The following is a 72,089-nucleotide window of genomic DNA, read 5'->3' on the forward strand; positions in this document are numbered from 1 at the left end:
TACTAGCAAGAGACCAGTGCGTCCGCACGGGTCGCGCAAATGTAATTATAAATAATAAATAAATATAATATAATAATGGTTAATAAAAGTATATAAGAGATATATAAATTAAGTAGCCTCGACCCGTCAAAATATAGTGATGGTTAAGAAAGTATATAAAAGATATATAAATTAAGTAATCTCGACCCGTCAAAAATGTATAGTATAGTTCATGCAAAGTCGATATAAATAATAAATAAATATATAATAATAGTTAATAAATATATATATATAAAAGATACATAAATTAAAAATAAAAAATATTTTAAATTATAATTGTCATATTAATTTAATCTAATTAAAAATATATATTTTAGTAGAAAAAATGAAATAATTAAGTAGTCATCTACCTGCGTTCACACGCATCATACAATATCGTTATAAATCTATCCTGAGTAGTCGTCTACCCGTGCGTTCGCACGGATTGCATAATGTTATAAATAATAAATAAATATAATATATGTGATTATACTTATTTGATTTGGTAACAGGCACCAAACTTTTTTGTCTAAATTTTGTTTATTGTCATTCATACCCCTATCTTATTATAAGTATTTGAAATCTTTTTCACTTATTTTAAATAAAAATTTCAATATATTTAATAGATATATTTTTTCAAAAATATAGTTAGAGATTAATATGTACATATAAAAAAAAGAAATAATTAAGTAGTAAATAAATATAATATAGTGATGAGAGGAGAGGAGAGAGAAAATATGTATGATAAAACTTATTTTTGTTATATTGATTTTTTGATTTTTACTTCTTTGTTACAATCTTTTTTTATGATAAAAATTAAGTAGTTATGATAACACTTATTTTTGTTATGCCTAATTTATAGGCTATTTTTTTATTCGTTATTTTATTCGTCAGAAGAAGTATTTTGGATTGTAATTAATGTTGGTTAAAGAAAAAATTAAAATATTTAAAAGATTCAAATCAATTTGAATTCAGAAAATTAATGTTGCAATAATCATATTATTTTATAATATTAATTATTAATTATGATAAATTGTGATTTGTTTTTCATCAAGAGATTCATTTATCTCCCTTATTTATCTCAACCACTTATTCATATATTTTCCGCCTAGGAGTATTATTAATTATTAATTAAATAATAGAGAAATTCTAAAGGTCGAGAATAGAGTTGAAAGGAAATTATTTATTACATATACCGTTAATAGTTAATAGGTAAGTATTAATACGCACGATTCTGATAATATTGGAAATTGAAAAAGACAATTAGGAATCAGGAGAATTGATAAAGATTATTGTCATTAATTATGAAGGAATTCAATAATTATAGATGCAAGACAATAAATAGAGGTATGATTTAGGGGTTCGGAGAATTGAAAAATACTATTATCACATTATTATTGTTCATTTGTTGGTAAAAAATATATGAACTAATTGTACGAAATTAACAGTAAATTATAGCATCTTATTCTAACATGACTCATTGTCAAAAAATTAAAATTGCCCATTCACTTTTAGAATCGCTTCATATCCTTGCTTTGGTTTTTGTCTTGCTTCGTGGGGTCCGTTGTCTTCTACTAAAAAAAAGTTTTTTTAAAATGGTCTTGTGAATTTTGTGTATTCACCTATTATTATTATTATTGTCTGTGTTTTTTTTACCAAAAATAAATGTTTGTAATATTTTTTAGTATAACTAATAATATTTTATCATAAAAATATTACTATAGTTTTTTGATAAATTAAAATTTTGATATCATTTATTATTGTCATTCAATTATTGTCTTCTCATTTTTTATTGTCATGCAATTAATATTTTGATATTTTCATTCTATTATTGTTTTTTCTGGTAAACAATATAGGTATTTGTTATATGAATTGAATGATAAGCATTTAAATTAAGATTTTCCTTTCTTATAAATATCATTTTGTTTCTATTAAAATAAAAAGAACAAAGTATTCTCCAATTTTTTATGTGACGTATATAATTAAATATTCACCCTTTATTTATTATTCATTATTTTTAGTTATTTTTTAAAATTATAAGAATAAATAATATACCAATTTAAAACGGTTCTTTGAAATAACTTCTTAATGTTAATTTTGCAAGCAAAGTATAATTATTATATATTTATTAATTATTTTTTAATATGTTTTTTTAAATAAAAGGAATAAATTATTTTCCATTTATGTTTTTCAAGTTGTTGCAAAAGATTGTGAGTAACAACAATGTTTTTAAGTGTATATAATTAGATAGTCACCATTTATCTATTTTTTTTACCATTGTTCCAAATTCGGTGGAGCTTATTCCTCCGTGTCTAATTAACAAATCTCCATCTATATTCAATTTAATTTTTTAATGTATATGTTGTGTAATAGTTACATATATTTAAATTTTACTTTATTAGAGATAAGTGAATATAAATCTATAACTAACTTTGTTTTTTATCAAATCAATACACAATTTTAGTTTTGGATTATCTTACACAACTAATTTAGTTTTGGATTATCTTACGTAACTAATAGAGTTGTTAAAGAAAATATAAGACACTTTTCTGCCATTTTATGAATAAAGATCTTTTAGACGCGAAAATATTATAATAAAGTTTGCAATTGAACAATTACACTTATTTTGCTTTAATCCATATAAATGCATAAATTAAAGGTGTAATAAAATTAAATAGATAAAATTAAATTAATTTGTTTACAATTTTATTTAATTGTGTGTCCAAATATTTTCACTTTGGGTCGTGGCTAAGGGAGTCTTACTCACTAAAAAATATTAGAACACATGCTCTGCTTGCCTCTAGTTTGGAACTATCATAAAAAATCTCAAAATTAATAAAAATTATAAAATCAGTTTAATAATAAAAGAAAATCTCATCATTAATGAAAAATATAAAATCAATTTCATCCAAAAGCACCTTCAATACAAATTAAAAAAAATCAAGTTATTATATTCAACAACTTTTGTAATGAGATAACTTCAATAAATGATGCATATATATTCTCCGATTTCTCTATCCCAGTTTTTAAACCTGCTCTACAGCAAATCATTTTTTAACGTGACTGACGCTATAATGAGCAACCACTAACCTTTGAGAGAATAAAATCAACCAACTATATCAAAAAATTAAATTAATGATATGTGAAAATTATAAGAGATATATGTGCATGTGAACTATCACACTACATAGCTCCAAAGATATACAAATAATACGAACACAAAGATGGTTTATTACTCTACATATTCTACCTAAATACACATAGCTCCAAAAATATACAAATAATATGAAGACAAAGATGGTTTATTACTCTACATATTCTACCTAAATACAAAAATAGCTTTTATATTTTATTGGCTTAAAATACATCTAGGCTAATTTCCCTTAACCTTTTTAATGTTTCACCTGTTATTTCTGTTTCTGAATTTGCAGCATTACTCAAAGTTGGTTTGCTTATTCTTATTTTTTTTAAAAGCTTCTTTCACCTTTTCCATTGCTCCATTATAAACATCAACTTCAACATGCACAACCACTTCCCTGTTCTAATGCTTCTAAAGGCTACTGCTTCTAATGGACCTTAAAAAATTCCTGATATGAAATAACAATGTTTTGTCGTATCATTAAATATATTTAATTTATTCATAATTTTCAAGAAAAACAAAAGGTATATTCTTACCTACGTAGTTCATGTTCATTTTCTGATGCAATTTTAGAAAAACAAAATGTATCATCAACATTGTAACTCTCTTTCGCAGAGGTATCAAAATAAGGTAGGTTGCTCATAGAAGCACGCCAATCCCTAGCTTTTTTTCTCCCTAAATTCTAAACCATAAACAAAAAAAAATCAATCAAGTCGTTCTTGTATCTTTCATCAGTTTCAAATCTCACAAAATATTCAAATTAGTACCAAATCATCCAAATCAAAACCTGCATAAACTCATTTCAATTCAGTCCCAAAATTGCACCATAAAACAAATCAAGATCAAGCCTTTCCTCATTAGATTCAATCTCAAACCGACACAAAATCATTCAACTCTAAAGTAAATTATTTACAATTAAATGTCAATACCCTAAAGTTTCATTATAAAAGCAGTACAGATCTATGGAGAAGAGGAGGGGGCGAAAAAATTGAAAAAACAGTGGAAAGGAACCAAAAATTCACTGAGAAAAGAAGAAGCTCCGAAAAAATAAGAACAGAGGGAACCAAAATCCAAACCGCATATCATCACCAAGTTTTAAACTCTTTCAAATTATATATACAACATGAACCTTGTCTATCAAATGTTGTGTATATTTACATCACATACCAAAACACAACAATCAGCACCTCTAAAAATGTAGCACCAAGACTATGAAACCTTTCTTGTCTTGCATTATTCCAAATCTGCCACAACATAATAATACAAATTAGTAGATCCCCTTCTAATAATTATTAATTTCACTGATTATAAAAATACACATGAAAAAAATCAAATCTCAAAACAAATCGATAAACTAAAAACCTAAAAACATGGACATGTAACGTATACAGAAGAAGAACGATCAAACAAACAATCAAAATTCAAAAAATCAATACAAACAGAGAGATGGAAGGAACCTGTTTTGCAGATGATGGTGGAAGAGGGAACGGAAAAATTATTTTGCAGAGGATGGTGAAAGATGGAACGAAAGGCAACCAAACAAAACCACAAATGAAATCAGCCATTTGGTTAAATAAATGGTAGGATCTGGTTTGAATGAATGAATAGAAGAGAAATGACAAAGGTATGTTGTCTTTTTCCAACGCCCAATTTCCTTCAAAAGAGAAAAAATACGTTTAATAAGAGTACAAAGAAGAGAAGGTTTTTGGTTTTAGGGTTTGGGAGTTTTTCTTTCTTTCAGTTGTCAGAGCATATAAAAGTTGTTGTTGTTGCTTATTTATTTGGAGAGGTTTGAAATACGTAAAGTTGATGTAGAATGATTACATTGAGCCCTTGGAATTGGGTTTGCAGATTTGCACAATTATCTACAAAGGCATCATGTTAGTATTAATTATGGAAAATAAAATGGACAATTGAAAAGTTATGTAATGATTAAGGAATATATATTTTTGATTAAATTATTAAAGGATATGCAATTACCGTTGTGTCCCCAATAATCACCCTCAAATTGGTGATTAGAGGGTTAATGATAGGATTTTATATGTATTCTACTTTATTATATTAAAAGTAGATATATATATATATATATAGAGGAGGGATCAAATTACACCCGAAGAGTTACACCACGAGTTACACTCGTTCAATAACCACATCTCGAATTAATATTTTTTAAATTCAACCGTTCGATTGAAACATAATAGCATATAGATCATACCTATAAAGTTTGAGCTTAATCTATAATGATTTACTATATCATCAAGATATCCAAAGATTAACGTCAAAATGAGCTTTCATATAACGTTAATTTTGATGTGATTCAATGACATAGTAAATCATTATAGATTAAGCTCAAACTTTATAGGTATGATCTATATGATATTATGTTTCAATCCAACGGTTAAAATTAAAAAATATTAATTCGAGATGTAGTTATTGAACGAGTGTAACTCGTGGTGTAACTATTCGGGTGTAATTTGATCCCTCCTCATATATATATATATATATATATATATATATATATATATATATATATATATATATATATATATATATATATATATACTCTAAAAATCTGAGTTTTTTCATTCTCAATTGAGTATCTTATGTTGGCAAATATTAGAGTTATTTTGTTGAAGCAATTGCTTTCTTTAAGTTTTTGAGGTACAACACCATGATAAATAGGGAATTTTCTAAGCCGTGATTTTTTTTTAACTAAAAAAAAAAAGATATCATTGAAAAGAAAAAAGAAAAGAGGATAGAAAGAAAAATCAAAGAGAGGCCCTTAATTACAAAGTCTGGTTTTTGTTGAGATATTATTAGATTTGTTAAGATATTAGTGGGATTGATATTATTAATATAATATCAAATATAATCTAATAGAATAATATCAAATATAATCTAAATTGTGTAAGCCCAAGCCCAATTAGAGTTCTATATAAATAGTCTTAGGTTGTATCCTTATTTGTATAATTCAAGTGAATAATATAATCCTTATTTCCTTTATTATTTTCTCTTTCTCTCCTCACTAAAAGTGCCTCACGCCCTAACAAATTGGTATCTAGAGCTTCCGGTTATTGTTCCAGGGAACGTGAATCAATTGCTGCAAAGATGAATGGTACTAATGGCATTCCGAATTCTCTTCCACCTCTTGACAGAAAGAATTGGATCTGATGGAAGAAACAGATGCAATCCTTGTTTGGCTTCCATGAAACCCTAGAAGTGGTTACAGGCGGTGTACCTGTGTTGGCTGCAGATGCAATCGAAGCACAGAAAACAGCCCACAACGAAGTCAAGAAAAAAGATTGCAAGGCTGCGTATTGCATTCAGACGGCGGTAGATTTAGCAAACTTCGACAGGATTTCTCATGCTGAATCGGCGGAGGAGGCATGAGATATTCTGGTGAAGTATTATGAAGGTGGTCAGAAAGTCAAGGTTGTCAAGTTGCAGACCTTGCACAGACAATATGAATTATTGTCGATGGGAGAAGATGAAAAGGTTGCAAAGTATGTGTCGAAGGTGCAGAAACTCGTCCATCTCATGAAGGGTTGTGGCGAAACCCTAACCGATAAGATGATAGTTGAGAAGGTAATGTGTATGTTGACCTTTCACTTTGATCACGTTATCGTAGCTATTCAAGAATCCAACAAAGTATAAGACCTAAAATTAGAGGATCTGGTTGGTTCGTTGGAGGCGCATGAGATTAGATTGTTGAAAGGAAAGGAATTCATGATTCGATACAGGCACTGCAAGCTTAGTCATGGAAAAATAACGGTGGTTCTAACAAATTCAAAGGCAAATTCGACAAGAATCAGGGCAAGAAGCCTTGGTCGAACCCCCACAAGCAGCAGGATGAAGATAGGACTTCTGAATCCTCGAAAGGGAGAGGAGGCGAAAGGACAAAGAAGATAAAAAAGGTAAAGATGTGCAGTTCTATAACTGTGAAAAGTGGGGTCACATGTCCAAACATTGTTGGTACAAGAAAGACAATGGATCAACAAAAGACAAGGACGAAGGAGCGAAACTTGCACGCCAACATTCAAATGATTGTGAAGGTGGTATGGTGGTTATGGCTGCAGTTGCAGATAACCATGTCGAATCCAAAATGTAGTTTCTCGACTCAGGTTGCTCGAATCACATGACTGGTCAACAGGTGTGGTTGGCAGATTTCGACGAGTCGAAGAAGAGCAAGGTAAAACTTGCTGATGATAGTTCGTTGCAAGCAGAAGGTACTGGCAAATAGTTTTTCAGATGAGAAATGGAGGAAAAGCCATGATCAAAGATGTGCTTTATGTACCTGAAATGAAGTGAAACTTACTAAGTGTTGGACAACTGGTCGAAAGAGGTTTCGCAGTTGTCATGAAAGATGGAGTTTGTAAATTGTTCGACACCCAGAACAATTTGGTCTTAAAGTCCCCGTTGTCGAAGAACATGACGTTTAAGACTATGATCGATTCGACAGAAGTTCAATGTCTTAAAACTGTTGTCGACCACAAGGATAGTTGCTTGTGGCATTTGAGGTTTGGACATATGAATTTTCAATCACTTAATCAACTGATCACTCAAGATATGGTTACCGGTACTCCAAGTCTTGAGATGCCCGACAAACTCTATGAAGGATGTCTGGTCGGAAAGTAATCAAGAAATTCTTTCGTTTCGACTATTCCAATGAGGTCATCTTGCATACTTGAAGTGGTACATTCAGATGTATGTGCACCATTCGAAGAACATACTCTTGGTGGAAACAAATATTTTATTTAGTTTGTTGATGAGTTTAGTCGAAAGTTGTGGATTTATGTGATCAAACGAAAGGATGAAGTATTCGAAATCTTTAAGAGGTTCAAGATACTTGTCGAAAACCAGAGTGAGAAGAAGATAAAAGTTCTACGAACAGATGGAGGTGGCGAATACACATCTAATGTGTTTAAAAATTTCTGTGCAGAACATGGTGTTGATCATGAGGTAACTGCTCCTTATACGCCTCAACACAATGGAATTGCAATAAGAAGAAATAGAACCATATTGGATATGGCAAGATGCATGCTAAAGCAGGAGAATTTGCCAAAATCTTTATGGGGTGAAGTTGTTTCGACTGCAGTTTATATCTTGAATAGGTGCCCTACCAAGATGCTGAAGAATAAGGTTCCTGAAGAAGTATGGAGTGGCAAACGACCATCGATAAGTCATCTGAAGGTGTTTGGCTCTATGTGTTACAAGCATGTTCCTGATGCAAGAAGAAGGAAGCTTGATGACAAGAGTGAACCTATGATTCTGGTAGGATATCACAAGACTGGTGTATACAGGTTATTCAATCCAATAGATGAGAAGATTGTGTTAAGTCAAGATATTGGGATTGATGAAAATTCTACCTAGAATTGGAATTCTATTAATTCAGTTAGCAAGCGATTGTTGAGCTTTGACATCGACGAAGAAACAGTTGAAGTCGAAGTCAAAGAAATTGCTGAAAATCCAGTTGAAGATGCAGCTGAGGTCGAAGTATTTGCTAACGTTCCCGACACATTCGAAGTCGGAGAGGATGTAGCTGACACAAGCCAAAGACCTCAAAGAACTAGAGTTCGTCCAACAAGACTTCATGATTATGAAGTGATGGGTGATGATGAAGTTACACTAGATGGAGAATTAGTTCATTTTGCTTTACTTGCAGGTGCTGAACCAATCAACTATAGCGAAGCTTTGAAGATTAATCAGTGGAAGTTAGCTATGATAAGAGTTACAGGCAATCTAAAGAAACAACATATGGGAGTTAGTCGAATTGCCATAGTAAATTTAGACAAGACCCAATAGCTTTTTTATCCCTAGGCATCTATAACAATCATTTTCTTTTTTACATAAATTAAACAAAAGGGAGTTAAGTGTGCACCAAAATCTGTTGGTACTAAAAATATTTCCTGACCAATGTTTTACCACATGATATGCAATGACTTCTTTCTTATCCGATCATGTTTTATTTCCAATAAAAGAATTATATACATCACAATGTATCCTTTGTTCAACCATTAACCAAAGTGATATTTTAAAAGATTATAGAAATCTCAGAAATTTAAATCTACCGTTTATATAAGAGATTCTATGCTAAATTATAATATTCAAAACAAAAGGCTCCTAATTATAACACAACCTATAAATTTTAACACAATCTGTAATGTCCAGACATATTCTTCTCTTCTAAAACAACTAAGGGTGTGTTTGGATTGGCGGTGGACAGAATTGATTCTAGTAGAATTGAGTTTGGTAGAATTGATTCTAGCAGAATTGATTTATGTTTGGATACATTTTTGTAAAAGTGAGTTGAATAATAAATTACAGTGTAAAAATCATCCAGAATCAATTCTGGAGGCAGAAGCTACAAATTCTAGCTTCAAGTAGAATCAATTCTGGAGACAGAATCAATTCTACTTTTGTCAAACCAAACATCTTAAAATTATCCAGAATTGATTCTTCACCTCTAGAATTGCTTTTGCCCTTTTCAAAAGCCAAACCAAACATGCACTAAGTGAAAGTTTAGAGTAGAGACGAGTTGAGTAATATCACTATAAACTTCAACGATTTTGAAAAAACAAAAACAAAACAATTGAGTTTTAACAAAATCAGTGTGATACCCTTAAACTTATTGTAAGTTCAAACAAGCATTAACAAAAGTTTAGTGCATTTCTTAATCAGAGTTTATGGCATTGTTGGATTTTTTTAGTAACAACCTTCATTACAGAGTTTATGACCATTCTTCATGAAATCAATTTTTTGGGAATTAGACTCTACAAAGAACATGTTTCTATTATTCTCTCAAGGTTATTAAGATTAATGGTGAAACTGAAAAGCAAATCACCTTTGACTTTTCTGAATTTGAATGTCACTCCCAGGGAATGACTTATTTTAGGAACCAGATTATTTGCTCTCTATTTTACTTGCTTCATTGCTGGGTTTTATCGCTTGTAACAACAAAAATTCGAGCCACTGTGATGCAACACAAAAACAGGTATACTACCTGATAGTATTAATAATAAACTCAACGATTCAGATAACAAACTTGAGCACAGTACTAAGTTGATCAGCTCCCAATCCTGATTCCACCAAAATATGCTCAGATTTATAGAGCATAAACAAGTTGTAGCATGGTTTACAAAAACTATAAAACTGATGTTGCATCGCAAAACTCAAGAGAGCAGTATGCTTTAAAAAAAAGTTTAATCGCAAAATTGTCCTACAAATAGAAGCAAAGTAAAACTGATTTTGGGAGTAGTTCTGCTGCCAAGTGAATAGTCCTCAGTCCCATAAACAAGTGACCTGCATCCACCCAAAATATGTCACATGTTATTTATCATTACATGATGCTATATATTAGCAAAATAGCTTCAAATTATTGCTTCCCTACATCAAACAACATTTAAATGTGTGCATTGATTTATCATCGATTTGATATATTTAGGAACTATTATAGAAGTAATACCAATAAACATAATTGGTGAAAAGTTAAATAAATTATTCAAAATGTATTAAGTACTTGTAATTGGAAGTAAAGCCACATCTTAAACAAAACATTTTTGTCAGTCCAAACAAAATTCAAGAAAACATTCTCTTTTATAGCAAAACATTCAAGTAAAGCCTCCAAAGCTTAAAAATAATTACACATCAAAACTCAAATAAAAGTTTTCATATCATGAAAATCTAATTCTTCATCTCCTCTTATTCCTAATTGATGTTATTTAGCCCTAGAAATTCCTGCATACTAGTAGAAGAATACATTGAGGCAGCATATCCATTTTACATTACGAGGGCAAAAAATTGAACAACACATCCTCTTATATAAAAAATTAAATACAGTAAGAAAGAAAAATAAAGGAAAAGAGAGAAAAAATTGAAACGCAATTGAACAGATGATCAGACTCTAATCCGATCAGACCTTTTGGAAAACAAGTCTTTAAAACCTACTAGGTCTCCAGGTAGCGGTGACGAGCAGCCGATCCCAAAAATGAAATAGCAGGATAGCAAATAGCAGGATGAAATACAAAGTACAGTAAAATAGAGTAGAGGGAGGAAGAAACAGAAGAAGAAACAGAGTTGAAGGAGGGAGAAGAAACAGGAAAACCGAACTGAAGAGGGAGGACGGTGACGATGGCGGATGAAAAGAGGACGACAGCGATGGAGAGAGGGAGGAACGCGTTGACTGAGGAAGGTAGGAGAAGAATGCTATTTTTTCATTGTCTTTTGATCACGATGACTGCGCAGAAAGTGAGAGGGAGGAAGGTGAAGCAAATTTAGGGCTCATTTGAGCGTAAAACACAAAATTAGCAATAAAATGGTTTTAATTTAAAGGATAATCTTAGTTTTTCGGAGGGGAAAGCGGGTCAAAACCACTCCGGGCCAGTAGTGCTCGCGACGCTGATCTTCGCCACTAGGAATTAAGAAATATTGCATGCCTAACATACCAACATATGTATATGCAAACATATGTATCTTCATGAGCATAGTCTAGTTATTCAAGTTTTCAAGGATAATAAAATTAGTTGACTAGTCCATAATTTCTAGATATTCGAACAAACGTGTGCAGCAGAACATCATTTCGGAAAAACCTGGACTATTAAGATCTTAATATCAAGAGACAAGTGTAGCCTCATAAGATCTTAATATCAAGAGACAAGTGTAGCCTCAGTTAATTAAGCAAGTCATTTCCAACTTTTCATTCCATCAAATCCTCAATGTAGTTCTCCATTCTTAACTACTTGAGAAGCTCTTAGGATTATATCTTGAATACAAGTAGACAACCACCCAATCCTCAATGTAGCTCCCCATTCTTAAATACTTGAGAAGTGCTTATGATTAATCTTGAATACAGGTAGACAATGAGTAGGAACACCAACATAAAATCAACCAACAATATTTGGATATAAATAATGTATGCACTTGGCACGGGAGTTTTGGTTGAAAAGGGGAAATGAGCAACCAATTTAATAAAATGATAAATCATTGAAGTTTAGGAATATGGACTGGAATTTTAACAAACAGTTTCAGAACTGAAACCAGCATTTAACAAACAGTTTCAGAACAGAAACCGGCATGTGCAATAAAATCCTAATGAACCTAGAACCTTTAAGGTGGCAGCAAATTAACAGTTTTAGGAGTCTCCAGTCCACAATCATAATTGAGGCCAAATATACCACATTGGTTTTCAATTTCTAGCAAATATCAAGGATCACCACAACCACAATATAAAATCTTGACAAACCCTACAAACTACCTAATCATAAAGGAAGGCAGCAATTGTAAGACTGACTGACTTCGAAAAATAAGAACGACAAAATACATAATAAAAAAGGGGAAAAATCTTATCAGTATGAATGAAACACATATTGAGCACCCCATGATCATTTTCATAACTCAAGTCAAACAAAAGTCGTACAAACACGTATTAAATTAAAAAAACAAAATAGAGCATGAAATCAAGTAAGACTTGTACAATTACCTTTTAAGCTTGATCTTCAACCTTCTTATCTTCTCCATCGTTGGTACTAGCCACAGCTGCCTCTACACCATCAGCATCGTCAGCAGCACCATCTGCATTTGGTTGGACTTGCTCCTCCTCAGGTATTGGCTCCTCCACATAGTCGTTCTCAAATGCATCAGCTGGAACCTCATAAATCCTAATCTGGGGCTTAGATGGATCCTTCACAAGAACATATTTTCCCTCATTCAATTTCATGCAGATGTCAACGATAGACTTCACAATCCCCCACATATTGGTTGGATTCAAATTAATTTGTGCAGCAAAATCCTTAGGTTTATATCCAACAACAGCCAAGATCACATGGTTAAAATGATCACGGGGATGAATCCGAGAAACATAACCCAACTTCATCATATCAGCACTCGCTAAAAGAGCCTGCGCAGTCCACTTAGCCAACTTGTTAGCATTGTTCTTGAGCTCAGTAGCCAAAACAGCACCTCTTTGTGTCTCCAACTTCTGCCTCCAATCAACACCAGAATACTTCGGATCAAACTCATTCAAAGCATTCAAAGTAAGGAAAGACCTCTGGTTGTTGACATCAACAACACTATGCACCTCACACCTAGCAACAAGATACATATCATTATCAAGCTTCCACCTCCTATACCTATAACCAACCGAAGCAACCTCTTCGCCTTCATTAGCAAAAGGATTAGGTTCATCAAAAGTAACCTTCTTCCCATCCCTAATCAAAACCTGCTGAGAGAAATTCTGATTGATATAAGAAGCCTCAACACTAAGCGAATGAGCCGAGTTAATATCATCTTTCGCCTCAGGCAATGGCTCCTGCGAGGTCTCATGAACAGAAAGCAAATCCAACTGCGACCCATCGCGCTTATCAAAGAAAAGCTTGTTCCCAACTCGCTGAACAACAATATCCCAAGAGTAAACAGACCTAGGAGCACACATGAGTGTCGATAAAATAGCATCAGTGGCGAAAACCGTGGCTTTATCCTCATTAGCGAGTCTCCGGATAACAGGGTCATCAGTGGTGGTAACTTTGAAGAAGTTACGATTCTTGAACCTCTCAAGACGCCGTTCATTTTTCGGAGCAATTCGATCATGAGACCTATCATAACTCTCGACCGCGCCGCAGAGGAGAAGATCTTCCGGCTCAGAGACAGTGAATGAGAGCTTGGTGAAAGTGGAGAAAGGGATCTGCTCGTGCATATTCCATTCCGGTTGAATATCAACCGATGACTTAAAAAGCTCGCGGCGATGGTTGCTAGGGTTTGACCGATTCTGGTAATGCCGATCGCGACGAGCTCGTTCTTTCTCCGCTTCACGCTTCTTAGCTTCGACCTCCTCGTCGCGACGCTGAGGAAGCTGAAGCTGGCGTTGGAAGCGCCATTTGGGACCGAATTTGGGACGTGGCGGAGGCTTACCGTCGACTAATCGGAAAGATGAGTCATCATCGGCGAAGGAAGGGAAGGAAGCGTCGGAGGTGAAATCGAAGGCGGAGTCGGCGGGGTTTTTGGATCGGGTCGGATTGTTGAAATTGCGGGTCCAGTCAGCGATTCGGCCGAGCTTGTCGGAACGGGAGAAGGGAGCGAAGGGGACGTTGGAGTCGTCGGCGGTGGATTCGAGTGGGCCCCAGCCGTCGGGGTTGAAGGGAACGGCTCCTAGGTCGAAGGTTGCGGTAGGCATTTTGGGGAAGAAGTTTGTGAAAGAGAAATTCTGTGCTTTGAGACTGAGAGAGATAAGTGAGGAACTTTGTTTATTATTGGGCCTATGTGTACACATATGCACCAAGCTAAAACTTATATTATTAACACCTCCTTTTTTCACTCTTTTTCACCATTCATAATATTTTTGTCACTAATAAAAATAGTACTTTTAGATTGATATTGGAATGAAAAATTTGTTCTTTTGAGTAAGCTAGCACAAAAATTAATATGAGAAAAATTGAACCGAATCGAATCAAATTATTCTAAATTTTATCCGAATTGAATTGAACGGTTTTAATTTACTAAGAACTAAAGTAAATGAAAATTACGTAAATCAAAATTATTGGTTTAGTATACAGTTTCAAAATTCCAAATTGTATCAAACCGTTAGAAGATAATTTTTCCAAAACCGAACTGTTTATCAAAGAATTGAACTAAGCTATTTTTCAAAAAAAAAATTAAATTAAATTAACTTGTTTTAAGCCTTTTTTATTTTAGTTTTGGTTCAATTCTATAACTATTTTTGCATAATGATGTGCTTCACTAACTATATTGAACGAGGTTGTTTACTATAAAAAACTAAATAGTTTATGATCGTACCTGATCAGAAGAATCGTCAAGGCGGCAGAATCTGGCTTGAAGAGCAAGATGGGGGGGTACCTGCAAGGTCCTCCGATGCTAAAGTCAGTAGCTATCAGAGAATGAAGGTTTAAAAAGTGAAGAATATGATACCTGACCTTCTAGTGAAAGAGGGTATTTATAGCCCCCAGCGCTGTGCCAAGGTTTCCTAATTGGGCCAAATCCAATTGGAGGCCCACGTGCTAGGAAACTGCCAGAACGTCCTTGTGCTAGGGCTGAGTCAGCAGGTGACCCACGTTCTGGATGAGCGCGGCGTAGGATCCGGAGGAGGTTGATCGGATCCTTCGCTGAAGTGTGACGCGTGGTCTTCGCGTCTGGTCAATCCGTAACGGCTACCAAGTAAATGGGCCCAAACGCTTTGGGCCTGCTCGGCTGGTGGGAAGAGTTGGGCCTGCTTGGCCCAGTCCAGAACAGGAGCCCCCCAAGTCATTAGTCTTGTGAGAGTGATGACTTTAACCAAGAGGCTGGCCGAGCGAGGGTACGAACGTTTGTTGTCAACTGGGCTCTCCTCGTACGCTTAGGCCGGTGGGGAGAGGAGTTGCTGCTGGGTATAAGGACAGAGGGTGATCAGCTCGCGTTCTCGGAAACTGGCCGGGGAGGCGGCTGTCCCTTTGGTTTCCACTCGACACGTTTCGGTTGCCTCATGTCAGAGTGTGACTGACAGGTGGCGGCTGTTGAGACTGCCATCATTGCAACGCCGTTTTAGGCATAAATGCTGACTGCGTTGTTTGGGTTTTCTAGGATACTTTACGACACGTGGCGCCTTTCCATGGTTAGAGCCGCCTTGGGGGTGTAGGCAATGATGGCGCCTCCTAGGCTGCCTAGGCCATCATGACACCCTTTGGTCTTCTCCCTCTATATAAGGAGTGAGAAGATCATTCATTTGTCACTTAGGATTTTGAAAACTTCCAAGACTCGCTCACAGCTCTCTTCTTCGTCTCGTGCATCTCTCCTCCGCTTCTTCAAGTAAGTTCCTCGTCCTCTCCTTGTGTTTATTTAAGTTTTATGTTCTGGCTTTGAGCGCGGCGGGCAAGATTGATGAGTGTAGCGAACAAGGTTGATGAGTGTGTCGAGTAAGTTTAGGAGATCGTTATTCTTTCTCATGTGTTTGCCGAGTGAGACTTGAGTAAGCCGGGCAAGAACAGTTGAGTGAGACGTCTAGCCTTAGGATTAGTTGAGGAGAGGTTGAATGCGATGGGCGAAAGAGGTTGCATGCCTCGATTAGGGTACGTGTTTGCTGGAGAGCTAGATGCGTTTGCCGAGCATCGTTGGTTACGGTTACTTTATCTTGCGAGCATCTCTTTCTAATGTAGTTCGCCGGTAGGCAGGATTCTTTCCTCGTCTTCTTTCCTCGCCCTTTCACTTGACTTGCGGTGGAAGGGTGGATTTGACAAGTCGAATTCACTGTTTCCTCTGCTTTTCAGGTAAATGGCGGACGAAAACAAAGACGACGTCGTCTTCGACATACCAGACGGGGATGAAGCTATTGGTTGCTCGCAGGACGAGGGAATTCCCATCGTCGAGACCTCACCGAGGGAACTTGAGGAATGGGTAGCCGTCGCTCCGAGGACGATCGCGTCGCGTTTCTCGACGCGTCCTAAGGAAGCCTTTAATGTCATTGAGGATCTTGACTCGAACGAGGAGCCTTCCTGGGGCGCCTTCGTGCCTAAGTCTCATCAGAGGATCTGCTCGCAATTCCCTGGTCCTCGTTTCGCTATGTATGAGTTCGTCTTTAAGGAGGTCGGTCTTAGGCTCCCCTTCACTCATCTGCAGCGGAGCGTTTTCGGGTGGTTGCGTTTGTGTCCGTCTCAGCTTCATCCCAACGCTTTTGCGTTTCTAAGGGCCTTCGAAATTGTATGTGGATTCTTGAAGGTCGAAGCGACTCTGCCCCTATTCTTCAGAGTGTTTCATCTGCAGAGGTTGCGCGACTCGGATGGCAAATGGAGTTGGGTGTCCTTTAAGCAGCCGAAGAAGCTGTTTTCCATCTATCAGGACTCCATCAAGCATTTCAAGGGTCGATATTTTATGGTCAAACCACTTACTCCTGAGGCCGAAGACCACTTGTTCGAGGACCGCGAGTATATTGAGGACGGGGTGAGGAAGGTGGGTCCATCTGCTCGGTTCCCGTTGGAGTGGCAGCCTGACCACTTCGAGCGTGGGACTGACTACTATATCTTCCGGGATGAGGATCTCAACGAGCGCGATACAGGGGGGTATCAGCGGCTCGTCTCCTTCGTGGACGGGTTCAGGCCGGCAGTGTGCACCTATCCCAACGGGGACCCTTATTCGAAGAAGATGGAGGTCCTATGCTGGAGCCTCGGTATATCAACACCAAAGCTGTCCTCGAGTGCGGGGGTTACGGGGACGCGATGATCTTGCTTGGTGAGGAAATTATTTTATGTTTGAATAATACCTCTCCGGTACTAACTCCTTTCGTTTTGCAGGACAAATGGCCGACTTGCATGACAAAGTCGTAAAGATGAGAGCAAAGAACAAAGCGGCTACCAAGGTGGCCGTGAAGCGGACACGGGTCGAGGAAGTCAAGGCGGCCGCTGCGGGTGTTCGTGATGGTGGCTCTCCTTCAAGTTAAAATTTATTCAGCGATTCCAAGCCTTTGGGCCAGGCCCAAACAATTAACGATTTCATAATTCAAAGCCCTGCATCTCAATGGTCTTTAATTAGATTCAATCAGATTCTTATACTCTAACGTTGTATTACATTCTTTTGGTCTTTGTATGATGAAATCAATCATGCCACGTTCCCTTCACTAGCAACACTTTTATTTTTGTTACTCCAATGTTCTTGTTAATTGTAGTGTGCCTATATTTACACAAGACTCCACTTGACAACAACTAAGAATAATCATCACATTGGTATATGTTTGTTCAATATTACATAAACATAGTAAGTTTGAATGATGATAGATAGTATGCATAAAACTATTTTACAGACTCTTATTTTAACACTATATTAAGGACTCTTATGATCTTGCATGTCTCTTCATTCTATTGAAATTGAACAACTTAGAAAACAATATCATAAACCTTATAAAAAGACAAATGTTTAAATAAAACAAAAGTCTAATAGTCATAATAAAACAAATGTTCATTTCTCCTGGCAGCTGCAACTCTTCTCACTGATATTCCCCATTTCACAACAGCACGAATCTTACACCACATGGCTTTTGGTTTCTCACTGTTGGACATATCCATATCAAAATTGAGTAAATCAACAAAAGCGCTACACTCAGCTCCATCAAAATAATCATGTAAAACATCACAACTGTTTTGTGGTATTTCTCTAATGTCTGCCACTGGATCAACAACATTGATTTGAACATTTTGCATTCCATCATTAACATTTGCTACAGAGATTTCAAGATGTTGCAGATCTTGTTCTTGTGTTGATTTTATACATGCTTCTAAGCTTATGGAGTTCAATATACCCTCATCAACTGCTCTTAAATTTCCAATGTTTTTGTATGCATCTTGCTTCACAATTTCTACCAAATTCTGTAAAAAAAGAAGAAACATATTCACTATATTTTCCTTCAAACCTATTTCACAATATATTTTGAACTATAACAAAAGACTCATTACGTATTATCTAACAGTATGTATACCTTCTGGTTGGGTGTGAGTGTGAGATCATCTGGTGAATAAAACTCTCGTGAATCAAATGTCACACCAACAAGTTCATAGATCACATTGAACAGAAGCAGTATTGGTTGTCCAATTATCTCATAGCTGTAAAGCTTATAATCATCTACCACACACGATCGGGCATGTTCAACAATCGCTAACCAGCACTTCTTCTGAATTTGTCCAAATTTCTACATCTCAACAGAAAAACATTCAATTAGCGTCTCTAGTATACGCGAAGATTTCACTATTTTTCTCTTATCTCATGAAGTTGAAAAGAAACAATCATTTACCTCACGTAATGAAGATTCATTGACTATCAGTAACCTCAAGAGATCCTTAACAGTATGAATTCCGTTGCTACGGAGTCGGTCGTGGAATGGTCCATTTTCAGCAATTAGCTTCAAACGCCACACATCATCGTTCAAGAATGGAGGATAATGTTTCTTGTAAGCTTCAATGACCAAATCAAAAGACATATTAAAAACTCAGCAACAAAAAAAAAACAGAAGTGAACAACAATTAATAAAACTCACCTTCTCCTCTGATATCTTTGACCCTAAAAGCTTGACTTCTACCTTCCTTAATATTCTCTCCATTTTTCATAGCTTTTGCTCCCAAACTGAACTTTTTGCCTCTCACCCATCCAGAATTATCAGTGAACATGATTTTAGAAATAGAAGCAACTCCATTTTCAAGAGTAACAAACCTATCTCCAACCAACAATGGCTCTTTATTCTCTCTTTCATGCAATATATTATCACTGAACTCAGCTTCAGTCCAATCTTCATCATCACAAGATTCAAAATCACCCTTGATGGGACAAATCTCTATCTTTATTGAAGACAAGGGACCCTCATTGACTATTGACTTAGATCTAACATCAAATAATGCAACTTGAAGTGCTTCATCCTTTGAAATTATATTGGTTTTAGTAAAAGTCGTATTTGGCAACTTATTATTATTAATAAAACGCAACTCTAAGGCTCTAGCTCCAGATTTTCCACCTTCATAAATCTTTTCTCTGCATCAATAAAGAAACACATTAGATATATACTAAAACTATAATACTGGAAGAGTGAGAATAGTCAAGTCTAACTATCAGGTAGGGCTGGCAATGAACCAAACTAACTCGAAAATAGTTGGAAACTCGATTCGAAAATTAAATCGTTGAACTAGGTTCATGAACCAAATGAGCTGAGTATGAGCTAAAAACTAAGTTCGTTAACTAAATGAGCTGAACTTGAACTATACATAGCTCGACTCGTTAGGTTCATGAGTCAACTCGATTATATATGAGATAAATTATATTGTATTTAAGAGTAGGTTTAAATATTTTCTCTAAATCTTGGTATCATATTTTATTTTAATCTAACGGTTTTAATTGATAATTTATATTCACTAGTGAGCAAAATATTTCTACAAATAATTATGCAAATAAAATTAACATCGTATGAATTCCAATCTTATAACTTTAATTTTATTTCTATATTTTTTATTTAAAAAATATTAATTTTAAATGTCAAATATATATATATATATATATATATATATATATATATATATATATATATATATATATATATATAAATAGACTTTAAAAAATTACTTTTAAGTTCGTGAAATAAGCGAGTTGAACCTAACAAGATAAACCTAACGAGTTGAATCGAGATGGTCGTGAACTTCTAACAAGTCGAGTTTGACCTGGAAAAAAGTTCGAGATAGACTCGAACTCGAATTCAAACTCGGCCAATTCTTAACGAGTCGAGTTTGAGCTGAAAAAAAAGTTCGTCATGAACTCGAACTCGAACTCGAACTCGAACTCGACCAATTCTTAACGAGTCAAACTGAGCTGAGGCGAGTTCGACTCGACTCGACTCATTTCCAGCCCTACTATCAGGGGCCTATGACTTAGCTTACACATATTCACTAAGTCATGGGAAATTGATTTCTTTAGGAGGTCAGACTTAAACTGGGAAAACCCTAGCTCGACCCAACTTATTCCAACCCGAAGCCCTGATGTATGTTGATAGTTTTGAAATGAAAAACAAACCTTGAAATTAAGAGCTCTTGGAATTTTCTTTCAACCTCATATTTTACCACTCCTCGAATGAAAGATTTCATGAGGAGTGAATCATGAGCATTCATCCTTTTAATCCTATATTTAAGGCTACTGCACATAATAATGGAGAAGATTAAATTAAAAGTGATTACATTACAAACCAAACAAACACCAAAAAAGTAAGAATATAATATACCTATTTGATGCTTGTTTTGTAACACCATGATTCCGTTTCGACCCAAGACTAGGAATTTTATTACTACTTCCTTTGTGATCCTTACGAGCTTGCTTACCCGATACCATCCCAAAAATTACGCTTTTACTAAATCTCAGAATGATATTCTATTATTCTCTCAAGTAAAAGTGATAAGAATTGATGTGAATAAATTGATGCTAAAATGGCTTATTTATATGATGATGAAGTGCACTAATAGGACGCGTTAGTTTGTGTGATGAAGTTATAGCATATTTTCGACCAAAATTCCATGAAAGTTGAAAAAAACTTCCAAGAAAGTAACATACAAAAGACGTGAAGACTTTTTGTGTGTGACGATGAACACTTAAACAGTTTGAATTATTTGTTTTTCACTAACCACGCGTTTGGAGGAAAATCACGGCAAATATTCATAACTCACACGGTTGTAACAAGAGTCTTTTCTCTTTGGGACCATGACCAAGGGAGTGTTTGGTCGGGAAATTGAATTCCCTGCAATAAGCTCTTTTGAAAAAATTGAATATATATTTGGATCGTTTGGTCTTGATCCGTTGACAGCCAATGTCTGATGGTAAAAAAAATTTAACTGCAACAAATCACAATTATTTTAGGTGAGTTGGCTTTTGGTAGTGATTAAGAATTGTTGATAACCAAATCAATTTCACTATAGTTGCTGTTTTTATTATGTTAATGAAGTCCCATTTGTTAGGACCATATTTTTATGGGTAAATGTGAGTGTTGTTATTTTCTTTATTCCTGATGTAATGTTAGTATAAGTGGGTAATATTCCAATTATATGAATAATGATGAATAATGGAGAGTTCAACATCGAACTGGTCCAATAAAAATTGATAGTCGAACTTAATCAAATTGAAAATTGCAAAAAACTGCATCTAATTTAGATGTGGTTGAGCCATCTTTTCAACAAAACTGCGCAATTTGATTCGGTTTGCAGTTTGTATTTTACAAACCGTATTATGTTACAACTCATACTTAACTTAACCCATATCCAACAAAAACTCAAACCTATTATGCTTTAGTTTTAAGATTACCAACAATTTTTTTTCTTTACACTGAATATTCAAATTTAAGTCTTCTCAAATATCTCATAAAAGTATCGAACCTTCTTTTCATCTTCTTTGTCATCTACTTCTCGTCTCTTCTTCTCTAATCTCACATCTCTTATGATATTTGTCGTCTTCTCATTTTTATTCTATTGTTCTTTCTCAATTACATTTTTAACGCACCTCTCGACTATCGTTCTCTAATTTCTCATCTTTTTTTTTTTGGAAAGAATATATAGAGATTTTATTCCAAAAAACACAGGCAATACAAGGCGATCACTCGGATCCAGCCATCAAGAAGCCAAAAAACATAGAAAGCCTAGTTTAACATTAAACTAATAATATGGGGCTTGAGCCTAGGGGAAATCCAACCACGATATATTATTTTGTCAATAATGTCCTGAGTGACCTTGTTCCTATCCATGACTTTGCCAAAGCACGCATTGGTGCGAAACAACCATATGCCATAAATGGCTTCAGCCTTAGTTAGCTTGTACAGGTCTGCCTTCCACCCTTTACCTTTGCAAATATCAGTGATCCAAATAAGCTCTTTGTCCCAACTCTCAGGGGAATGACTAACATGTAGCCACTGAAGGATATTCTTCCAAATTATGTGTATCTTATCACATTCAAACAAAACATGTTGAATTGTCTCCTCCTTTTTACAGAACACACATTCATTATTGTTCAGCAAACCAAGCCTTACCAACCGGCTTTTAGTAGCCAAACGCTGCTTACATGCAAGCCAGAAGACGAATTTAGCTCTAGGCCGAGCCTTATTGTTTTGATAAAGCTCAAAACAGCTCCAACGATCACCGGTTATCATACTTTTATATGCCTCCTTCATATGGAATTTATCAGCATTTAAGAAGGAGTTCCAAGCAATTGGTTTCTGCGCAATATACTCACGTTGACCCAGCACCTTCCTCATAATCCACGTACTATTGCTCATCACCTTTACATCCATAATGCCTTTCCTCTTGAGATAGTAGACATGGATCCACTTTACCCAAAGAGAATCACTTTTCTTGCATAAGTTCCACAAAAGCCTAAGCATCGCACAATTATTCCACACTTCTAGATCAATGATACCAAGGCCCCCTTGCTTGGTCGGCTTGCAGATGTCATCCCAAGCAACCGTGCTTTTCCTGCAAATCACATTAGTTTTTCTTTTTTTTCATCTCTTTTGGAATTTCTTTTTCATCTTTTCTAATATTTTATCTCATTAGTTTTTTCTGATGACAGCTTTAGGAATTTCTCATCTCTTTTGTTCTTTCTTTTTCATCTTTTCTAATATTTTATCTCATTAGTTTTTTCTGCTTTATTATAATGTTTTTGATACTGTTTTATGCTACTATTTTTTATTTTTTATTTTACTTTTCTCTAATCTAATTTTTTGTATATTAAATATAAAGTTGTTGTCCAAATATAAAGAATTTTGTTGTTACACGACAAAAAACGTGCTAAATTGCGGCGGTTAATTTGCAGGGTGTTTTAAAACTCCCTCAAATTGGAACAAAAATTGATATTCTATAATTTGTGAGAAAAACAATAGACTAATTTGTGGGGGTTTCAAACTCCCATAATCTTGGTACATTTTTTACTCTAACTTTTAGTCTTCTATGCTTTTTTGATAAACATTTTGGCGCATATTTATTTCACGAAAACAAAGTGGCACGATATACTTTATTTTGTTTTTAATTTACATTAATTATTGATTATAATAATACATATAACAAAAAAGCTAGAAAAAGAGCTTTTAGCTTTTCAGCTCATATTAAGAAAAAAGCTCTGTTTGGTTACTGTCAGTTAGCTTTTAGCTTGTAGTTTTTTTACTAGCTTTTAGTTTTTTTTTTCTTTCAAAAGCTACTTAAATTAGCTTTTGAGCTTTTAGCTTGTGACTTTTTATTTCATCTATACCCTTATTATTTTTCGTGTCGATTAAAAAAAATGAAATATTTAATATTTTTTAACAATATTAAAATTATATACTTTGTAATGAATTTAGAGATAATATTGCTAATTTCTAAATTTGTGAAACATTAAAAAATTATTAAGACGACGAAGATTCGTAATAATATTGAAGTTTAACTGTAAAATAGACAATAAAATTATTTTTATTATTATTATTTTAGATTAACATGATTGAATTCAAAATCGTAATGATGTTATTTTATATATCTTATTAAATTTATATAAATATTATTATATAAGTTCATTTAAATATTTATATATAATTGTTTGATATATTTTGATATTATTTTTTATTTCAATATATATATATATATATATATATATATATATATAAATTTTTTTTGCATGTGTTTGTTAATATATATATTTTTATTTTATAAAAATTAATTTAATTATATAATACAATAATATAATGAGACTATCAATTTCTTAATTAAGAATGTCCTTTTATGTCATTTTATATTTATATAACAGCTAATTTACCAAACACTCAAATTAACTTATCATCTATCAGTATGGGTGGAAATAGGCTGGGCCGAGCTAGGCTTTGCCAAGCCTAAGTCTGGCCTGTCAAAAAAACTAAAGCCTAAGCCTGACCTCTAGCCTGTCGTAGACTTATTTTTTAAGCATGAGTCTGACCTTTTCGAAGGTTTGGTTAGCCTGTTAGCCTACATAAAAGCCTATTTGTTTTATACATATGTAAATAAGCAATTAAAATAATGCTTAAATAGACTAACTAACTAAAAGAACTTACGAGAACAATGTTCATCAAGTGTTCTCATCTTATTTTCATAAGTTCTTCAAGATAACCAAGTTTCATTAATGTATTTTAATTCAAAATACAATACATAATATAATGATAATAAAAAAAAGTATTCATATTTATTTAAATAGGCCGGTCGGATAGACTTAAAGTTTTTTTTACAGCATGAGGCCTAGCCTTTTTAACTAAATAGGTTTATAAAAAAGCTTATGTCTTTTCTATTTAAAAATACTGTATGGCCTCGTCTGAGCCTATATAGGCTATCCTGTAAGCCCCTGTAATCGGTATGGCCTATTTCCACCCCTATCTATCAGCTACCAGCTATCAGCTACAAGTCATTAGCTACCAGCTACCAGCTAGTTTTACCAAACAGAGCATTAATCATATAACACATAAATAATTGTATAGAATTAAAAAAGAACCAAAGAGACTCTTCGGTTAAAGAAGTCCACCGCTTCTCACAACACAGCTGCCTTCTCTCACTTGCTTCTCACAAGACAATATTGATTGTGCTCACTTCCGTTGTCACTACACCATTGTCTGTTGCCGAAAACAATCTCCGATTACTCTACGGTCTTCTTCTTCACTAAGGTTAGTTTATTTTTCTTTATTCTCTCTTTGCTTTATTAGGATTTGTCTCAATCTTTAAACTTTTGTTTGCTAAACCTTCCTATAAATACAGTGTTTCCCTTCCCTATTTCAATTAAAACATTATAGAATAATATGAGGATTCAATTTCAATGAGATATATATTGGAGGTTTGATTTGGGAATTTAGGGTTCATTAGTTTTAATTTTTTTTGGCATTGATTTCAGATTAAGCACATTTCGATTCCGGTTAGATTCTAAATTTTCGTTCACCCCTACTTTATATTGGACTTTTCATATTTAAGTGCCTAAAGTTTGACTTTGTTTACTTTTGAAGCCTCGATTTCAATTTAACACTATTGAAGCCATGACAAAGATATATTGCAAACTTAGCATTTCAAAAAAGTGGGTTGCACATAGACAAAGTTTGTGGACTAGATTTTACGATTCATCTCAAACCTAAGATGAAGTCATAAGTAGTATTCCAGTTGGTGTAGACCCAACTCAATGGGCTCATTTTGTTAATTATCGTTTGAAACCGGAAACAATGGTAAATTTTAGTTACTTTTATTTATTTATTGTTGTATTTTAATTATATTATTAATAAATTAAGTTGCATTCATTTTTTATAGGAGCGTTGTCGCAAAAATAGACAAAATTGTAGCAAGCAAGTGATTTCTCATACCGGTGGTTCTAAACCTCTTTCGAGAAAAAGACATGAAATAGTATTTTTACAAATTAACTTTGTATGTTCTACTATTTGATATGATTTACTATCTATTTTAACTTACTTTCTTCTTTAGTTTTTGGAAACCGGACAACAACCTAGTCGTGGAAAATTATACATTGAAACCCATAAAAAAAAAAAGACAGGTCGTTTGTAAATGATGCAGAAAAGAATATTGTGGTAAGTTCATGATGAGTTCTACGCTTGACTTTCTAAATTACAATTTGAAAGTTTAATAATTGGTTCATGATAGGCAATGGCTATTAGATCTTTAAAAACTCTTTAATTTCTAATTGTTTGTATTGGTTCATGATAGGAAATGATAGACAATGACAATAGTTGGTTCATGATAGGCAATATCTTCTATTTTTAATAGGTTCATGATAGGTTTATAATAAGCAATGGCTTCTATTCATGATAGGCAATGGCTACTGTTTTTAATAGGTTCGTGATAGGTTTATGATAGGAAATGGCTTCTGTTCATGATAGACAACGGCTATTGTGATTGTTTTTAATAGGATTAAATAAATTTTTGGTCCCTACAAATATTGCAGTTTCATTTTTAGTCCCACTGGGTTTTGGCAACAATTTTAGCTGGTTTTGGCAATAGTTTTTTTTTGTTTGTAAAAACCGTTGCCTAAAGGCAGGGAGGGACTAAAAATGAAAACTGCAATATTTATAGGGACCAAAAACTTATTTAACCATTTAATATAATGATATAATTCTATTGTGTTTGTTTTTGCAAAACCAATAATTTTTATCATTAAGTCTGCTGTGATTGTTTTAAAATGATGATCTTGTATATTGATAGGAACAAATTGAAGTGGCTTTGACACAAAGCAATATTTGATGAATCTCAAATATCTCCTAATGATGTTGTCGGTAGAGTTCTTGGGCCCGAATTCTGAAAGAGTGAGAAGTATGGGTATGGGTGCAGCTCCTACTAATACAGTTAGAAATAATAGAGTTAGACTTTCAAATTTGAGTAATTCTTCAACAAGTGTTACTGCATTATCATCTAACTTTTGGCCAAAGAAGTACATGAACTTGGAATCTCAAGTTCAAAATAACATGACAACATTTAAAGCATATGCTATGATGAAAGAAGGAAAGATTCTTGATCAAGTGGCTGACATTTTGAGTTTCTCAAATGTAAGTTCTAATTTTTATCTTTTAGTTTCAATATTCCATTAATAAAAATAACTAATGCATATTATGTTTTAAGTATATCTCTCAAAGAACCTTAAGCTTAATATATCTTTAATTTCACATGATAGTTATTGTGGCTTTTGTTGTCAATGAAAAATAATTCGGTTCTATTACAATTGATAGGGTAATTGGAACTGCCAATAGTATACTGACAATGTAAAAAGTATTTTGCAAACTTATTTCCCAAACATTCTGCAGACTTATCTAATTAATTGTTGTTTTATTTTAATTTCAGTCAAGTAATATTCCAAGTGAGCCTAATTTGCCGTTGATTGCAAGAGGATCTTGTGGTGGTAGAAACATTTGATGTGCGTTTTATTAAGGAGATTGAACAAGACTAATATCAATTCTATGTTTTTGTTATGTTGACTCTTTAGATGAAAATTTATGTTAGACCAAAATTTGTGTTTAATTGTGAGATTTAATATCACCTAAATATTTTAAACAACATATTATTATCATGTTCAAGTTGAAAATGTTATCATGAATTTGATTTATATGATTCCATTTTAACTACATTGATGTTATGTTGTTTATTTTATTTTGTAGTCTAATGATTATATTTAATACTTAATTACAAATATTATAATCTAAAATGTAAAACAATTTCAATAAAACAAAAAAAAATAGATAAATTTTTTAATATAATTATTTAAAAATAGTTGATTGGCAAAATAATTAACCAATAAATAAGGATACAAAATAAAACTAATCATTTATTGCGGAGGTTCCAAATCCCAAAAAAAAAAAGTTAAAAAATAAATAAAAACTCTTATTAAAATTATGATAGAGGGGGTTCAGAGTCGCCTCAAATTAACTCTATATACTGAGGAGGTTTAAAACCTCCGAAATATAACTCCTGCAGTTTGGTATCAGCGGTTCGCCAGAACCCCGCATATATACTAAGGGAATTGTAACTGCGGGAGTTTTAAAGAATCCCGCAAAGCACGTTACGGAGGTCGTAAAGCTCCTCAAAATGGGTATAAAATCCCTACAAGCCGAGCGTGTTTTTTGTAATTATTAGATAATATATGGAAGAATAAATACAAAACTATGTTATCATTTATATGGGTATATGTATGACTCAATAATTTAATTTATTTATTTTTTAAAACTAAATCTTGGTTCAATATTATTTCTACAAGTCAACCGAATCACACGTTTTTTCCTCTTGCGGTTCATATTTCTTTTTAGGTCAAAATCATTTAAACTGCAGCGCAAACACCTCTAAAAAAAATTGAGAAAGTTAGAGTAAAAATGTGGCATTCTAATGCACAAATTTTTATATAATACACATTTAATTTTTTTAATTATTAGAAAAAAAGATAGTAATAGCTTAATGATTAAAAAAAGTTTTAAAACACTGTAATGTAATTGCATTAGTCTTAACAAAAATTAAAAAACATTTAAAATATCAATTTGATAAATATTTTATCGATAACCAATATATATATTTTTTATAAATTATAAAATATCCAAAAAAATTATATGATATATTATATTTGAATAAATTTTTTCATTTATTAAAAACTAGAATATATTTTATTTATTATGTAAAATTTTAATTATTTAATTTATTATTTATTAAAACTTGTAATTTTTGGTAAATAATACTAATAAGGGTAGATATCCACTTCAACTATTTAAATATTGTTTAAACTATAATTTTTAAAAATTAATAGAATAATTTAAATTTATAATTTTTATCATAAAAATTATTAAACTACTATTTTATTTATTTTCAAACTATTTAATTTAAAAATTTAATTTAAAAACATTTTTTTATCAAAGATAACTCTTTAAATGAATACCTATAGTATAAAAATATTTTAAAATACATTTTCATCCGTTAACATGTTAAATTAATTTTGAATCTACAAACAAAAATTGCGGATTATTTTCACTTATTTAAACTAACTACCAAAAATCAAATGAAGTAGGATAAATTAATTATTTGAGATAATTTGTAACAGTCAAATTAATGAACTTAATTAAATTTATTTTATTACTAATAAAACAATATATAAGTCATTAAGGTAATCACACGTATTTTCTTTACCAATTTACACTAAATACCAAGAAGTAAAGATTATTAAAATGTAACTCTATTAATTATAAAAAAAAAATCTATTAAATATATTTTTCTTAAATAATAAAATATATAAAATATCAAATACTTTTATTCCTACTTCATTCCTTTTGTTTTTTATTTTTGTTATTTAATATTTGTTATTTCATTTAATTTTTGTTTTTAATTTTCATGTATTGTCATCATTATAATGTGTTTTAGTTATAATTTCAATTACTATTAAAATGAGAATGAAAGAAAATAAAACTAAAAATTGTGAGAATTAAAATTTTAAAATGATGAGTTTTATGAAATAGACAATTTAATGAATAGTTAAGAAAGAATATGAAAAAATGATAGTCAATTAAGAAATGGAAGAGATATTATTCTTTCACATAATATATTTTATCTTACTTTTATTTGAGAGATATTTTTTGATGAAATATATAGAAATAAAAAAAACTTATATTACAATGTTAAAATTTAAATATAAAAATATTATAAATTTATCAGAGTATTTTTTTTTATAATATCAATCTTTTCCTTAATTTTATCGAGGAAAGCGGAAAAAAATTGGTAGTATGTTTTATGTTAAAAGACATTTAAAAATGACATATTTAAGTGAAAAGTAGAGAAAAATGAAATTATAAAATATGAGAATTTTGTTGAGAATCAAGTGTGAGAGTGGATAATAGTCCCACATTGGAAATGTGTGTGGTGACTTGAGCATATATAAGTGGGAGAAGCCACTCACCTATCACCTTAAGGTTTTAGGTGGAGAAGTGGTGTCTCTCCCACAAAGGTGTTGCTCAAAGGAATGTCCCGGAAATTAACAATGCTCCCGAACCCGACTCCCCCCCGATGTAACAATGGTATCATGAGCCTTTGGTTCAAGAAAAAAGGACCGGCTAAAACTTGTAGTTGAAAGTCAACGGATACATGTAGTTGAAGAGAATCAATGGATACATGTAGTAAGACTCACACTTGAGGGGGAGTGTTGAGAATCAAGTGTCCCACATTGGAAATGTGTGTGGTGACTTGAGCATATATAAGTGGGAGAAGCCACTCACCTATCACCTTAAGGTTTTAGGTGGAGAAGTGGTGTCTCTCCCACAAAGGTGTTGCTCAAAGGAATGTCCCGGAAATTAACAATGCTCCCGAACTCGACTCTCCCCCGATGTAACAAATTTAATGGATAAGTTTAACTTTCTAGGCACTATTTTTTTTATATTAACTTAATAATCATTAAGATGAGAGTTAAAGATTTCATCAAAAAAAATTGAGAATGTTATAAAATTTAATGAAAATAAATATTTTTAAAAATAGATATTTTTTACCGGACACTCTTTTTAGATAAGATTTTATATCGTTATTTTATTTATTTTTATTATAAAAAATGAATTTATTATTTGAAAGAAATTATAATGTTAAATTAAATTAAATAATTAAATACTATTATATTACTAATAAAAGAATCAAACAATTAAAAAAAAATCTAGAACAATTATTATTATTTTTTATTTAAAGCGTATTTTGATCCTATTATCCAATTTGTGAATGTGTTGGATATAATTTTGGATGTGCTAGGTAAATTCGTCTTCCTCTTTCCTCTTTCTTTCATGGCCCCAAATCGGTGGTCCAAATGGGGTATCCACCGTCAATCAAAAGATGTGGTCCACACAAAATTGATTCTCCGATAAGCTTAAAGGAGAAATCTCGTGGTACTAAATTAAGAGAGTGAGGTTTGGTACAGTGTCATCTATTAAAACGACATAAAAGAAAGAAAGGCTTCACTTGTCCCATTAGATGTTCACAAAATTATAGTAGTGCCAAAAGAATCGTACACGCTGCATGGAAAATATATATGAATTTATAGAAAATATTGAATTAACAGAGAAGAAAAAGAAAAAAAATGGAGAATTATTATTTTTTATTTATTTAAAAAATGTGTTATTGCTTCTATCATTTTATGCATATAACTAGTATGTAATTCTAATAATAGCAGTAGAGTATGAGGTAGTATTGGAGTATTATGAAGTATTAAATAAATTTTTGGTTCATATAAATATTGCAGTTTCATTTTTAGTCTCTTTTGGATTTTGGCAACGGTTTTAGCTGGCTTTGACAACGATTTTTTTGTAAAAATTGTTGTCGAAAGGCATAAGCTATAGGATATGCATACCCAAGTCTCTGAGGTGGTTTGATGATTCTTCTCGACCTATCTCTTGATAATAGGTAGTCATCGACAATTTCCTCAACTTCCTCAGCATCTCCTGCTTCTTCTTCGACTTCATCTAGGATATACAATTCAGCATCAACATGCTCCACCTTAACAAGAATCTCTATCCGTTCCAGCTCTTCGTCAGATATTTCTACACTTCGACCAACATCATCAGTTTCTTTAAAAGCCATTTCACAGCAGGTTTGGGTTCCACAAGAGGTTGGGGTTCCACAATAGGTTAGGGATGAACAACAACCTCCACTACAGGCTGGGGTTCTACGGCAGATTGAGGTTTCACACTAGACTCAGTTTTCACGGCTGGTTATTGTTGCATATCAGAGATAGCTCTCTAACCCTCTTGTGGTTCTTTCATCGCCGAATGCAACTCTCTTATGGTAGCTATTATCTCTTTTGTGTCATCATCTGACGAACTACAAATACATAAAAGTTTCAAAGATAATAAAACAATGCATTCCCAAATTCATGAAAAAACGAAACTACAAATACAAAACAGTGTTAAGTCTGTTGGTAAGAAATTCACCCGTTTTGATAAGGCTAAGAAGTGTGAGTATCTCTCTCTGTTTGACAAAACTAAGTATGATGGTGTTAGTGGTGTGCGTGAGCATATTATGAAGTTGATCCACTATTATAATAAGTTGAAAACTCTCAAAGTTGAAATTGGTGAAAATACTCTAATATGGAGGGTTCTTGAGTCTCTACCTCCCCAATTTGATGTTATGAGGACCTCATATAATACTCAGAAAGTTGAATGGACAGTGGATGAGATGATAGCCATTGTAACTCAAAAGGAAGATTCTATGAAAAATAGGAAGCCTTCTCAGTTTATTGCTTCTGTAATCAATCAAATGGATTCAACCATGACAGATACATGTTTATTGCAATATTCTTATTATAATATGTCGTACAATTATATCTATTATTGAGGCTATACTGTTAAATATTTCTATCAATTAGTATCATAGCCTATTAATTAGATATGTTATACGGCTATTATTATTTATGATTATGAAAATTGAAATTTTATATGCCCTGTTGTGTTTGTGTTAATCGATTGTCATGATTATGATTGTGTTTACATTGAAATGAAACAAACTTTCCCCCCCATAAAATCAATTACGGTTGATCGATTGTAATGATAAATACAATCACAAATACGTTTTTTTTTCTTTTTGTAAAACTCATACAATCAGATCGATTATTATAGAAACGATTTTAGAATTGTTTTTGAACGATTGGAATCACTACGACTGTGTGAACAACATAATAAGAGATGAAAGATTTTCGTTCAGTTTTCGTTGAGCAATCCTTTTTTTTTGGTTTAAGAACTTTAAACTCTTGATTTTCAATTTTCGATCGCCGATTCGAAAATTATTATGTGGGATCGCTGTAACTTTGAAAAACGATTAAAATAGATATAAATTTCGTTATCTTGCATTCAAAATTGATTGAAAATTAACCGGGTCGAACGATCCAATTTTCTGCAAATCCGGGTGAAAAAGATGAACAGGTTGTCAATGTTTTTTTTTATTTATTATTATTTTCTGAAAATTTATTTTATTCCATTTACAATTATGGCAGTACTATCACATTTACTGCTATCAAGTTTTCTATACCAATTTGAATTTTATATGTATGACCTGTGCCATCACTTTTCCGAAGCACACGTTATCTATTTAATATTATCATAATTTTTCCGTCCTTTTCTAATTTCCAGAATATAATTGTTATTACATAAATAGGCATATGACAATATAATATTCATTAGATTTTTTGTTTTGATATATTACGAAGGATTGAAAATAATGAATTTTTTTTTTTGAATAATAAGTTTTTCAAAAAAAATTTTAAAAATAATAAACTTTTCAAAAAAATTACAAAAATGGCAATTTTTTGCTATTTACACCACGTTGTCGCCGGGGGGTGGCGACAACAATCAGCCCAAAGAGTAGTCGCCAGTGGGCCTGGCGAATTCCTTCTAAAATCAGGTGTTGTCGCCACCCCCCCTGGCGACAACACCCCCCTTTATTTTTTTTTTTAAATTTTTTTCAATTATTTTTTTATTAACTATCTTTTCTCATATATTTTTTTAACTACAAATTTTCCATTATTTTTTTATATTGTTTTTTTATCTTTTTTTTAATTATTTTTTAAATTTGTTATTTTTGAAAAAATAACTGAACATCAAATCAATTTTAGTTTTTTATAATTACTTTTACCTCTTTCAAAATAAAAACTGAACATACTTAATTTAATACTCATATAGTTTAATACTATTTCTCTACTAAAAAGCCCTTTGAAGTATGTGAGTACCTTTTTTTCTTCCTTTTTTTAACATAAGTTAAAGTCTACTACGTTGAACTTTTGAAAAAATTTCGTAACAAATTAAAATTATTTATTTGAAATATTTGACCATTATAAATTTATAATATGTGCTTAAATGGCTAAAAAAGGGTGATGGAAAAAGTAAAAATTGGTGATAAATTTAAAGTAAAGTTTCAATAAATATTTTTTTTTTAAAGTATTTAAATTATGTTTTTTTTTTGCACCAAAAGAAAATATTTAAAAATTATATTCATCCTCCTAATGATGCTGTCCCCAAATGTTCAGTTTTTATTTTGAAAGAGGTAAAAGTAATTATAAAAATATTTCAAAAATAACAAATTTTAAAAATAATTAAAAAAAAGATAAAAAAATAATATAAAAAAATAATATAAAAAAATAATAGAAAAATTGTAGTTAAAAAAAATAAATGAGAAAAGATAGTTAATAAAAAAAATAATTGAAAAAAATGAAGAAAAAAAAATAAAGGGGGGTGTTGTCGCCGGGGGGGTGGCGACAACACGTGATTTTAGAAGGAATTCGCCAGGCCAACTGGCGACTACTCTTTGGGCTGATTGTTGTCGCCACCCCCCTTGGCGACAACGTGGTGTAAATAGCAAAAAATTGCCATTTTTGTAATTTTTTTGAAAAGTTTGTTATTTTTGAAATTTTTTTTAAAAAACTTGTTATTCAAAAAAAAAATTCGAAAATAATCATAATAACATAAATTGTTATATCGTTTAAAATAAATATTGTTGATTTATATGATTATAATTTCACCTATCGTGAATATAATTATATGAATTTTTGTGTGGTAATTACATAATTAATTTGTTGGTAATTAAAAAATATATATATTTATATTAATAATAATAATCATATTCTATCGATATATTATTATTGATGTAAATTTAGAATAAATAAATTTTGATTTATTCGTAATTATGATCTATATTATATTAATAAAAATTATGCCCTATTGGTATATTATTATTAGTGTAATTTTGTTATGATACAAAATATTGTTAGCATTTTGCTTCTTTTATCATCTTTTAAATATCCTATCGATATTGAAATTTTGATAATATAAGTTTTTGTTTATTATTGTATTTCTGATGTAAGATCATAATGAGCTAGAGTTTTATTAGGGAAATGTTTGGCTGGTATATGTGGAATCATTTTCTATATTACATAATTGTTCACTTAATGATTTCTTATTTGACCATGATAGTCTCATTTCCTAACTCTGTCAAAACTCTGAATGGGACCAATTATGAGGATTGGAAAGAGTCTCTCGATCTTTATTTGGCCATAGCCAACCTTGACTTGGCTCTGAGAACTGAAAAGCTCGGCGCTATTACTGATGAGTCTACTGAAGCTCAGAGAACTCTTTATGAAAAATGGGAACACTCTAATAGAGTGTGCCTTAAGGTGATATCTTACACTATGGAAAAATCTATAAGACAAAGTGTCATACCCCAAAATTTTCCCTCTCATTTTTAAAGACAAAAATCTTCAAGCGCGAAAATAATTGAAGAGGACATCCTAAGTTTCCCAACAAATTCAAAATTATTCTCAAATAATGAAAATTGAGAAAATTATGGCTGGTAAAAGTTGGGAAATTTTGAGTCAATGCATAAAATCCAAATTGAGCAAATTCATTATTGGGCCACAATTTTAATCCAATCACCCCTTAAATTGTTTTATTTCAATTGTTTTGATTTATTCATTTAAATAATTCAAAATAAGGAAAATAAAATAAATTAAGCTCTTAGTGAGGTCCAAGCCCATTTTCCTTTTAACCTAATGTTTTCTTATAAATAACTAACAACCCTTATTTTTAACCATTCACCTCTACCAATTTCTCTATTCTCATACACTAACAATCAACAACTCTCATGATTTTACACCCATCCACAAAAAACTCTTTACCATCGTTTATGACCGTTACGAATAATCTTCCGTCACTCTAATTCCGGTTGCAGCAGAGTGATAAATTTTCCAGCCTATCAGCCAAATTCTGAAACTACTGTTTCGATTTGCTCCGAATTTTTTCCAGAAGTTGAGAAAAAAATCGAGGAACAATACTCTTTTAGAATAGAATTCTAAAAGAATTCGACGCTCAAAATCGCAAATTCCTCGTTTTTCTATTTTATTTAATTTAATTTCTACTTTCATATTTTTTTAAAAATTCTCAAAAAATTTGTAGCCTCGTTATCTTATTTTATTTGATTTATAATCAAGTTTTTATATATTTTTGATTTTATTTTAATCACTTTTCTACTTTTCCATTTGTTTTCTTAACCGTAACATTGCAGTAGTTTATGAACAGGTTTCCTATGGGTTGACCAATTAGAAGGAGCTTTATCCCTTGACCTCAAGGAGTATCCAAGTGTTTTTTTGGCCAAAAACCTTTTTGGCTTTTGGCTAAATCAAGGTTATTCGTATTTGGCCAAAAACCTTTTGGTTTTTGGCCAAATTAAGGTTATTAGTAATTTTGGCCATAATATAATTTTCTAAACCCCAATTCTTTTTTTATCTTATATTATTATTATTATTATTATTATTATTATTATTATTATACTATTGATATTATTATTCTTATTATTAACATTATTATTATTATCCTTTTTTGGAGGTACTTCCTTTGGCCATTAACCCTGTTTAGGCCAAACACTTTGTTGGCCACTTTCCCATGATGCACCCTCAAGGATTGCCACATCAAATATTAGCCTCTTCCTTTTGGTTCTATTTTCTTCCTTTTTTTCTTTTCCATTAATTAACCCTCTTTTATTATTAATATTTAATTAAAAACCAAAACCTTAAATTTTTTCCCTTAGGTAGATGTTGTCCATTTTCATGAATTAGGGTTAGGGTTTTATTTTTAGGATAATAATTATTTTTAGGCTAATAATTATTTTTAGGCTAATTAATTTAATTTTAGAATTTATTAACCTTTTTTTTATAATTTTAATTAATTTAGCCAAATTAGGCTTTTGACCTTAGGTAGGTGTTGCCCATTAACATTCGTTTAGATTTTTAACCATTTAGGTTTATTTTACCCATTAGGTTTTTTACAGGTGTTGCCCATTAATGGTAGGCTAGAGTTTTTACCCTTAGGTTTTTTAACTCAAGAGGAAGATTCTATGAAAAATGCAAAAGCTCAAAGTGTTTAGTTTGTCGCTTCTACCTCAGGAACAAAGGATTTCAAGAAAAATTTCCGCAAGGTAAAACATCACTTTGATGATAAGAAAGGAAAAAGGGCAACACAACATATGGAGTCTAGGGATAAGTCTTTTAAGAGGAAATTCTTTAAGGGAGAGTGCAAGTACTGCAAGAAGTATGGACATAAGGCTGATGACTATTTTATCTTGAAGAAGAAACTTGAAAAGTAAGGTACACTCCTAGCTCTAGCTTGTTTTGAGTCAAATATAGTAGAAGTTCCTTCCAATACTTGGTGGTTGGACTCAGGTGCCACTATTCATGTCGTGAATTCTTTGCAGGGATTCAAAAGCCTGAGGTAACCAAGTGATGTTGAGGCGAAGGTCATTGTGGGAGACGGAGCTAGAGTACCAGTGATGGAGATAGGAGTTGTTTCCTTGTTTTTACCTTCAGGACACATTTTGATTTTAAAAGATGCAGTTTATGTACCTTCAATGAGAAGGAATTTAATTTTTATTTCAGCTTTGGATAAATGTGGCTACTCTTTTGTTTTTGGTAATGGAAAACTTGATGTTTGTTTTAATTCCGCTGTTGTTGATTATGGGAATTTGCGTGATGGTTTGTATATGCTAAATGTGAATGAGATGTCTGTTAATTCTGTTGTTGGGACTAAGCGCAGTAGGAAGGATGCGTGTTCTTCGATGCTATGGCATAGACAGTTAGGGAACATTTCTAGGCCTCGTATTGAAAGATTAATTAAGGAAGGTATTCTTCCTAATCTTGACTTCGCTAATTTTGACACTTGCGTTGATTGTCTCAAAGGAAAGTTCACTGCCAAAACGAGGAATAAAAAAGCGAATAGATGTGAAGATGTGTTGAAATTGATTCACACAGACATGTGTGGACCTATTACACCCAATGCTATGGGTGGATATAAGTACTTTATCACTTTCATAAATGACTTCTCCAGATTTGGGTGGATAGAACTTCTCCAAGACAAGTCAAGTTCTTTGGATGCCTTCAAATCTTTTAAGACTGCCATTGAATTGAAATCAGGAAATAAAATTAAATGTGTGAGATCTGATAGAGGAGGAGAATATTATGGTAAATATGATGAGACTGGAAGAAATCCTGGACCGTTTGCTAGATTCCTAGATGAATGTGGGATTGAGGCTCAATACACTATGCCAGGAACTCCTCAGCAGAACGGAGTTGCAGAGAGACGTAATCGCACACTTATGGACATGGTGAGATGCATGATGAGCCATTCTTCATTGCCTGATTTTCTTTGGGGTGATGCTTTGAAGACTGTTGTCTACATTCTTAATCAGGTGCCTAGTAAATCAGTGTTGAAGACTTCTTATGAACTATTAACAAGTAGAAAGCCAAGTTTGAGACATTTTCATGTTTGGGGTGGTAAGGTTGAAGTCAAACATTATAACCCTCAACAGAAGAAACTTGATATGAAGACTATTAGTGGTTTCTTCATCGGATACACTATTGGGTCTAGAGGTTGCAGATTTTATTGCCCTTCTCATTCTACACGAGTCATTGAATCTGATAGAGCGATTTACTTTGAGGATGATTTGGATAGTGGAGTCTCTACGCCACGACCAGTTACCCTTGAAGAAGATCATACTTTTCTCCCTATACCAATTGTTACTTTTCCTAATGAGGTTGTGATTCCGGCTGTACAAAATAATGATCAATTTGTGACACCACAGGCAGATGAACATGAATAAGCTGATATTCTAGAGCCTATAGGTGTTGTTGAACCAAATAATAATGCTGAAGTAGTTCAATTGAGACGATCTCAAAGAGCTACAAGCCTTCAATATCAAATGACTTTGTTGTGTATCTCCAAGAGCATGAGTTTGATATTCACGATGACAATGATCCTACCACTTTTAATGAAGCAATTTCTTGTTCTCGTGCTTCTGATTGGCTGAATGCTATGCATGATGAATTAAATTCTATGTCTTATAATGGTGTTTGGGATCTCACATAGTTTCCAGCTGGTTCTAAGGCTATTGGATGCAAATGGGTTTTCAAAACTAAACGTAATCCAGATGGTAAGATTGATAGATACAAAGCCAGACTGGTGGCAAAGGGTTATAGTCAAAGAGAAAGGATTGATTACAAAGAGACTTTCTCGTCTGTCTCTACCAAAGACGCCTTTCGAGTTGTTATGGCTTTGGTCGTAGACTTTAATATGGAACTTCACCAGATGGATGTGAAGACAACTTTTCTAAATGGAGAACTTGTTGAAGATGTTAACATGATTCAGCCTGAAGGTTTTATTGAAGAAGGAAAAGAGAAGTTAGTGTGTAAACTGAAGAAATCTATCTATGGATTAAAACAAGCATCTAGACAATGGTATCTAAAGTTTGATCAAGTTCTCACTTCTTTTGGTTTCAATGAAAATGCTTTAGATCAGTGCATTTATTTAAAGATCAGTGGGAGAGATTTCATAATCTTAGTCTTGTATGTTTACAATATCCTTCTTTCTAGCAGTAGTGTTAGTCTTTTGAATGAGACAAGAATGATGTTAAGTAACCACTTTGATATGAAGGACCTAGGTGATGCTTCTGTTGTTTTAGGCATCCAAATTTTTTGCGATAGGTCATGTGATGTTCTTGGTTTGTCTCAAAAAGGATATATTGAAAGGATCCTTAAGCGATTTAATATGCAATCTTGCTCTCCGTGCACTGTGCCCGTCCAAAAGGGTGATTAGCTCTCTAAGTCTGAATGTCCTCAAAATGATAAAGAAACTTCTGAAATAGAAAAAGTCCCATATGCTTCAGCTGTTGGCAGTTTGATGTATGCTCAAGTTTGTACTCGTCCCGATATTGCATATGCAGTTAATGTTTTAGGGAGATACTTGCGTAACCCAGGTTTGGGTCATTGGAAAGCCGTTAAAAAGGTCATGCGATATTTGCAGGGAACCAAAGATTACATATTGACCTATAAGAAATCTGATCAACTTCAGGTCATTGGTTATTCTGATTCTGATTTTGCGGGTTGCCCTGACGACCGAAAGTCTACTTCCGGCTTGATTTTTATGATGGCAGGAGGAGCTATTTCGTGGAAGAGTGTTAAACAGACTCTTACAGCTACCTCAACCATGGAGGTAGAGTATGTAGCTTGCTATGAAGCTACTTGTCAAGCTATATGTGGCTGAAGAACTTAATCTCTCGCTTCAAAGTTGTTGAAAGCATATCTAGGCCACTTGTGATATATTGTGATAATTCTGCTGTTGTACATTTCTCCCAGAACACTAATAGTTCTTCCCGCTCAAAGCATTTTGATATTAAGTATCTATTTGTCAGAGAGAAAATTCTTGAATTTCAAACTCGAATTGAGCATCTTGCCACAGAGAACATGCTGGCAGATCCACTGACCAAAGGCTTAACTGTTGGAGTTTTTCAAAGGCATGCAACCAACATAGGTGTAGTTAAGTCATTTGATATTTTGGATTAGTGGGAGTCTGATTGTTATATTTAAATTATTGTAATGAGATATGTATAAGATGACGTCAATTTAATAATCATATCTCTTATAGTATTTCAGATGCTTGGACCATTATTGAATTACAAACTTAATTATATTATGTTAATCCATATTCATTATTGTTATGTTGGATGTGAGTATTTGACATGCATTATTTGTTTTCCCTATCGGATACAATTTTTGTATTGTTGAATTGTGTTTTCTCACACCGTTTTGATGATAAATAATTGATATATTTGTTTATGATAATTATTATATTTTAGTAATTAATTAAAGTCATCCAAGTGGAAGAATGTTAAATTTTATGGATTTACTTTAATTAATTATTAAATAAAATATAATTATAATATCAACTATTATTTTATTAGATAAAATGAATAATATATTGGGCTTAATTGTTGAATGACCTGTGATGGGTTGGGTCATTCTTTTGGTTAGCCTGCTGAGAGGTCCCTTCCCTCATCTAGTGGTTATATATTCTAACTATCCCATTAGGTCAGATATCAAGCCGTCGTACTATCAGAAAGAGGGAGGCATTCTCAACTTATTGTTTCTGTAATCGATCAAATGGATTCAACCATGACAGATACATGTTTATTACAATATTCTTATTATAATATATCGTGTACAAAATTATATCTATTGAGACTATACTGTTAAATATTTCTATCATTGTTATCATTCTTTCTGATACATGTATATAATGGAAAAAAAACATTAATATGCATTCATGCAACTGAAAATATGACCAGTATAATAAAATAAAAAATTATAATAAATCATCTATGCACCACACATATAATACATATAAGATAAAGTAAAACGAACAAATATATAACAAATTAATGAAAATTAATGAAAGAAGACGATGTGATAGCTTTCTACATGTTTTGGCTTTTGCAAATAACTCACTCCCGAACTATAAAAGGAAAAGACCTAAACCCTATAGTTAAAAGTATAGACACAGTAACTGTAAATTTTAATAGGCGTAATTTTTTTTGGGACAACTTCTCTATCCATCAAAGTTGTGTAGTGTACATCCGACCAATCACATGATTCCATCTCATTTAATATATTTAATTATTTATTAAAATACTATAAATATTTGTTATTTTCAAAGCATTTAATAAAGGATGTAACCTTACCCAACTTTTTGAGTTGGGTAGATAAGAATTCAAATTTTTTTTTTTTTTCCAATTCCTATACCTTATGCAAACGTTCGATACCCATTGACTGACATGTACCATTAGTGTTGGTTTGATGGACATTTTGTCACCAAATAAATTCAAAAATCTGCAAAACAGATTTTAATCTACCGCTACTGTTCACGTGTGATGGGGTTATGGTTACCTATGCCCAAACATAAGTAGCACATCATTACCCGTCTAACTTATATTCCTTTCTTTCTTACCCTTCCAATACCAAACTCATTAACACGATTATTCCCTAATTCAAAGAATGCCTGTATACAACATTACCAACACTTTTACTTTTGTTACTTCAATAGAATGAGTGTTCAATGTTATTGTTAATTGTAGTGTGGTGGTAATTACACAAGACTCCACATGACTTTAAACAATTAAAAAAAATATTATCACATTGATATGTGTTTGTTCAATATTACATAAACATAAACATAGTAAATTTGAATGATGATAGACAGTATGTATAAAACTATTTTACAGACTCTTATGTTAACACTATAATATAATGGACAGGAGGACTCTTATCATCTTGCACGTCTCTTCACTGTAATTGAAATTCAACATCATAAACTTTAGACAATAGCACTGATATCATAAACCTTATAAACAGACAATTGTTCATTCTTCTTGGCAGCTGCAACTCTTCTCTTCCCTGATATTCTCCATTTGACAACAGCACGAATCTTACACCACACTGCTTTTGGTTTCTCACTGTTTGATGTAATATCCATCTCAGAATTCAGTAAATCAACCAAAGTGCTACACTCAGCTTCATCAAAATTACCAAATGAAACATCATAATTGTTTCCTGGTATTTCTCTTATGTCTGGAACCGGATCAACATTGATTTCAACATTTTGCATTCTATCATTAACATTTGAACTAGAGATAAATGGTTCAACATAACCTTGCAGATCCTGTGTTGATTTTATACGTGCTTCTAAGCTTATGGAGTTCAATACAGCCTCATCAATTTCTCTTAAATTTCCAATGTTTTTGTATGCATCTTGCTTCACAATCTCTACCGAATTCTGTAAAAAAAAGAACAAACATATTCACTATTTTCCTTTCAAACATATTTCACAACATATTTTGAACTATAGCGAAAGACTCGTTACATATTATCTAACCTTCTGGTTCGGAGTGAGTGTGAGATCATCCGGTAAATAAAACTTTTGTTCACCAAATGTCACACCGACAAGTTCATAGATGACATTGAACAGCAGCAGTATTGGTTGTCCAATTATCTCATAGCAGTAAAGCTTGTAATCATCTACCACACACGATCGGGCATGTTCAACAATTGCTAACCAACACTTCTTCTGAATTTTGCCAAATTTCTACATCTCAACAGAAAAATATTCAATTAGCTTTTCCATTATACGTAAAGATCTCACTATTTTCTCTCATATGATGAAGTTTAAAAGAAACAATCATTTACCTTATGCAATGAAGACCCATTGACCATGAGTAACCTCAAGAGATCCTTAACCGTATGAATTTCGTTAATATTAAGTCGTTCGCGGAATTTTCCGTTTTCAGCAATTTTCTCCAAACGCCACACTTCATCGTTCAACAACGGGGGATAGTGTTTTTTGTAAGCTTCAATGACCAAACCAAAAGACATGTTAAAAACAAAAGCAAAACATGTCAACAAAAAAAAACATAAGTGAACAATTCATAAAACTCACATTCTCCTCTAACATCTTTGACCCTAAAAGCTTGACTTCTACCTTCCTTAATAATATCTCCATTTTCCATAGCTTTTGCTCCCAAACTGAACTTTTTGTTTCTTACCCATCCAGAATTATCAGTGAAAATGATTTTAGAAATAGACCCAACTCCATTTTCAAGAGTAACAAACCTATCTCCATCCAACAATGGCTCTTTATTCTTTCTTTCATGCAAGATATTATCCTTGAATTCATTTTCAGTCCAATCTTCATCATCACAAGATTCAAACACACTCTTGATGGGACAAATCTCTATCTTCATTGAAGACAAAGGACCCTCGTTGACTATTGACTTAGATCTAACATCAAGTAGTGCAACTTGAAAAGGTTCATCCTTTGGAATGATATTAGTTTTAGTAAAAGTCATAATTGGCAACTTATTATTATTAATAAAACACAACTCTAAGGATCTGGCTCTAGATCTTCCACCTTCATTAATCTTCTCTCTGCATCAACAATAAACATTAAATAACGTTGAATACATTAAATAATGTAGTAAAATAATAATACGTGATGTATGTTGATGGTTTTGATATGAAAAACAAACCTAGAAAATAAGAGCTCTTGGAGTTTTCTTTCAACCTCATCTCTTACCACTCCTCGAAAGAAAGATTCCATGAGGGAATCGTGACCGTTCATCTTTAGAGCGTTAATCATTTTTTTAAGGCCACTGCACATAATAATGGAGAAGATTAAATTTAAAGTAATTATTACAAACCAAACAAACACCAAAAAATAAGTATATAATATATACCTGTTTGATGTTTGATTTGTAACACCAAGATTCCATTTCGAGCCATGACTAGGAATCCTAAGAAAATGATTATCTGATACCATCCCAGAAAATATGTAATTTGCTTTTTCTTAGATCTGAGAAGGATATTCTTTCAACTATAAGTGGTAAAGAAATGATACTCTCTCAACCCACCTAAATTTGTTTCAATCAAAAATAAGAAAGGATTGATAAGAATAATTTTAGGTAAAACGTTACTTTATTTATATGTCAACCCGTACACACACAAACGGGCGGGTTCTCTCAGATATGCAAGCAGGAAGAACCGAGGAAGCATCATCATCTCAGCAGTGAAAAATTAGGACACTCTATGTGATGAAATTATGTCATATTTTCCATTTAAAATCCGAGAAAGTGCAAATAATTATAAAATAATCTCACTTCTGGAACACATCCCTTCTTAATATCATGTTTTTCTATATTTATCATTATTATAATCAAATAATGATAAAATTTTGAAGTTATATCCTTTATTGAGCCTAACATACTAACATATTGTTATGGTCCATAATCAGTTTGTTAAATTATTGTTTATTCTTTAACTTTAGTTTTATACAATGCAAAGTATTATACATACATACATATATATATATATATATATATATATATATATATATATATATATATATATATATATATATATATATATATATATATATATATATATATATATATATAGTTTTAATATTAATTAATGAGGAGGGTTATATTTACTCCAAGAGTAAGTTATTATAACTTACTCCACATCTTGACCATTTATTATTTTCAATCTAATGGTTAAAAATAATAAGTAATTAAATATGGAGAGAGAAAATTATTCCTTATTATTTTTAACCATTAAATTAAAAATAATAAATGGGAGTAAGTTATAATAACTTACTCTTGAAGTAAATATAACCCTCCTCTTAATTAATTATTTTTTATATTTTATTAAAGTAAATATCTATTACTATATAAATATCACCTTATAATAGAGTCAACTGGCTCAAGAAATATCAAGGAACCCAATAGAATAAAATAGCATAGTGAATTGGCACAATGATGCCAAACAAAAAACAAAAAGATAAAAGGTAAAGAAAATGGAGAAATAACAACACTAAACAAACGTCGAGCAACGCCAAAAAGGAACAGAGATCCTCTCCATTTCTCAAAAGAAATGGAGAATACAATTATCAAAGTATTGTTATATAAATGTATATATTCTTAAAATGTGTGACATATAATTTATATAATTTGATTTGTATCTAATGAAAACATTAGGATGACATTCTCCATTTCTTTTGAAAAATAGAGAGGATCTCAACCCACCAAAAACGAGCACTTTCCCTGCTGGCACGAATACCACGAAGCACCATTTAACAAAAAATCAATTAGAATCCAACCGTCAAATCCACCATCAATAGACTAGAAGAACCACTAGTCACACTAAGACCAATGAACTTTCTGGAGTAGGTCAAACATCTTGTTCAGTTATTGGCTAAGACAAGAGATAGAATTTTGAAGCCAATTAGAGAAGGAAAGTGAGTTCAATGATAACTTGTGAAGAAACCAATTACAAAAAAATGCTCTTATCCTCCACCTCTCTCACAATGGTTGACGATCCACAAAATAACTTATCATTATGCAGTAACCAGATAGTCCACGCCATTGCATCTAAAAATCATGGAAAAATCTCCAATAAATATAACCCGGCCACGTAAAGAAAGAAAAATCTCAAAAGGACCATAGCTCACTAGGAAGAGCCATCTGAATTCCTAACCACCTAAAAATAATATACGAAACTCTACAAGTTAGATTACAAGGAATAAATAAATGAGAGGATAATTCAGGCCGCTTCCCACAAAAGATACAAGAGATGCCTTCTGGGTCAACAATGACCTTCCATGTGAAAAGGTTTTCCTTATACTAGAATTTTTCCTACAAAAGCTTCCTAGAAAAAATCATCACCTTAGAGGAGGCCCTACTATTCCAAATAATGGAATAATTGGATTCTCTCTAGATAGAAGGTTCTCATATGAAGAATACAAGTCAGATTTTGTAAGTAGATGCCATAGAGAACAAATCATCTTTGGTGTGTTTCTAGATCCACCTATCACTCTCCTTATTAAACTGAAGCCCTTGAAGGACCAAGAAGAAATCAAAGACCATAGATTATTCATGGAAAGCGAACGGTCTCCTCCAACCAAGGTCCCACGAAATCCTACCTTCTTCCCACCTTCTAATCTCATCCACATTGCCTTTTTCCTTTGGGAGATAGTGAAAAATCTATGAAACATTGTCTTAAGAGGGATACTCCATATCCAATGGTCTTCCCAAACAAATGTTTGAAGGCATGTCCCTACCTACTTAACAAATCCTACTTAAAACCAATTAAGAGGATCATCCTTTTTTAAATCAAGAAGGGATAGTCATTTCCACCAAGAGGAGGCGGAGCGAGACCCGCAAGGATGGACCTCCGCACAAAGAGGTGACGAAGGTAGTTGCCATACCTGGTAGAAATGATATCAACCCAAAGACCAGAAGCACCCGACAAAAGTCTTTGTTTATATTTAGGTAAGAGATCTAGATTAATTTTCCATATATTTCTAACACATAAGCTCTGATTCCTCTTAGACTTAGACATACCAAACCATCTCACCCAGGAAATCTTGAAACCTCCTTTCACACCTCCGTAAAGAAACATCCTCTGAATCCTAACTAAGTTCTTACAAACTTTCACAAGCATTTTTAAGAAGGAAAGGAAGAATAAAGGTGACAAAACACAAAAAGAGGGGTTGCATTATGTTAACTTTTTCTTCTTTTTCTCTTAAAAGCTCTTATCAGATTTTGAATACAAGGTCAGAAAAATTCATGTGTAAACAATATTTCTTGGAATAAAAAATACAGGAAATAATTTTTAAAAACTTAAAACAAATATTGGAATAATTCATTTTTGGTGTCATATTCTCGAAAATATAATTTCAATCCTTGAAACGAACGCACCCTAGTAGACACATGCAAAATATGATGAAATATACTCCGACAACAAAGATGACGAAATAAACTCTTCCCCTAACAAAAAATGAATCAGAGTTTTCCAAGTCTATCAATTGATTTCTCTCTCACTAAATGTGAAAATGGAGTATAGGGAAAATAACCTCTTAATAGCCATCGAAGAAGCTTCTTCGAGCCCATAAAAAGAATTTCCAGAATCGATTCCGTCAAAATAAAACCAAAAAATTTTCTTTTAAAGGGGTGGTTCAAGTATAAACACTTGGGGTTGTATTAATGACGAAGGCCTTGATACAAAAGAGGATTTAACTTATCGCCCCTTGAGTTGATCCTGGCACACCCTTTCCCCCCTAATTTTATAGCGCTTTTATATTAAAACTCTATTCTAAATACCAGAAATTTTGAAATTTATAGGTTGTTACAGGAAATTTTATGATATTACCGAAAGTTTTGCATAACTTTCCATTTTTATCGTGACAGATGAGAGATTATGCCTGCTCGTATACATAGGTGGAGCTAAGGTAAGAGGAAAACAATGTGATGTTAAGTCGCATGGAAAGGGAGACAAATACGACATTATATCTATATGCAATATAGTAACCCATATCTAGAATCATCATCCATTTATCAATACCTTGCATACTCAAGTGGTCTACTCGTAACGCATTCCTAACTGTAGAGAAAGTGTCATAGAACAACTTGGAAAACAGTTGAGAGTGTTGATGAACTTGATCATCTAACTGCGTTTGTATTAAAGGCATGACTCCCCGTCTCATCCAAATAAAGCTACAATAGAACAGAAACCACAATTTCCATCGTCACCAACATCAATAATGTCATCAATGTATGGATGTAAGAAAGCATGAAATTGTGACAAGTAAAGATGTTTTGAAGATTTGGTGGACGGTTGGCTACCAATCAACATACTTGATAGTTGACTTTCTATTGGTTTTGTGCATGATCTCTTCGTAGTCTGACTTCCCTGCGAGCCCTCTGCATACTCCACTTGCTAGGATCGTGATGCACGTCATTCTCTTGACTCTTTCTACTTTTCTTAACACCCTTCTTCGGGAAACAGTCTCAAAGTGCTTGAAGTGCTTCGGCAAACTCATCTTTTGTATTTGAATATGTGATGTTGTTCCATAAATTGGTGACATGTTCTTGTCTTACTGATTTAACACTCTTTACATTTCATACTAACGTTTTTTGAAATATGGAACGAACACAACAAATGAGTTGCATTTGAGAACCCAAATTCCATGGCATTCGTCAATGCAAGTTCTTGGTCCGTCACCACAACCTTCAGTAGCAATTTCTCAGCAGAGAATAACTCTCTGAGCTTCTCTAGTGTCCATGTGAAATTCTCCTCCCTTTCATGTTCCAAAGCCAAGGCAACTGAAAATGTCAACTTCATTGATGTAATACTAACAATCTCAAGCAGTGGTATCTGGTACCTGCACGCTCATAATGCACATCATCAAACTCAACTCAATATCTACAATATATATCAAGATGCGCAATCAAAAGTTCTTATCTATTTGTAGTGTATGTGCAATAAAAGATCAACACTAAATAAAAGATATTCAACAACTTCACATAATTAGGATGTGTCCAAAAGATGTCAGTTATACCATCAGAGTCATCCGTATTTATAGTCCAGCACATGTATTTTTTTTTATGAATAAGGCTCAACAATATCTGAATTCCTGTCAATGGACCTCTCTTTCGCGTTTTGTATGTTGCTTTAGCTTTATACACCTGGGTAACACTCATGAGGTTTTCTAGATCTTTGTCTTTTAAAGCAGCAACTATATACCTTGGAGCCATATTGTACTTCGTCGTGTCATTCACAAACTATCTTTTATGATCTTTTAGACGACCCAACATGTCATGGCCTTCCAAATCCTCAAATAGTTTATGATTGTGCATCTCGCACCTAACCATCACCTTTCAACTGATACCACTTGGAACCGATATCATCCTAAAAGGACATTTGACTTTCATACTATACTTGCCTTCTAAAGAATTATTGCTTTCAGATGCATTCATTATTTTGTAATTTCCTCCTCTCTCACAACCCATAATCAATTTATCCTTCCTCCATGACATTCTATTAGCAGAATTAGAACAAATAGAGACAACAATAATACCATGTCGTTTATCAGTAGCATGTCCTCATTCTAAAACTTCAGATTGAAATTTAAATATCTGTCAATTACAATTAAAGTATCAGTTTCATAAAGATGGTAAAACTATTAAAAATATAATTTATTGCATAGAAAACATACGACATTCATGGTGAAGAACTCCGTAAATTATGAATAGAAATCTGTAGAAGAAAAAGTTGGTTCTGAACCACACAAGTAAAGAATTTTATCTGCAACTATATCAAAAAAAAAATAGTGTTTACAAAAATTTTGGTATATCGGAAATTATGAAATTCCTGGTAGATTTTGTTACTACCCAAAAATTTCAAAAATTGCCGGTATGTTTCTTTGATTTTCTAGCACAATATCTGATTTTCTAAAATTTCCAATAAATTGGCTTCGAAAATTTTGAAATTCACACATAATTTTAATTAAGAACGTGAAACGAATACCAAAAATTTCGTTTGAACTGCATGTCTATATTAAAATAAATTAACAAATGTATATTTTTTAAGGTAAATATTAACAAAAGTAATTTTGTCAATACGAAAAAAAGAGAGAGGTGTCAGATTTAATTTAAGGAGTAACATATGGATTTCTCGATACAAAAGCATCCGTTTGACTCATCAAAGTTGAAGAACTAAACACATGTTTTTTTTTTTTTTTTTACAATTTCTTTGTAGACCTCCATGGGTGAAAACCCCTGCTGAAAATCCCAAAATACCCTTCGGACATGCATCTCCGAAAACACAAAAAAAATGGGATTTTGGTTAATTCAGAGATGCATCTCTGAAAACACCCAAAAAAAATTGGAATTTTGGTTAATTCGGATATGCATATCCGAAAAACCCCAAAAAATTGTCAGAGATTTTTTCGTGTATATGCATATCCGAAAAAATCCTTAAAAAATTGAAAAATTTGGGATATTGATTAATTCGGATATGCATATCCCAATTAACCAAAATCTAAAACTATAATACTTTAAAATTGATATAATTTATAAGTTATGAATACTAATAATGATAATTATATTGTTCATTACTTTTTGATAAATTTCATATTAATAATTACTAAGTTATAACTAATACGCAACAATTATGATTATATAAAAAATAAATACATTAATAATTATTCAACAAAAATTTAAAATAAAAGAGATCAAGTAAGAATAAAATTATTTACTATGTTATTCATATTTTAATATAAATTTTGAATTACATAGCTTTTTAAAATAATAAATAAAAATCACAAATATAAAAATTATTTTAATAACTAATTATGATAAAAAAATCATTTTTCATTTAGTTTAAAAAAATTACAAAAAAATTTTGTCTTAATTTTATTTAGTGAATAAATTATATATTTAATTTTATATAATTCAAAATTTACTTATAAAATATAATAAGAATATTTTTCATTTATATAAGTTAGTAAAATAATTTTTATTTTTAAAATTATTTTGGAAATTTTGTTTATAAAATAAATTTTTTTAAATATAAATTTTTTTTTGAAAATTAGTTTATGAAATAATTTTTTTATGTATCATAAAAAATAATAAATAAATAGTAAAAAATATCTTTATTATTATCAATTTTATATATATATATATATATATATATATATATATATATATATATATATATATATATATATAAGGTAAAGTGTTGATTTAAATAATTATTAGGTTAATATTATTATTATATTTGGATTATAATGATATATATTTAATACTATATTTTAATTAATACAATTAATTATATTATTAATTGTATTGATTCACCTTCATTTTAATTTTTTAATAAATATTGAGTTGTTTCGAATATGTATTTTTTCTAAAAAAATTGACTTCGGATATTTTTTCTAAAAAATTGGTGTCTTTGGATATGCACATCCGAAATATCTTTTTTTTCAAAAAAATGTGCCTTCAGAATTGCACTTCCAAAATATAAGAGTATTTATGAAATTTCGCCACTGATTTTTAAGAAGCCATGGAAATTTATAAAAAAAATTGTTTTTTTTCTTTTCTTTTTTATTTCACAATGGGCTTTTCCACCATGAAAAGATGTTAGTCCCAAACAAAATTGATTCTCCAATAAGCTTAGAGGAGAAAGTATGTGGTGGTACATTTCGTAAATTAAAAGAGGGAGAGGCTTGGCAGTTGGCTCAAACTACCTAGAAGAATGGCTCAACTTGTCACATGCAATTGAGTATCCACGTGTCGTCACCCAAATGGATAGTAATCAAAAGGAGCAGACACGCTGCATGGAGAACCGCCCGCGTGACAGGCGCGTGTTATCAACCAAATTGTTCGAAGCATTTACGTAGTAGTAGTAAGCATGTGGCATGTGATTACTATGCAACCTTGACCAAACATTTTGTTTTTAATAGGCAGAGAAATTGATTAATATGAAAACACCAACTAGCATGAGACATATGTGAGTGTTATGTGGTCTATTTTTTGAAGTAAAAGAAGATTCAAAGCCGTTGCCCTTTTTTACCAATTATTATGGTCTTTTTATCTAAAAAAATTACTTTTAACAAATTTAATAAATTTGACAAGAATAATATTATTATTCTTAAACATTTTTTATACCAATTAGTAACAAACTCGTGCATACGCACGTGTTTTGGTTGCGCGCATTAGGATATGCCATTTATTTTAAATAAAATGTTAAAAAAGAAAAAAATATTTAGGTAAATAATTGATTATTTTGTATATAAAAATATTTATATCAATAATAAATTTTTTCCCGTATACCATTTTTGGATAAAAATATTTGATCATAAATACTATTTCTTATATATATATAAATATTTATATCAATAATAGATTTTTTTTCCGTATACAGACCGTTAAATTTTATGGATTTATTTTAATTAATTATTAAATAAAATATAATTATAATATCAATTATTATTTTATTAGATAAAATGAATAATATATTGGGCTTAATTGTTGAATGACCTGTGATGGGTTGGGTCATTCTTTTGGTTAGCCGAGAGGTCCCTTCCCTCATCTGGTGGTTATATATTTTGGCTATCTCATTAGGTCAGATATCAAGCCGTCGTACCATCAGATAGAGGACACAGTAGTATTCTCAGTTTATTGTTTCTGTAAACATGTTTATTGCAATCTTTTATTATAATGTATCGTACAATTATATCTATGATTTGGTTATACGATTCATATTCCATCAATTGATATCAGAGCCTTAGGATAGATATATTGTACAACTATTTTAATGTCTGTGATCATTAAAATTGCATATGGTTTATTATGTCTTTGTTGTGTGGTAGGATAAATACAATTTTTTTCTTTCATAAAACCCATAAAATCAAATCGATTGTTTAGAAGCGATTTAAATAAAAGAAAGAAAAAAAAAGAATAGAATGAATTTGGTGTCTGTGATTGTCCGAATAATATACTTAAACCTTTTTCATTCAAATTTCATTGAGAACTAGTGTTTTTTCTTTTTTTGGGTTAAAAACCTTAAATTCTCGATTTCAAAGATCGATTATCGATTTTTGAAATAAACATGTGGAATCATTCTGTTTTTTGAATAACGATGAAAATTGATATAACCTTATTATTTTGCGTTGAGAATTGAATGAAATAATTTGGATCTTAAAGCGGGTCATATGACCTGTTTTTCTGCAAACCGGGTGAAGGAGATGAACCTCCCCTCTCACCTTGCTCACTCGCGCTGAAGGTGCGTGTGTTTCAATTATTCAAGTTATATGTTTCAATGATTCAAATTATTTTTTTTATAAAATAATCATTACAGGCTGCATTGATTCTTTCCAATTATTTAAGTTATATTTAGAAAACAATAATAACATGCTGGTAGTGCTGCATTCCATGCCGTTACGATATCCCCTTTCACGTAAATACAACTTGATGCATCAGTTTTTTTATCACTATTTACATAACAGTTATTATGTATAATTGAAAATAATCATAATAATAACATAAATTATTATATTTGTTAAGAATAAATATTGTTGATTTGTATGATTATAATATCACCTATCGTGAGTATAATTATATAAATTTTGTGTAATAATAACATAGTTAATTTGTTGGCAATAATAATTATTCATATTAATAATAATTATATCCTATCGATATATATTATTGATATGAATTTTAAATAAATAAAATTATTAGTAGTTATGATCTGTATTATATTAATATTAATAATAATTATATCCTATCGATATATTATTATTAGTGTAATTTTGTTATGGTACAAAATACTGTTGATAATTTATGCTTATTTTATCATGTTTAGATATCCTATCGATATTAAAATTTTGATAATATAAGTTTCTGTTTATTATTGTATTTCTGATATAAGATCATAATGAGCCAGAGTTTAATAGGGAAATGTTTGGCTGGTATATATGGAATCATTTTCTATATTACATAATTGTTCACTTAATGATTCCTTATGAGGACTGGAAAGTGTCTCTCGACCTTTATGAGGACCAATTATGAGGACTGGAAAGAGTCTCTCGACCTTTATCTTGTTATAGCCAACCTTGACTTGGCTCTAAGAACTGAAAAACCTGGCGCTATTACTGATGAGTCTACTGAAGCTCAGAGGACTTTTTATGAAAAATGGGAGCACTCTAATAGAGCGTGCCTTAAGGTGATATCTTACACTATGGAAAAATCTATAAGACAAAGCATACCAAAAAGTGAGAGTGCAAAAGATTACTTAAAGTTTGTTGGTGAGAAGTTCACTCGTTTTGATAAGGCTAAGAAGTGTGAGTATCTCTCTTTGTTTGACAAAACTAAGTATGATGGTGTTAGTGGTGTGCGTGAGCATATTATGAAGTTGACCCACTATTATAATAAGCTGAAAACTCTCAAAGTTGAAATTGGTGAAAGTACTCTAATTTGGAGGGTTCTTGAGTCTCTACCTCCCCAATTTGATGTTATGAGGACCTCATATAATACCCAGAAAATTGAATGGACAGTGGATGAGATGATAGCCATAGTAACTCAAGAGGAAGATTCTATGAAAAATGCAAAAGCTCAAAGTGTTTAGTTTGTCGCTTCTACCTCAGGAACAAAGGATTTCAAGAAAATTTTCCGCAAGGGAAAACATCATTTCGATGATAAGAAAGGAAAAAGGACAACACAACATATGGAGCCTAGGGATAAGTCTTTTAAGAGGAAATTCTTTAAGGGAGAGTGCAAGTACTGCAAGAAGTATGGACATAAGGCCGATGATTGTTTTATCTTGAAGAAGAAACTTGAAAAGCAAGGTACACTCCTAGCTCTAGCTTGTTTTGAGTCAAATATAGTAGATGTTGAAGGATAGAAAAACACTTAGAAAGGGGGGGATTGAATAAGTGTGACTTTAAATCTTGGACGATAAAAATAAATTGCACAATTATTTTTATCCTGGTTCGCTGTTAACGAAGCTACTCCAGTCCACCCCCGCAGAGATGATTTACCTCAACCTGAGGATTTAATCCACTAATCGCACGGATTACAATGGTTTTCCACTTAGTCCACGACTAAGTCTTCTAGAGTATTCTGATCACAACTTGATCACTCCAGGAACAACTGCTTAGACAACTTCTAAGACTTTTCTAGAGTCTACTGATCAACCTGATCACTCTAGTTACAAACTGCTCAGCCAACTGCTAAGACTTCCTAGAGTATACTGATCACACGATCACTCTAGTTCCTTACAACTTAATGTAATCTATTCAAGAGTTTACAAATGCTTCTTAAAAGCGATAATCACAACTGTGATATTTCTCTTAACGTTTAAGCTTAATCTCACTAAGATATTACAACAGCAATGTAGTGAGTTGATGAAGATTCTGAGCTTTGATTGAATAGCGTTTCAGCAAGTTTGATATTCACAGAATAGATGTAGAAATTGGTAACCTTGCTTCTCATCAGAACTTCATATTTATAGGCGTTGAGAAGATGACCGTTGAGTGCATTTAATGCTTTGCGTGTTCCGTACAGCATTGCATTTAATGTTATACGCTTTTGTCAACTACCTCGAGCCTTGTTCACGCTGTGTCTACTGACGTAGCCTTTAGTAGCTTTTAACGTTCCTTTTGTCAGTCAGCGTAGCTTGCCACTTGTACTTTCTTCTGATCTGATGTTTGTGAATACAACGTTTGAATATCATCAGAGTCAAACAGCTTGGTGCATAGCATCTTCTGATCTTCTGACCTTGAAGTGCTTCTGTTGCGTGATACCATCTTCTGATCTTCAGTGCTTCTGATCTCATGTTCTTCTGATGCTTCCATAGACCCATGTTCTGATTCTGCTTCGACCATCTTCTGATGTCTTGCCAGACCATGTTCTGATGTTGCATGCTGAACCATTTGAGACACAACTTCTGAGCGCTGAATTATGCGTACTCTTTATATATATTTCCTGAAAGGGAAATTGCATTGGATTAGAGTACCATATTATCTTAAGCAAAATTCATATTATTGTTATCATCAAAACTAAGATAATTGATAAGAACAAATCTTGTTCTAACAATCTCCCCCTTTTTGATGATGACAAAAACATATATAAATGATATGAATTTGCGATCAGAAAGAGTAGACGGCAAAAGACAAATTACACAGCTATAGCATAAGCATATGAATATGTCTCCCCCTGAGATTAACAATCTCCCCCTGAGATAAATAATCTCCCCCTGAAATAAATACTCGAAGAACTTTGATAAAAGACTTCCCTGATTATTTCGGTAGAGACGATCATATAAGCTTCTGCCTTCAGAGAATTCATAGCTTCTGACTTCTGCTTCCATTGGACAGCTTCAGAACTTGAACTTCTTTAGATCCTTAGAACACTCACAGCTTCTGATTCCTGCTTCCATCGTGGACAGCTTCAGAACTTGAATTTCTTTGATCTTCAGAACATTCACAGCTTCTGACTTCTGCTTCCATTCAGGACAGCTTCAGAACTTGAATTTCTTTGATCTTCAGAACATTCACAGCTTCTGATTTCTGCTTCCATTCAGGACAGCTTCAGAACTTGAGTTTTCTGGATCTTTTAGAACATTCACATCTTCTGATTTCTGCTTCCCTCGGATAGCTTCAGAACTTTGAATGTCTACCAACATCACTTCATGCTAGATTTGTATCAGAACATTGTTGAATGTACCAGAGCATCATCAGAGCATCTCTACATCCTGAAATGTTACAGAACAAAAACTAAACGACAAAAGTCAGCATGAACGAGTTAGAACATAAAATGTATGTTTGAACACATTATATGTATCAGAGCCATATAGGCTGAAATAATGTATCAGAGCAAATAATGTATCAGAGCCATAACATTATATGTATCAGAGCAAATAGAATTTTGTCAGAACAGGATAGACAATGATATTCAAATTCTATTATCAGTGCTTCTGATTCATTCTTCTTTCTTGCTTCTGATCTCTGAAGCTTGACAGCACTCAGCTTGCTTCAGTTTCCAAGAGCTTATTCCTTTTACAGAATAACGCTTCTTATGGTTTTGCTTCTAGTGTTTGCTTCTGAAGATTCACTTCACTTCTCTGTACCTGCAAAACACTTAAACCATATAGAACTTGCAGTTCTTGTTAGTGAATGTGTGGGAGCCTCTTTACCCAGCAACTGATAGATTTAATCAAATCATTTATCATTTATCTTCTCCCCCTTTTTGTCATAACATCAAAAAGAATATTTAAAAAGATTCAGATGCATAAAACGACAAATAGAATCACTGGAATGTAAAACACAAAGAAACTTTTCATTGATAATCAAGAAAGGTTTACAAGACAGGAATGCAGGAAAACAGATGCAACAAGGAAAGGAAACTACAAAGACCAAAAGACTAAGATCCTAGCCTACGCAAAATCCGCGCCAGAACATCATGAATCCCGTCAGTGCTTGTAGCTTGCCTTGTCATGAAGGAACGAAACTCAGCATTGGCTGCTTCTTGCGCGTCCAAACGAGAAGCCAGCATAGCTTGATTCTGATGAAGAGTTTCCAAGGTCTCCATCAGAGCTGAGGTTTCACCAGAAGAAGAAGCACCAGTATTTCTGCCCAGAGGGACAGCAATCTCAGCAGGGTGATCTTCTGGAAGATCTTCAGCTTGTGCATATTCCATTTCCTCATCTGAGTCTGACTCAGAAGGAGCCTTGGCATATTCCGGTTCAGGCAGCTCAGAAGTTCCATCTTCCAATGCTTGAAGAATAGCTGCTAGGTTTGTTGGAGGAGTAGGACCAGCAACTTCAGCACGATAAACCACTACTGGAAAGACCATGAGAGGTGCTTTTTCAGAAGGGTTCATTCTGAACCAGTTGAACAGCCACTGAAAATCTCCAGTCAGCACAGGAAACCATGGTCTCCACACCACGATGTCTCTGCAGAGATTTTCTTCTTCCAACTCATCTGCTGGTATCTTCCTTTCAAGAACACTTCTGTTCCTGATGAGATGGTGATGGCTGCTCTCACCAACTTCCAACCGGAGACCACGAACACCAGGAGCTTCAGACATAATCCTTCTCTGAGTGTCTGTAGCCTTATCCAGAAAATCCTGACGAAAGGTATTCCAGAGGTTGTTTGTAGCATACTCATCCAGATGATTAAGGTGAGCAGCACCTAGAATCTCCAACCAGCCATTTACATCAGCATGTAAAAGCTCCAGATATGTTTGAGTGGTAGGGGTTGGAGGGTTGACAGTGAACCTTGAGTCGGGAAGAACAACACTATAGGGATTAGGTGTTCTGGTGGGAAAAGGGTATGAGAGGGATGAAGAAATATCTGATGGAAGGGTTAAAGGAGAGGAGATATCAGATGGGGAAGAAGGTGGTTCCGAGAGGATGAATGAGGAGGAAGAGGTGGTGGAGGTCTTTGAAGAGGGAGGTGATTGACGGGAACCGTCAAGGGGTTGATACACTTTGAGAGGGTCATAGGAGATCCTAACTCTTTTAGGTTTGGTTTCTGGTTCAGCAGATGCCTTTCTCTTTTGTTTCCTATCATTGTCTTGATTCCCAGAGCTTGACGATGGATTCATGATGAATTTTCAGATATTTGAAACTGCTAGGGTTTATGATATGAAAAGAGAGAGAGATGAAAAAGAAACCGAATGCAGAGAGAGAGAAATATGAGAGGGAAAAGAAACGTTTGAAGAGTATATAAAAAAAACTGAAAGAGAGTAAATGATGAAAAGCATTTAATGTTACGTGACATGAGGAGAGATAATAATGACAAAAGACGTGATTTGCACAGTTACCTAAGTAGACGTCCCCTCAACTGCACGCACGCTTGTCCAGAAATAGTGAACACGAGTTTACCATCTGGATAGCCAGTTATAGCTGTCTTGCTTTTAAAGAGATTCTGAATCAACTTAGACAATAAAACGTTAGTAATAACTGAATCACAATTTCTAATTGATTTCAACCAGAACTTCTTATAAAAGTAATTTCATTTCAGAAGATACTTATATATAAGAGTATCTTATCTTCTCATTCTGGGCTTGTTTCTGAAGATTCATTTTGTACCAATTATATTGAATCCATCTGGTCTAGGAACAAGATCCCAAACATCATTCCTTGTAAACTGATTTAGTTCTTCTTGCATAGCAATTATCCAGTCTGGATCTTCTAGAGCATGATCAACAGAAGTTGGCTCGATCAAAGATACAAGACCTAATTGACAGTCTGCATTGTTCTTAAGGAATGCTCTTGTTCTGATTGGATCATCCTTCTTTCCAAGAATGACATCTTCTGAGTGACCAGAGATGAGTCTGGATGATCTTCTGACAGATGGTTCTTCAGAAATGCTTAGATTCTCCAGAGAAGCTGATACTTGATCTTCCGATTCTTTGCTTCTGAGAAGCTCTGCTTCTGATGCATTGCTTCTTGGCTCAACAACTTCTGATATATCAATATCACAATCTGCAAAATTATCAAACTGCTTTGGTTTTTCAGAACCAAGCTTATCATCAAACCTGATATTGATTGATTCTTCTACAATCAATGTTTCAGTATTGTATACTCTGTAGCCTTTTGAGCGTTCAGAATATCCAAGAAGAAAACATTTTTGAGCTTTGGAATCAAACTTACCAAGACGATCTTTAGTGTTCAGAATAAAACATACACATCCAAAAGGATGGAAATATGAAATGTTGGGCTTTCTATTCTTCCACAATTCATAAGGAGTCTTATTTAGAATAGGTCTGATAGAGATTCTATTCTGAATATAGCATGCAGTGTTTATTGCTTCTGCCCAGAAATGCTTAGCCATATTGGTTTCATTGATCATGGTTCTGGCCATTTCTTGTAGAGTCCTATTCTTTCGTTCTACAACCCCATTTTGCTGTGGAGTTCTAGGACAAGAGAAATCATGGGCAATACCATTTTCTTTGAAGAACTCTTCAAAGGATCTGTTCTCAAATTCACCACCATGATCACTTCTGACCTTTATGATTTTACACTCTTTTTCAGATTGAATCTGAATGCAGAAATCAAAGAACACTGAATGAGTCTCATCCTTGTGTTTCAAGAATTTTACCCACGTCCAGCGACTATAATCATCTACGATGACTAATCCATATTTCTTTCCTCTGACAGATGCTGTTTTGACTGGTCCAAACAGATCAATGTGCAAGAGTTCTAATGGCCTTGAGGTAGAAACAACATTCTTAGACTTGAATGCAGGTTTGGAGAACTTGCCCTTCTGACATGCTTCACAAATAGCATCTGATTTGAATTTCAGATTAGGGAGTCATCTGACAAGATTCAGTTTGTTAATCTGAGAAATCTTTCTCAAACTAGCATGACCTAATCTTCTGTGCCAGACCCACTGCTCTTCAGAAACAGACATAAGACAAGTCACCTTCTGACTCATAAGATCTTGCAGATCTGTCTTATAAATGTTGTTCTTCCTCTTGCTTGTAAATAGGATTGAGCCATCCTTCTGATTTACAGCCTTGCAAGACTTTTGATTAAAGATTATATCATAACCATTGTCACTTAATTGACTGATAGATAAGAGGTTATGAGTTAATCCTTCTACAAGAAGTACATTAGAAATGGAAGGAGAGTTACCAGACTTTATAGTTCCAGAGCCAATTATCTTGCCCTTCTGATCTCCTCCAAACTTGACTTCTCCTCCAGACTTAAGCACCAGGTCTTGGAACATAGACCTTCTTCCTGTCATGTGTCGTGAGCATCCAGAGTCCAGGTACCATGACATGTTGTGCTTTGTCCTTCTTGCAGCCAAGGATATCTCTTCAGAATCTGATTCTGATGTAGATTCTGATTCGTCATCTTCTGTCGCCATCAGCGCACAGTTGGCCTGCTCATCTTCTGAATCATCTTCTGACTCATCCCAGGTTGCCATAAGACCTTTCTTCTTATGAAACTTTTTCTTGAGACTTTCCTTCTGAAGATTTGGACATTCATTCTTGTAGTGTCCAGGCTCATTGCATTCATAGCACATGACCTTCTTCTTGTCAAATCTTCTTTCATCAGAAGATTCTCCACGTTCAAATTTCCTTGAACTTCTGAAGCCTCTGAACTTCCTTTGCTTGGTCTTCCAGAGTTGATTTAGCCTTCTGGAGATCAGGGACAGTTCATCTTCTTCTTCAGATTCTGATTCTTCAGGATCTTCTTCTCTAGCCTGAAAAGCGTTAGTGCATTTCTTGATATTGGATTTTAATGCAATAGACTTACCTTTCTTTTGAGGCTCATTTGCATCCAGCTCAATCTCATGGCTTCTCAAGGCACTTATCAGCTCTTCCAGAGAAACTTCATTCAGATTCTTTGCAATCTTGAATGCAGTCACCATAGGACCCCATCTTCTGGGTAAGCTTCTGATGATCTTCTTCACATGATCAGCCTTGGTGTATCCTTTGTCAAGAACTCTCAATCCAGCAGTCAGAGTTTGAAATCTCGAAAACATCTTTTCAATGTCTTCATCATCCTCCATCTTGAAGGCTTCATACTTCTGGATTAAAGCAAGAGCTTTTGTCTCCTTGACTTGAGCATTTCCTTCATGAGTCATTTTCAAGGACTCATATATATCATAGGCTGTTTCCCTGTTTGATATTTTCTCATACTCAACATGAGAAATAGCATTCAGCAAAACAGTTCTGCATTTATGATGATTCCTGAAATGCTTCTTTTGATCATCATTCATTTCTTGCCTTGTCAGCTTTACGCCACTGGCATTTACTGGATGTTTGTAACCATCCATCAGAAGATCCCATAGATCGCCATCTAGACCAAGAAAGTAACTTTCCAGTTTATCTTTCCAGTATTCAAAGTTTTCACCCTCAAATACCGGCGGTCTTGTATAACCATTGTTACCGTTGTATTGCTCAGCAGAGCCAGATGTAGATGCAGGTGTAGGTGTAGACTTTTCACTTTCATCAACCATCTTTTACTGAAGCGTTTTTCTCTTCCTGAATCTTTTCTAAACACGGTTAAGTGCTTGCACCTTAGAACCGGCGCTCTGATGCCAATTGAAGGATAGAAAAACACTTAGAAAGGGGGGGATTGAATAAGTGTGACTTTAAATCTTGGACGATAAAAATAAATTGCACAATTATTTTTATCCTGGTTCGCTGTTAACGAAGCTACTCCAGTCCACCCCCGCAGAGATGATTTACCTCAACCTGAGGATTTAATCCACTAATCGCACGAATTACAATGGTTTTCCACTTAGTCCACGACTAAGTCTTCTAGAGTATTCTGATCACAACTTGATCACTCCAGGAACAACTGCTTAGACAACTTCTAAGACTTTTCTAGAGTCTACTGATCAACCTGATCACTCTAGTTACAAACTGCTCAGCCAACTGCTAAGACTTCCTAGAGTATACTGATCACACGATCACTCTAGTTCCTTACAACTTAATGTAATCTATTCAAGAGTTTACAAATGCTTCTTAAAAGCGATAATCACAACTGTGATATTTCTCTTAACGTTTAAGCTTAATCTCACTAAGATATTACAACAGCAATGTAGTGAGTTGATGAAGATTCTGAGCTTTGATTGAATAGCGTTTCAGCAAGTTTGATATTCACAGAATAGATGTAGAAATTGGTAACCTTGCTTCTCATCAGAACTTCATATTTATAGGCGTTGAGAAGATGACCGTTGAGTGCATTTAATGCTTTGCGTGTTCCGTACAGCATTGCATTTAATGTTATACGCTTTTGTCAACTACCTCGAGCCTTGTTCACGCTGTGTCTACTGACGTAGCCTTTAGTAGCTTTTAACGTTCCTTTTGTCAGTCAGCGTAGCTTGCCACTTGTACTTTCTTCTGATCTGATGTTTGTGAATACAACGTTTGAATATCATCAGAGTCAAACAGCTTGGTGCATAGCATCTTCTGATCTTCTGACCTTGAAGTGCTTCTGTTGCGTGATACCATCTTCTGATCTTCAGTGCTTCTGATCTCATGTTCTTCTGATGCTTCCATAGACCCATGTTCTGATTCTGCTTCGACCATCTTCTGATGTCTTGCCAGACCATGTTCTGATGTTGCATGCTGAACCATTTGAGACACAACTTCTGAGCGCTGAATTATGCGTACTCTTTATATATATTTCCTGAAAGGGAAATTGCATTGGATTAGAGTACCATATTATCTTAAGCAAAATTCATATTATTGTTATCATCAAAACTAAGATAATTGATAAGAACAAATCTTGTTCTAACAGATGTTCCTTCCAATACTTGGTGGTTGGACTCAGGTGCCACTATTCATGTCGTGAATTCTTTGCAGGGGTTCAAAAGCCTGAGGAAACCAGTAATGGAGATAAGAGTTATTTCTTTGTTTTTACCTTCAGGACACATTTTGATTTTAAAAGATGCAGTGTATGTACCTTCAATGAGAAGGAATTTGATTTCTATTCCAGCTTTGGATAAATGTGGCTACTCTTTTGTTTTTGGTAATGGAAAACTTGATGTTTGTTTTAGTTCCGCTGTTGTTGGTTCTGGGAATTTGCGTGATGGTTTGTATATGCTAAATGTGAATGAGATGTCCGTCAATTCTGTTGTTGGGACTAAGCACAATAGGAAGGATGAGAGTTCTTCGATGCTATGGCATAGACAGTTAGGGCACATTTCTAGGCCTCGTATTGAAAGATTAATTAAGGAGGGTATTCTTCCTAATCTTGACTTTGCTGATTTTGACACTTGCATTGATTATCTCAAAGGAAAATTCACTGCCAAAACGAGGAATACAAAAGCGAATAGATGTGAAGATGTGTTGAAATTGATTCACACAGACATGTGTGGACCTATTACACCCAATGCTGTGGGTGGATATAAGTACTTTATCACTTTCATAGATGACTTCTCCAGATTTGGATGGATAGAACTTCTCCAAGACAAGTCTAGTTCCTTGGATGCCTTCAAATATTTTAAGACTGCCATTGAATTGAAATAAGGAAAGAAGGTTAAATGTGTGAGGTCTGATAGAGGAGGAGAATATTATGGTAGATATGATGAGACTGGAAGAAATTCTGGACCGTTTGCTAGATTCCTAGATTAATGTGGGATTGAGGCTCAATACACTATGCCAGGAACTCCTCAACAGAACGGAGTTGCAGAGAGACGTAATCGCACACTTATGGACATGGTGAGATGCATGATGAGCCATTCTTCATTGCCTGATTTTCTTTGGGGTGATGCTTTCAAGACTTATGTCTACATTCTTATTCATGTGCCTAGTAAATCAGTGTTGAAGACTCCTTATGAACTATTAACAGGTAGAAAGCCAAGTTTGAGACATTTTCATGTTTGGGGTTGTAAGGCTGAAGTCAAACATTATAACCCTCAACATAAGAAACTTGATATGAAGACTATTAGTGGTTTCTTCATCGGATACACTATTGGGTCTAGAGGTTGCATATTTTATTGTCCTTCTCATTCTATGCGAGTCATTGAATCTGATAGAGCGATTTTCTTTGAGGATGATTTGGATAGTGGAGTCTCTACACCACAACCAGTTACCGCTGAAGAAGAACGTACTTTTCTCCCTATACCAATTGTTACTTTTCCTAATGAGGTTGCGATTCCAGTTATTCAAAATAATGACCAAGTTGTAACACCACAGGCAGATGAACATGAACAAGCTGATATTCTAGAGCCTATGGGTGTTGCTGAACCAAATAACAATGCTGAAGTAGCTCAATTGAGACGATCTCAAAGAGCTCGCAAGCCTTCAATATCAAATGACTTTGTTGTGTATCTCCAAGAGCATGAGTTTAATAATCATGATGACGATGATCCTACCACTTTTAATGAAGCAATTTCTTGTTCTCATGATTTTGATTGGCTGAATGCTATGCATGATGAATTAAATTCTATGTCTCGTAATGGTGTTTGGGATCTCACAGAGTTGCCAGCTGGTTCCAAGGCTATTGGATGCAAATGGATTTTCAAAACTAAACGTAATCCAGATGGTAAGATTGATAGATACAAAGCCAGACTGGTGGCAAAGGGTTATAGTCAAAGAGAAGGGATTAATTACAAAGAGACTTTCTCACCTGTCTCTACCAAACACGCCTTTCGAGTTGTTATGGCTTTGGTTGCACACTTTAATTTGGAACTTCACCAGATGGATGTGAAGACAACTTTTCTGAATGGAGAACTTGTTGAACCTGTTTACATGATTCAGCCTGAAGGTTTTATTGAAGAAGGAAAAGAGAAGTTAGTGTGTAAACTTAAGAAATCTATCTATGGATTAAAACAAGCATCTAGGTGATGCTTCTGTTATTTTAGGCATCCAAATTTTTCGCGATAGGTCGCATGGTATTCGTGGTTTGTCTCAAAAAGGATATATTAAAAGGATCCTTAAGCGATTTAATATGCAATCTTGCTCTCCGTGCATTGTGCCTGTCCAAAAGGGTGATAAGCTCTCTAAATCTGAATGTCCTCAAAATGATAAAGAAACTTCCGAAATGGAAAGGGTCCCCTATGCTTCCGCTGTTGGCAGTTTGATGTATGCTCAAGTTTGTACTCGTCCCGATATTGCATATGCATTTAATGTTTTAGGGAGATACTTGAGTAACCCAGGTTTGGGTCATTGGAAAGCCGTTAAAAAGGTCATGCGATATTTGCAAGGAACCAAAGATTACATGTTGACCTATAAGAAGTCTGATCAACTTCATGTCATTGGTTATTCTGATTCTAATTTTACGGGTTGCCCTGACGATCGAAAGTCTACTCCCGGCTTGATTTTTATGATGACAGGAGGAGCTATTTTGGGGAAGAGTGTTAAACAGACTCTTACAGCTACCTCAACCATGGAGGCAGAATACGTAGCTTGCTATGAAGCTACTTGTCAAGCTATGTGGATGAAGAACTTAATCTCTCGCTTCAAAGTTGTTGAAAGCATATCTAGGCCACTTGTGATATATTGTGACAATTCTGCTGTTGTACATTTCTCTTAGAACACTAAGAGTTCTTCCCGCTCAAAGCATTTTGATATTAAGTATCTATTTGTCAGAGAGAAAAATCTTGAATTTCAGACTCGAATTGAGCATCTTGCCACAAAGAACATGCTGGAAGATCCACTGACCAAAGGCTTAATTGTTGGAGTTTTTTAAAGGCATGCAACCAACATGGGTGTAGTTAAGTCATTTGATATTTTGGATTAGTGGGAGTCTGATTGTTATATTTAAATTATTGTAATGAGATATGTATAAGATGACGTCAATTTAATAATCATATCTCTTATAGCATTTTAGATACTTGGACCATTATTAGATTACAAACTTAATTATATTATGTTAATCCATATTTATTATTGTTATGTTGGATGTGAGTATTTGACATGCATGATTTGTTTTCCCTATCGGATACAATTTCTGTATTGTTGAATTGTGTTTCCTCACACTGTTTGGATGATAAATAATTGATATATTTGTTTATGATAATTATTATATTTTAGTAATTAATTAAAGTCATCCAAGTGGGAGAATGTTAAATTTTATGGATTTACTTTAATTAATTATTAAATAAAATATAATTATAATATCAATTATTATTTTATTAGATAAAATGAATAATATATTGGGCTTAATTGTTGTATGACCCGTGATGGGTTGGACCATTCTTTTGGTTTGCCTGCTGAGAGGTCCCTTCCCTCATCTGGTGGTTATATATTCTAGCTATCCCATTAGGTCAGATATCAAGCCGTTGTACCATCAGATAGAGGGCAGTAGTATTCTTAGTTTATTGTTTCTGCATTCGTTCAAATGGATTCAACCATGACAGGTACATGTTTATTGCAATATTTTATTATAATGTACCGTACAATTATATCTATGATTTGGTTATACGGTTCATATTTCATCACAGACTTCATTTTTGTTTAGGTATTATTTACAAAAATATTTGGATAAATAGTAAATTTCGTATATAAAAATATTTAGATCAATAGTAGATTTTTTCCTGTATACCATTTTTGAATAAAACATATTTGGATCATAAATACCATTTTTCGTAAATAATAGATTCTTTTCCATCAAATATTATTTTTGTTTAGGTATCATTTACAAAAATATTTGGATCAATATTAAATTTTCGTATATTAAAATATTTAGATCAATAATAGATTTTTTTCCCGTATATCATTTTTGGATCAAATAATTTGATCATAAATACCATTTCTCGTATATAAAAATATTTAGATCAATAATAGATTTTTTTCCCATATACAAACTTCATTTTTACTTAGGTATCATTTACAAAAATATTTGGATCAATAATAGATTTTTTTCCCGTATACAATTTTTGAATAAAAATATTTGAATCAAAAATACCATTTTTCGTAAATAATAGATTTTTTTCCGTATATAAATATTATTTTTGTTTAGATATCATTTACAAAAATATTTGGATCAATATTGAATTTTCGTATATAAAAATATTTAGATCAATAATAGATTTTTTGGCCTATGCCATTTTTGAATAAAAAATATTTGGATCATAAATAACATTTTTTTGTTTATAAAAATATTTAGATCAATATTAGATTTTTTCCTGTATACAGACTTCATTTTTGTTTAAGTATCATTTACAAAAATATTTGGATCAATAGTAAATTTCGTATATAAAAATATTTAGATCAATAGTAGATTTTTTTCTCGTATATAATTTTTGAATAAAAATATTTGGATCATAAATACCATTTTTCGTAAATAATAAATTTTTTTCCGTATAAATATATTATTTTTGTTTAGGTATCATTTACAAAAATATTTGGATCAATATCAAATTTTCGTATATAAAAATATTTAGATCGATAATAAATTTTTTAGCCTATGCCATTTTTGAATAAAAATTATCTGGATCATAAATAACATTTTTCGTATATAAAAATATTTAGATCAATAATAGATTTTTTACCGTATAGAGACTTCAATTTTGTTTAGGTATCATTTACAAAAATATTTGGAACAATAGCAAATTTCGTATATAAAAATATTTAGATCAATAGTAGATTTTTTCTTGTATACTATTTTTGAATAAAAAATATTTGAATCATAAATACCATTTTTTGTAAATAATAGATTTTTTCCGTATACAAATATTATTTTTATTTAGGTATCATTTACAAAAATATTTGGATCAATATTAAATTTCCGTATATAAATATATTTAGATCAATAATATATTGTTTGAATAAATTTTTACCTTATACCATTTTTGACTAAAAAATATTTCGATCATAAATACCATTTTTCGTATATAAAAATATATATATCAATAATAGATATTTTTTTGGAAAAAAGAAGTGAGAAAGTGATGAAAGAGAAAAAAAAAGAATGGAGAGAGATTTGATAAATTTGATAAAATATGAAGGTTGTATTATTTTAATAATAAAATTAAGAACTTTATTGTGCAAAGACCAAATAACCACAATTTTAATGTGGTGGCAAAAAATCAAATAAGGGTATTGTAGACTTTTCCACAACCATTAATTTTCTTATATTATAGATATCTACATTTAACAATGTTTATCATATAAACACGGTAAATAGTATTTTTTTTTTCCATTTTTTATAAATAATAAATTATATTTATAAAAATATATATTTTTTAGATTAGTTTTTTAATACAAATATAAAATTTATTATTAATTAATTAATTTTATTATTGTACTAACCATAAAAATATATATTATTAACCACATATTTTACTTATAATTCATTACCAATATTTACTACTTTATTAACCAATAAAATATATAATATTAACCAAATTCTAGTATTAAAATATGAAATAACAATGCGTCTTTACATTTCATTAATAGATTTTATTTGCTATATTTTAATGTCAGTACTTGCTTAATGTTATATATTTTATTGGTTGATGAAGTAGTAAATTTAGTCAATTAATTATAAGTAAAATAAGTGGTTAGTAACATATATTTTTATAGTTAATGCAATGATGAAGTTGGTTAATGTCATAATATTATATTTGTGGAATAAAATAAATTAAAAAATGTTTCTATTATAAATAATATATGGTGTCAAATTTGGGTGTAAGAGATAGTGTCAACATAGCTTACCTCATTTTACAATGATAAAAGATTTGTTTGTTAACACGTGCATGCAAGGGTTCAGAGTCATCAATCGCTGGTCAACACGAGGGAGTATATATGTTTGGAAACTTTCTTTTATTAGCAACACACCTTGTGAGAGACACACTCCATACTCACCCAAAGTCTTAAAGTGATAGGTGTGTGAATTTTTTCCACTTAAATAAGTTATCTCATCTAATCACTCATGTTGTTGATAAGGGATCTTGGAAGCCGTTTAAAGTAGGCAAGCATGCCCCTTTGATATCTCATCTCATGTTTAAAGATGATCTTTTGCTGTTTGGAGAGGCCACAGTAGATCAAATGCATTTTGTGATTGGCATTCGAAATCAATTTTGAAAAATGTCATGGAAGCAGGTAAGCCCAAAGAAAACAAACATTTATTTTTCAAATAATGTGAAGAATATTACTCGAGACAAACTCGTGCAAATAGTTGGGTTTAGTGCAACAAATAACTTGGGTAAATACTTAAGAGTTTCGTTAACAGGGAAGATCTCCTAAAATAGATGATTACAAAGACATCATTACTCAAGTGCATGCCAAGCTCACATCGTGGAAAGGTTCTCAATTAGCTTTTGCAGGAAGAGTAACTCTTACTAAAAGTGCTATAGAAGCCTTACATATATACCAAATGATGACAACTTCTATCCCTAAAGCTTGTATAAAGGAGATTTACCAACTCCAAAGGAAGTTTATATGGGGTGAAGTGAGGAATGAGAGAAGATATCATGCAGTGAGGTGGAATAATATTACTAAACCTAAGAACCTTGGTCGCCTAGGTCTAAGGAAATCAGATGTGATGAACAAAGCGTGTCTCCAGAAAATTGGTTGGAACTTGCATGAAAGTCCTCCTTTGTGTTAGGAGAGAGAATTGAATTGATTAAAGAAAGACAGACAGATAGACAGACTGACTATTTTTGGTATTTTATTAGCTCGCTGAGATTCCTTGTGAACCTCATGCCTACATATTCCTAGTGGAAGTCAGAGCTTAATGTAGTTCGGGGAACTAACTAGGGAAATTAATTATTTTTAGTGCCTTGCTTAAAGCTCAAGGTTGAAGCTTTAAATTAAATCTCTGTTTACAGTAAAGAGACATGAAATCATCTTTACAGAGAGGTATTAGTACTATTCTACCACAAACATTTAAAGGAGTGACAGAATAACTGAATTCATTTCATTCAAGAGGGGGACCTTACTTGTGTATGTGCAAGTATACCAGTCAAATGCCTCTTAAATGAAAGAAAGATGCTCATCCAAATTAGGGAAAGTTACCATATGTCTGGGTTTTACTGCCAGCTCATGCCTTTCAAAATCCTAAATGGGAGACTTGATTAAAATTGAAATTGAAATGTTTGTTTGTTTGAATGTGGTAGAGTAGTAAAAATATCTCTCTATAGAGATAAGCTATGTCTATCTACTGTATAAAAGATTTGACTTTAGCTGGCTTGTATGAGGCCCAAGCTTGAGGCTTTTTGATTGATTTTATTGACTTATTGAAATAATAACTCTACTGGGGAGAATTTAAACTAAGGAGTTTTTGGTGTTCTGTACAAAGCCCAGAATTGAGGCTGACTCTAATTGGAGAGTGTTTATTTGATGGATTTTTATTTGGTGTTCTGTACAAAGCCCAGAATTGAAGCTGACTCTAATTAGGGAGACTCTATTTGTGTGCCTTGTACAAAGCCCAAGGTTGTGGCTAACTGCTGAGGATAACTGAATTTATGAATGACTCTATTTTGTGTGCCTTGTACAAAGCCCAAGGTTGTGGCTGACTTTAGTTAGGGAAAACACTATTTTCTGCCTTGTACAAAGCCCAAGGTTGTGGCAGACTCTTTGACAAGGGAGTTTTATTGTTTTGTGCCTTGTATGAAGCCCAAGGTTGAGGCTAACTGTTTTTGTTGGTTTTGACTTTATTGAGGAGATTTTATTTATAGAAAGACTGTTTTTCTTTGGAAGCTAACCCTTTCCAGGGATTTTGACTCAGCTGGAGAAATTATTTGGTAAAAGACTGACTTTATCATGTTTTTGGAGGCTGACCCTTTCCAGGGGTTTTGACTCTTTTGGGGAAATTATCTCCTAGGAGAAATGAATCTTTTTTATTTATTAATTGACTTTGGAGGCTAACCCTTTCCAGGGATTTTTTATTAACATGAAGGAATGTGTGGAAGCTAACCCTTTCCAGGGAATTTTATTGAAATGATGGATTGATTTGGAGGCTAACCCTTTCCAGGGGTTTTTATTGAAATGATTGGCAGAAAGATTATCTAGTGGAGACTTCTTGTTTAAAGCCCAAGATGAAGGCTGACTCATGCTGAGGAGAAAATAAACATAGATCCTAGACTCTGCTAAGGAAGATTGATGAAGATAAGGGTGACAGAGACTGTCCATGTCTCTCATTCCAAAAGGTGTACTCAATGCAAAATTGAGACAAACTTAGCTTGTTTAAAGTCTGGTTTAAATTGGAAGAAAACTCACCAGGGTAGGCTAAAAGGTGACTAAAGACCTGTTCCTATGTTTATAAGAAACCTGATGGGTCCTTGTATACAAGCTCAAGAGGAAGCTGGAAATGCTTTTAAGAAGCCTGTGGGTCCTTGTACAAAGCCCAAGAGGAGGCTAATCGAGGGTCCTTGTTATAGCACAAGAGAAAGCTATGTAGTTTTTGAACTTATTTTGGCTCTAAGCAAATGGGTAAGAGGTTTCACCGGGAATAATTCCTCTTTGGGTGGATGTGTCCTATATTTTTGGATTCTAAGGTTTTTGCCAAGATGTTTCACCGGGAATAATTCATCTTGGGGGTTTGAACTACAGATCTCTAATTAGGAAAGAGCCTTCACCGGGAAGACATTCTCAATCCTAGGTCATATTCCTATAATATATATATATATATAGTTTAACTGTCCTAAGGTTTATACTCAAACGTAGTTCTAAACTAATATATGCACAGTTTATATTTGACAGTAATTTAAATAAAGACTGTAAATTGAAAGCTTGTAAAGCCTAACCTGGATGGAGTGGAGGCCTTTGAAGAAGTATGTACAAAGCTTTACCAGCAATTGATGGATAACAGTTGAATATATATATGATAAACAGTTAATGGTTTTTGAAAACAGAAG

At 32.9% G+C, this 72,089-nt stretch overlaps 5 protein-coding genes across 7 annotated transcripts; 2 read left to right on the top strand and 3 right to left on the bottom strand.

The window, feature by feature from the left end:
- Window positions 1–10,132: 10,132 nt before the first annotated feature.
- LOC131610522 (eukaryotic translation initiation factor 3 subunit D-like) lies at window positions 10,133–14,367 on the bottom strand. The gene is made up of 2 exons (XM_058882485.1): window positions 12,633–14,367; window positions 10,133–10,456 (listed from the first exon to the last, which is right to left on the bottom strand). Exon 1 carries the CDS (start codon window positions 14,319–14,321, stop codon window positions 12,636–12,638), a length of 1,686 nt encoding a protein of 561 aa, XP_058738468.1. The 5' UTR covers window positions 14,322–14,367; the 3' UTR covers window positions 10,133–10,456; window positions 12,633–12,635.
- A 3,364-nt stretch (window positions 14,368–17,731) lies between these two features.
- On the bottom strand, window positions 17,732–21,386 carry LOC131612789 (calmodulin-binding protein 60 B-like). 3 transcript variants are annotated; one of them, XM_058884534.1, is made up of 6 exons: window positions 20,880–21,386; window positions 20,675–20,779; window positions 19,158–19,645; window positions 18,915–19,075; window positions 18,603–18,812; window positions 17,732–18,492 (listed from the first exon to the last, which is right to left on the bottom strand). In XM_058884534.1, the coding sequence occupies exons 1-6, from the start codon at window positions 20,984–20,986 to the stop codon at window positions 18,061–18,063; spliced, it is 1,503 nt and encodes a 500-aa protein (XP_058740517.1). In that variant the 5' UTR covers window positions 20,987–21,386; the 3' UTR covers window positions 17,732–18,060. The 3 variants fall into 3 exon arrangements, with proteins under 3 accessions (XP_058740517.1, XP_058740516.1, XP_058740515.1); XM_058884533.1 differs by having other exon boundaries at window positions 17,733–18,492; window positions 20,675–20,791; XM_058884532.1 differs by having other exon boundaries at window positions 17,736–18,492; window positions 20,675–20,794.
- A 5,373-nt stretch (window positions 21,387–26,759) lies between these two features.
- Window positions 26,760–27,684, top strand: LOC131612790 (uncharacterized). Its single transcript, XM_058884536.1, has 2 exons — window positions 26,760–27,164; window positions 27,457–27,684. Exons 1-2 carry the CDS (start codon window positions 26,862–26,864, stop codon window positions 27,526–27,528), a joined length of 375 nt encoding a protein of 124 aa, XP_058740519.1. The 5' UTR covers window positions 26,760–26,861; the 3' UTR covers window positions 27,529–27,684.
- A 14,264-nt stretch (window positions 27,685–41,948) lies between these two features.
- Window positions 41,949–44,571, bottom strand: LOC131612791 (calmodulin-binding protein 60 B-like). Its single transcript, XM_058884537.1, has 6 exons — window positions 44,215–44,571; window positions 44,008–44,130; window positions 43,419–43,906; window positions 43,169–43,329; window positions 42,858–43,067; window positions 41,949–42,758 (listed from the first exon to the last, which is right to left on the bottom strand). The coding sequence occupies exons 1-6, from the start codon at window positions 44,295–44,297 to the stop codon at window positions 42,300–42,302; spliced, it is 1,524 nt and encodes a 507-aa protein (XP_058740520.1). The 5' UTR covers window positions 44,298–44,571; the 3' UTR covers window positions 41,949–42,299.
- Window positions 44,572–53,872: 9,301 nt separating this feature from the next.
- LOC131615004 (uncharacterized) lies at window positions 53,873–54,445 on the top strand. Its single transcript, XM_058886526.1, has one exon. It carries the CDS (start codon window positions 53,873–53,875, stop codon window positions 54,443–54,445), a length of 573 nt encoding a protein of 190 aa, XP_058742509.1.
- The last annotated feature ends 17,644 nt before the right edge of the window (window positions 54,446–72,089 follow it).

This window comes from Vicia villosa, linkage group LG6, assembly GCF_029867415.1.
Source record: "Vicia villosa cultivar HV-30 ecotype Madison, WI linkage group LG6, Vvil1.0, whole genome shotgun sequence".
Lineage (NCBI taxonomy): Eukaryota > Viridiplantae > Streptophyta > Magnoliopsida > Fabales > Fabaceae > Vicia > Vicia villosa.

Excerpts from the sequence above, each read along its gene's own strand:
- LOC131610522 (XM_058882485.1), bottom strand. The coding sequence starts at position 14,321 with ATGCCTACCGCAACCTTCGACCTAGGAGCCGTTCCCTTCAACCCCGAC.
- LOC131612789 (XM_058884532.1), bottom strand. The coding sequence starts at position 20,986 with ATGGTATCGGGTAAGCAAGCTCGTAAGGATCACAAAGGAAGTAGTAAT. Across the intron at positions 20,795-20,879 it reads ACAAAACAAGCATCAAATAG|TAGCCTTAAATATAGGATTA; the intron begins GTATATTATATT and ends TATTATGTGCAG. Across the intron at positions 19,646-20,674 it reads CAAGAGCTCTTAATTTCAAG|AGAAAAGATTTATGAAGGTG; the intron begins GTTTGTTTTTCA and ends TTATTGATGCAG.
- LOC131612790 (XM_058884536.1), top strand. The coding sequence starts at position 26,862 with ATGAATCTCAAATATCTCCTAATGATGTTGTCGGTAGAGTTCTTGGGC. Across the intron at positions 27,165-27,456 it reads ACATTTTGAGTTTCTCAAAT|TCAAGTAATATTCCAAGTGA; the intron begins GTAAGTTCTAAT and ends TTTTAATTTCAG.
- LOC131612791 (XM_058884537.1), bottom strand. The coding sequence starts at position 44,297 with ATGGTATCAGATAATCATTTTCTTAGGATTCCTAGTCATGGCTCGAAA. Across the intron at positions 43,907-44,007 it reads CAAGAGCTCTTATTTTCTAG|AGAGAAGATTAATGAAGGTG; the intron begins GTTTGTTTTTCA and ends TTGTTGATGCAG. Across the intron at positions 43,330-43,418 it reads CAAAGATGTTAGAGGAGAAT|CTTACAAAAAACACTATCCC; the intron begins GTGAGTTTTATG and ends TGGTCATTGAAG.
- LOC131615004 (XM_058886526.1), top strand. The coding sequence starts at position 53,873 with ATGAGGACCAATTATGAGGACTGGAAAGAGTCTCTCGACCTTTATCTT.